General features: G+C 39.6%; 2 protein-coding genes across 4 annotated transcripts; one reads left to right on the plus strand and one right to left on the minus strand.

The window, feature by feature from the left end:
• Positions 1-2,857: 2,857 nt before the first annotated feature.
• Positions 2,858-14,005, plus strand: C5H1orf162 (chromosome 5 C1orf162 homolog). Of its 3 annotated transcripts, XR_012468668.1 has the most exons (7): positions 2,858-2,946; positions 4,732-4,780; positions 7,631-7,703; positions 8,064-8,161; positions 8,721-8,773; positions 9,024-11,021; positions 13,812-14,005. XR_012468668.1 is itself a non-coding variant. In XM_074188415.1 (6 exons), exons 2-6 carry the CDS (start codon positions 4,744-4,746, stop codon positions 9,201-9,203), a joined length of 441 nt encoding a protein of 146 aa, XP_074044516.1. In that variant the 5' UTR covers positions 2,858-2,946; positions 4,732-4,743; the 3' UTR covers positions 9,204-13,631. The 3 variants fall into 3 exon arrangements, 2 of the variants coding, with proteins under 2 accessions (XP_074044516.1, XP_074044517.1); XM_074188415.1 differs by lacking the exon at positions 13,812-14,005 and having other exon boundaries at positions 9,024-13,631; XM_074188416.1 differs by lacking the exons at positions 4,732-4,780; positions 13,812-14,005 and having other exon boundaries at positions 2,861-2,946; positions 9,024-13,631.
• Positions 10,874-33,612, minus strand: LOC141489474 (adenosine receptor A3-like). Its single transcript, XM_074190077.1, has 8 exons — positions 32,861-33,612; positions 30,002-30,575; positions 23,313-23,418; positions 21,498-21,821; positions 14,557-14,623; positions 13,613-13,746; positions 13,050-13,114; positions 10,874-10,993 (listed from the first exon to the last, which is right to left on the minus strand). The coding sequence occupies exons 1-8, from the start codon at positions 33,211-33,213 to the stop codon at positions 10,982-10,984; spliced, it is 1,635 nt and encodes a 544-aa protein (XP_074046178.1). The 5' UTR covers positions 33,214-33,612; the 3' UTR covers positions 10,874-10,981.
• Between the last annotated feature and the right edge of the window lie 26,766 nt (positions 33,613-60,378).

Consider the following 60,378-nt stretch of genomic DNA (forward strand, 5'->3'; position numbering starts at 1 on the left):
GGACAGGCTGTCATTTCTGCTTTGTATAATGCCCAAAATTCCCAAGATGAGTGCACTGGTGTTCCCTGAACAGTGAAAGCAATAGCAAGCTGGGACACAATGAACCAATAAGGGTTATTTTATCCATTTCAGAAGCTATGGAATAAAAATAGCTGGAATAAGATTTGGTTCTGAATATGTTACAACACTGGTTGCTGTGATCATGTGACTGCTTGCACTCTATATTCATTTTCTTACTGTAATATAGCAATCTCATTTTGTGTAAATCTTTTGTTCTTGAATATTAAATGCATGAAATATTAAGCTACCTTTGTATAGTCAGTTATTAGGGCAGAGAACTGGTTAATTTGAATCCTACCACTGAGAAAAAGGTATATTCATTTGTATTCCCATTTAGTTTTCTCCAGAGGTCTATTATATCCAAGTTTTCTAAGGTTTTATTCACCTTAACTTCCTTATGTTGTGATTAGATTTATCTAGCTCTGAGAGAGGGAGGTTGAGGTCCTCCATTATAGTTTTGCTATGTCTCCTTGTAATTCCTTCAGCTTCTCTAAGAATTTGGACACTGTACCACTAGGTGCATATATGTTTAATATTGACATAACTCCATTGCCTATGGTACCTTTTAAGGTACTTTTGCTTTATCTGAGATAGTATCACTATCCCTGATTTTATTTTGCTCCAGTCTTTACCTTATGTGTATCTTTTTCAAGTGTGTTTCTTTTTAATCCATTCTGCTGCTTCTGTTTTACGGCAGAGTTCCATCTCATTCACATTTACAATTGATTACTAATTCTTTCTCTCCATGTTATCTTTCCCCATCTGTACTTTTTCCTTTCCTTTGTTTTGCTCCCTTTCCCCTTTAAATTTTAATGTTAAGCTTACTTCCACTTATACCTTCCCTTTAACAGTTCCTTCTTCCCTTTTCTTTCCCCTTCCCCCCACTTCTTCCCTGTAGGGTAGATTTCTTAAACTCAATTGGTAATGTATGTTATTCCCTTGCTGGGCCAAATCTATTAAGATTTACTCAGTTTTTAGACCCTCCCTCCTTTCCCTCTACTATAAAAAGTCTTTGTACCTGGTTTTATTTACCCACTAATGCCTAGCCTTCTCCTGTTATATTTTATGTTGTTTTAACACTATCTTGTACTTACATCCCCTTTGTCAAAATATAATCCTTTTATCTGACTTAAAGTATAATCAAAGGTTGATTGCTTGAAGAGCAATATTGCCTCATTGTCACTAAGTACCCTCCCCTCTTCTCATTAGACACATTTTTTTTAGGTTTTTGCAAGGCAACGGGATTAAGTGGCTTGCCCAAGACCACACAGCTAGGTAATTATTAAGTGTCTGAGACCGGATTTGAACCCAGGTACTCCTGACTCCAGGGCTGGTGCTTTATCCACTATGCCACCTAGCTGCCCCATAGACACATTCTTGAGAGTCATGAATAACATCAAATTATAACCTTTATATCTTACCCTCTTTTCAAGTACCCTCCATGGACACACAATCTTCATGAGCCAAAGCCAAATAATTTTATGAACCATTTTTATAGCCCTCCCCCCAAGCATACTTCCTCCAATTGTAGCCAAAGCTTCAAGCAAGACATCTTGTATTTTCATGAGGTATACTTCTCCAAGTATACTTTATCCACAACCCACCCCAACACTCTCTCCCATTGTCCCTTTAAAGTATGGATTAAGATCATTTTCCAATTTATTTTCAACCCTTCTAAGTACCATCCCACCCTCAGTTCCTTTTGTACTATAAACCTCTATCTAGAAAGTCTCTCAAGAACATTGTTAAAGCACAGGGAGATACCAACCACAGGACCAGCAATGGGTGTCCTCATCAGGGAATGTGCTGAGCTCTATTAACAAGGCAGAATTAAAGTAGCTCAAAAGTAGTATGAGAAGTATTCACCTGGACTATTTTGCCTGACCTGTGGTAAAACATTCTGAGCTTGTATTGGTCTGATCAGTCACAGTCAGACACTGTAATTTGCCTCATAGCAATGTAATTTTGATCTTCAATAAGTCTAAGAACCAACTATACCCATATCCTCGAAGTATGGACTCAACTATGTTCATAATATTCATTGCTGCAGGGACACTGGCCTTTCATGAAGGAGACCCTGCCTGGCACCTATGTCTGGAATGTTCTTATTCTGTTCCAACTACTGATCTCTCCCAACCCTTCTTGATTCCAATACTTTGCTTCTATTATTTCCTAGCTGTCCTGTAGTTTGCTTTGTATAAATTTGTTTGCATGTCTCCCCCTATTACATTTTGAGTTCCTTGAAGGCATGGAGCTTAGCATACAGTAGGCATTGAATCACTGAGGATTCCTAACCTAGGGCCAACCTAGATTCATCTACCCTTATTTCTTATCTTTTAGTGTCAAGGCAGAATGGTGGATGGACAGGAAGTGGGATATTTGCTATAGTGAGAATCCCTGGGTGTCTCAAAACATAAACCTGTGAGTCAGTATGAGCACCTTATCTGAACCTGGAAGCTAGTGAGAAAAGGAGACTGAGCTTAGCATTCTTCCAGAATGAGGATCAAAACTGGGTTCATCTGATCCCAAACCCAGTGGCTCTTTTGTGCCATGCTGCTTAGATATTCCATACTTGGCTGAATAATAAAATTACCCTTTTCTATTCTTTTCTGTTCCTGTTTCAAATCAGATTGACAAGTGACTATTGGGACATTTAAGGACAAAAATGGTTCAGCTAAAACCCACTTGACAGAAACCTCCCAGTGGCTTAATAATACTGAACCCCTGTGAGAGCTTAGCAGTGGTTGGCTGGATTGTATACGACTGTTGGTTTAACTACATTATTTCATCATTATTGCAAAAATGAGCCAAGTTCCTAAAAAAGGAAGCAAGTACAACTAGCAGTCTGACTTTTTTCAGTCATCTCACCAGAGTTTTGCTTCTAAGGTAAACTCATTTTTTATTCTTTTCTTAGTCTAAATTGTTCTAAAAGAAATACTAAGTAATCTCTTTGATCATTAAAATAAATTTTGTGTTTTTAGGAAGAGGTTGTCTTTAAATAGTTGGGAAAGGGCATTTTGTATGGCTGAAATGTTTCAGGATTTAGTCAAAAATTGTTTCCAGGTCTATGTTCAACTATATCCATATAGTTGTTTTGATTTTGCCAAATATTTGGCTTATTTCTGCTTTTCTGCATTTGATAGTAAGGTTTTTATGCCCTAGTATATGGCCAATTTTAGTATAGGTATCCTGTACTGCAAGAGAAAAAGCAGTGGTGGGATTCAACTGGTTCACACCCAGTTTGGCAGAACCAATGCCTAATTTTAGGTTGAGTTCAGTGAACTGATTGTTAAAATGGCACTTGTAATCAGGGTTTTAAAGGTGGGTGCCTGGGCAGCTGCCCAATTTGGAAATTTACATTCCTTACATCTTTTTCTACGAGCATCTGTCTAGCAGCATTTACTAAGTGCTTATAGTAATGCTCATTCTGTCCATAAGTGAAAATCGATAGAACTATGCTTAATTTCATAAAATGCATACCTTTGATGAAATACATTTTAATTTCATTTTCATTGAAGGCATGGAGCCTAGCATACAGTAGGCATTGAATCATTGAGGATTCCTAACCTAGGGCCAACCTAGATTAATCTACCCTCATTTCTTATCTTTTAGTGGCAAGGCAGAATGGTGGATGAACAGGAAGTGGGATATTTTCTATAGCGAGAATCCCTGGGATTAATTAATTTTCACTTATTTTCTCCTTTTGTGTACATAAATAACAAGCTTCCAAGGAAATTATATGGTTTTCCTTTTATGAGTCTGGAGAATAAGTTTGGTGGTTTTAATATTTCACGGGGATAGTGTTAAACCGATGAGTCAACATGTATTAATCATCTGCTTTTTATCAGAGATTTTGCTAAGCATTACTAACACAAAGCAGTAGTGAAACCAGTCCTCTTGACCTTACAGAGCTTGCCTTCTAACAGGAAAGATAAATCTATACATACCAAATACAAAGTAGTTGGAAGCCACAGATGAGAAGGCACTTGCAGGAAATTAGGAGCGAAGGGGGATAGTCCATACAGAAATACTGTGATTTTTGAAAAACGGTGATGCAGTATGGTTGGACCATAGGGTGCAGAATGGGGAATGATGTGTTAAACATTTGGTAAAGTAGGTTTAAAGTCTAAAGAAATTTACATTTTCTGCTAGAGGCAATGGAGAGCCATTGAAGTTTATTTAGGCAGGGACTGGGGCAGATAGTGACATGATCTTACTCTGACTTTAGGAAAATCATGGTAGCAGTGTGAATGGATTTGAGGTGGACAGGGGAAACCATTAGCAGCTATGGCAATATATTCAGGCAAGAGGTGATAAGGCATGAGTGGAAGGAGAAGGGGATTATATGTGTCTATGTATTTATGTGCATGCATGTATATAGACACATATAGGCATGTCTACATGTATATATGTAGATTGCAGAGTTAAAAAAATTGCATTTCTAGGGCCACAGTCTGGAATGACACTGCAAATCCACTTAATAGCTGCCTGACCTAGGGCAAGTCATTGCTCTTCAAATTTCTCATCTGAAAAATGAGTTAAGCTCTGTTCCTTAAGGTTCCTTTTAACTCTCAAAAGATTTTGATTCCAGGATTCTTATATGCAGTCCCACAGATAGCTCAGGAAATCTCTACTTGCCTCATTTTTACCTTGTCCTTCTCTTTGCCTTAGAGGAACAAAAAAATGGGATCAGGTGAGACCAAACCAAAATCAAATACTGGTAAGTTTGTGACATGCAGTCCCATTATTTTCTTTCAGCTCTTAGACTTATGAGGTTGTAGTCACTGGAACATTACCTTTGTATTTTAATGAGAAACTATTGATCATTATATCCCTACAGATGTGAAAAGTGTTTCAACACAGCCCTAAGAGGTGAAAATAGGAAATGAAAATGATACTGCCCTTGACCTGTGAATATAAGGCATTTCCCTTTCTTACATATATAATCACTAAAAGAGATCTACAGTATAAATAGTCTCCTACTGCCTTGAATAGTCAGATTTTCTAGTTAATTGTCTCTGGCCGGGAATATTTTCAAAATAGGTGCTTTGTTTCTGCAACCTCTTCTTCTCCTACTGTCAAATGGTGATCATGGAATGCTATTAAATGGAGATAAGTCATATGTCCTCATAAGATTAAGTATGAAAGTTAAAGGATGGGAATGGACAATCTAGCACAAAGGCTCCAATAATTTTTTTTTACATATCTAAACTATTTCAATAGGTTTCTTTTGTAATTCTATTTTATGCACTTAAAAACATTATTCTAAGTAATCCATATATTTTAACAGGCTGCCAAAGAGGTCCCTGAAAGTTTAAGAACCTGTAGTTTAGCCAAAATAAAAAATGAACTAGTACTTGAAGTGAATGTAGTGGAAAGAACCCCAACCTCAGTTTTTACAAAACCCATTACATTCAGAAGGTCCAGTTGGTCTCATGACTATAAAACATGATTCTATGAGTTTCCTTAATTCTAAGACTAAAAAACAAGAGGCCCTAAAAGATCGGTTCCACCTGTAAACTGAAGATCTATAAGCCCACATCCTCAAAAATGTCGTCATCTGTAAAATGAAGTTGGACAGATATTTTTTTAAACTTCCCAGCTCTAATGATTCTGGCATCTGAATTCAGTACTGGTTTTTGTTAATTAAACTTAAGTTAAAAATAAAAGTGACAACTATCACTATTATTATAGCTAAATAAAAGCATATTAGAAATAAGAATCTACTATCCCTCTCCCTAACCAAAAAGGGAAAAAAAACCTATATTTCATTTCAAGGACAATTATTCTTTGGTTTATCCACATTATGCCATTCTATTATGCAGATAATTGTGAGTTGACTACATTGTTCAATTTAACAAGCATTTTTTGAACACCTCCTTTGCGCAGGCATTATGCTATTATATTACCTATTGGGAGTACAAAGATGAAAAATGAAATGGTCCTTGCTGGCAAGACCTTGTCTTCTGATGGGAGAAACAAAATTTAGGGAAATCTATATAGAGAATCTATGCTGAGTAAATACAAAGTAAATTTAGTGGTGATGACAGAAGAGCGAGCGAGAGGAAGAGACACAAAGAGCATTAATTTGGAAAAGTAAGTATTTGGTAGGCCAATTTGGCTGGGATACAAAATATATAAGAAGGAATAAGGTACAATCTTGTCTCAGACGAGAGGCTACATTTTATCCTAGGGATGGGTTGGAGGAGGATTCAAGACAGGCAGAAATACCATTTGTGAGGCTATTGCCATTAAGTCCAGGTAAGAGGTGATGAAGGCCTGCACTAGAATGATGGCTATATGAATTAATAGAAGGGGGCAGCTGGCAGAGACTTGGGAAGGTAGAATTGACAGGACTTGGAGGCGAGTCAAAGTTGATTTTGAGGCTGAAAATTCAGGTGACTATCCCAGTTTGTAGAGTTTGAGATGTTTATCAGAGAGCTGTTGATGCAGGATTAGTATTAGGTAAAAAAATTAGTTTTGGGGGTCAGGGGGAACTCAGGACAGAGCCTTTTAATCAATAAGCATGTTAAAGACTTACTATGTAATAGAAACACATAACTCTATCCTAGGGGTACAAGCAGCTGCCCCTCTGTCAGGTGGCAGCATGTACACAAAGAAGCATAGCTTGGGAGGGGTAGTTTGGGGGACCTCCCATACAAAGAGTCTTGAGCTGAATCTTGAAGAAACCCGGGAATTCCAGGAGGTGGCATGGAGGGAGGACATTTCAGGCATATGAGTCAGCTAGCCCAAAATTGCAGATATTTGGATCATTTAGATCATATATATGTTTATATATTTATATTAAGGCTAGGCAATAAGCAAGCCTATTGGGAGGGGGGGTACTGGATATAAAAGATTTTTTTAAAGAGATGAGGAGAAGGGATGATGATCAAGATGATGATCAAGAGAGCAAATCTCAGGAGATGATGGGAGAGGACACAACACTTGGTTATTATACAATCACAAAGGCCTTATGTTCCATGTTACATATTTTACCCGTCCAGAACAAAAATTGATGAACTTGGTAGTTCAGAGTGAGGTCTATGTGTTGGTGCACATAAAAAATGGTTGCAGTAGTCTTTGGTGGATAATATGCATACACACACACACACACACACACACACACACACACACACTATAAAAAGCTAAACCTTGTGCTGCTCATTTTCATATTTTATGAAAGCTCCAGTTTTTCCCCCCATGTTTAGCACATGATAAATATAAACTTTAAAATAAACAGCTGATATATATCACTCGACACACTTCTCATTTGATTCCAAGAGCCCTCTAACAGACCCCATTTAACAGGTGTTTTCCTTATTTTATCCCCATTTTTGAGGAAATTGAGGCTCAAATATCCTGCCCATGGCCATATAGCTAGTATCTGGAGCAGAATTGGAATCCAAAGACTCTATAATGGGATTTTTATAACTAATCCATAACTTAAGAATCTACTACTGATCCAATTCCCATTTCCACTTGCTTTAGTCAGCTTCTGAGATACAATGAAGTCAAGTCCCTCACTGGAAAGGGGATCCCCCAAACATCTGTTTGTATTCCATTGTAGATGAACCAGGCAGTCAGTCAACAGAAATCTCACCAACGTGTATGCCAGATTATAAAATTTTAGATTTCAATCGGTAAGTTGATCTTTGATGCTCTTTGCCTGGGGGGTCAAGAATGTGTTTGGGTTTGTGCTGGAAGCAAGGGACATTTGAAACCTTTCAGACCTATCCCACCTCCCAACTTATCTATGTTGTCTTCCGTTAGCATGTATGATTCTTGTATTCATGTCCCCAGGGCTTAGTGGTCCGTCCATAGTGTAGTGATACATAGACTTGTTGACTTGAACCAATTTTTGACTTAGACTCAGTGATGCTTACAATAGAAGATTAGGGTGCCAAACCAGATTCTTTTAGGGTTGAGTGTTTTGCTAGAGTAAGACAAGACTCTCTGGCTCAGACAGCAGGGACTTATTTACTCCCCCTTTGCCAAAATAGAATATATCCCTACTTACTTGTGGCTTTTGTGGCTGGGATTCTTCTGACGCTTCTGATCATTGCTGTCATCTGCCTCATCAAGAAATGCTGCCAGAAAGGTAAGTCCCTAAAAGAGGTCAAGGACCCCTCTCTTCCAAGCAGCAGTTGTAATCTTCCTAAACTCATGTCACAGACACCTCCACACCAACCACAACTCCGGTGGTTCCCTAGTACTTCTACTATCAAACCAATTCCTCTGTCCAACTTTTAAAATCCCTTCACAATCTGGTCTCTTCCCATATGGTATGATTCAATGACGCTGACCATGTTATTTGTCCATCCCTGGCTGTCCACCCTCCCTAGAATGCTCTGCCTCCTTAGCTTCACCTTTCACCTGTCCCTTTTGTTCCTCCCCTTTGTGAGCATACCTCCCATTTACCCAGCATTTATTTTAAATACATATAGTTACTGGCATGTCTCCTTTGGGGAGTTAAACCCCTTGAAGGCAGGACCTGAGCATAAGCTGCTTTGTCTCTATCTCAGGATTTGAGGTTCCTGGTCCCAACCCCTCACTCCATAGCCCTTGAGGATATGCTAGCTAGAGGAAAGATGAGCAAGTTTCTTGCTCCAGGCTCTCTTTAGGACGTCTATCCCTCTTTCTCTTTGATCTTCTGACAGGTCGAACCAGACACTCCCAGAATATTTCCAAGACTTCAAATCCTTCTCATAAGGTAAGAGCATTCTATATTTATAGAGGACATTGAGCCCAAATGCCTCCTGCATGGAATGGGCAAGCATTGATTATTTCCTTTTGGAGGACTTTTCAGCTTGGACTTCTGGGGAAGGAAATGGAGAGGACTCTGAGGAGGACTCTTTGGTTTCCAGACCTCTGGTTCCTGCTGACCAGTGTCCTATTTCTTTGGACAGGTTTTGCTTGCATGGCCCCAAACTCATTTCTCCTATTCCATGTCTTCCCTACAGAGTTGTCCCACAGTTGAGGATACCCAAACCTGTGCAGACACTTCTCTCCAAGATTCAAAAGAAAACAGTGCCTACTTCGTAAAACACCAAGATGAAGAATCAAACCCCATTGTCTATGCAGAAATCAAAGTGCAAACCAAAACCAGCCTATCCACCACTGAAAGTCAGGAGATATGCTAGGACTGATGGCCAAGTCTGAATTGTTTCTTCTTTTACATCTTTTCAATCCTCTTCATCCTGTATATCCCAACAGTCCCTGTATAGTTGTGACCTATTTAAATACTTAATCTAGTCATTTCAAAAGTTGTTGGACAGGGCATTCTCTAGCCATGGAAAGGATTGATGATGATCCTCTGGCTTTGATTCTTAGTCTGACCATGAAAGGTAGGGACTATGGTAGAGTACATAGCTATATACAGCAATTGAGCTCAATTGATGTTGAATGACTTTGGAAGAGCAGCTGAAAAATTCCAAAAGAAAAAAATCTTATACAATCTTGGATTTTTCTTTATAGTTCAGACCTGAGCTACCAAAACTTCCTCTAAAATTCCAAGCCACGATATCACAGGCCTACCACAGTGGCAAGAAAAAAACAGAAGCTAGAAAAGAATTAAGTGCAATTTCTAAAGGGGTAGGAATCTGAGGGAGAATAATAAGCTGGGTAAAAGTTATTACACCCTTCCATTTACAGTAGACTCATAGGCATTGAAGAGGCTGTCAATGAAGGAAACCAAGTTTGGGAAAATGGCCAACAGAAAACTAGAAAGTGGAACATAACCTAACTACTGGCCCCATGATGGCAGTGAAAGATAACAAAATTTCCTCTGCTGGGCTGATTTTCTAAACCAGAGAGCTGGGAGTTTTTCCCAACTTTTGTGTGAGGTCCTCTTTCTCATTCTCCTTTGTTGAAGGATCATACCTTATAAAGAGATATGAAAGAACAGGACCATCCTGTGATTCTCCAATTCTAATTGAGAAATGAATTAAGCTCCTCTTTCAGACTTCTTGAAAAGGGCTAAAAGTTCTAAACACCTTTTTTCTTTCTCTATGATTTTGGGACTTCTATCAAGAGTGGAAAGTTTCTAAAGCAAAAACTCACTGAATAATTCTTAAAACTGGTCCCAGATGCACCAGAGCTTTGTCCTGCCTCCTCTAGCTTTTGGTTCTGAGAGGCAAATAGAATCCTAGGGTTCTAAGCACCTTCGTGAGTCATTTGGCCAGGTGGTTTGAGAAGTGTGATGGGGAGATTCACCAGGTCATCAGCAGACATCGTGTGCCCTGACCATGCCTATACTTCTGTTTCCAGAATAAATTTATAATTTACTCATGATATCCCTAAAGGTATCTCACTCATCAAAAGCAATACCAGCTAATTCTGGTGAAAGTTGTAGACCACACACCAAAAAGTCTATTAATATTTAAATGACTCAATCTATGCACCAGACTCCAGATAGGCTTGACTCCCAATCACCTCTAAGATTTTATGGTTCTATGATCTCCTGTCTGGGATTCATGGAACTATTTTTAGGAAAATTTCTGTTGAAATAATCTACTGAGATCCCTAGAAAAACCTGTGGTACTCTCCAATATATTACTGTTTTATCTAGGAATTTAAAGACTTAGAAAGAAAATGTAGACATTCCTCTGGACCCAATAATCAGATTTCACCCCTTGCCCATTTCTATTTATAGAAAGCACCAGTAGAGAGACCTTTGGGTTATTCTCTGGTTGCAGTCCTGTTGAAGATGTTTTGCCTCTCTGTAAACCCTCATTTACAATAATTTGCAGAATGGAATAAAAGGCTGAGATATTGATAGCAATACCTGAGTCCTGGGACAATTACCATGTGATTCTTCTATGGCATTATTTTATTTCTGATTTTTGTTTTTTGAGAAATCTTCCGCCACATCTGTTCCCATGAGCCTTGTCCTGCATTGTCAGTTGGCCCAGGAAGGACTTCATAGAGTCATCTACTTTGTGGGGGAAAGAAAGAGATGGGTGAGTTGAGATAAATCACCTGCCCCTATGTAGTAAGAGCTACAAACTTCTTGCTTGTACCTTTTAAGGAAAATGAATTTGCAAAGATACATCTCAGGACTTCAGTCCAAGGTCACTTTTCCAGCCTCCTCAGCTCAAGAAAACATTTGCTCATTCTGAATTGCCCTGGCTTAGGTCCTGAATTGCATTGTTAGATATAACACCAGATTTTTGGAGAGAAGCATTCAACTGAGCTCATTCAGAAAATTTTAGCCAGAGTTTGGGAAAACAAGTCTCAGCTGTTAACGTTATTCCTTACTGTATCAGTCAACTAACACCCTGTCATGCTTCCCAGAATATAAACTGTCTGATCTAAACCTTGTTTTCCCTTCAGCACCTAGAGCTCAGGGTTCTGCACAAGATGGGTAATTATGTGATTTGTGAGACCCAGGTCAGGTTTCCAAGAGACCTGGAGTAAGTCTCCAAGTAAAATAGATACCACATGGATACTTTATTTTACAGGTGACTAACCAGGCTCAGAAAGACTGTCTTGTCCAGGGTCCCACAGAGATTAATGATGGAGCCAGCAAGGACTCAAGAGCCCTAGCCACTAGAAAATTCTTTTAGGTTTTTCATCTAAACCACCCTGATACCATTTGGCAATCGCTATCTGTCCCTGTTAAATCTGAGAAAGGTCAAGTCTTCTATCCCCAGAAAGAATATTAAGAGAAAAGCAAAAGATGGGGGAGGGGGGTGAAATGCCCAGGCCTCCTTTATGTGCTAAGGGCTCTTCATTTGATTAACAGTTTTGAGGAGCAGTGCTAGGGATTCTGAACCTAAATAAAGAGTTAGGTGAAAACATACATTATGGCATTCCCCATAGTCAGGGCTTAGCTACACTAAACATTAACACAGTGCATAGATTATTGGGCTTGGAGTAGAGGAAAGCCAACCCCAAATCCCACCTCCACATTTTCTGCTTCTATGACCAAGGGCAGATCACCCAGCCTCCATTTTTTCATCTGTAAAAACAGGGATAACAACATCCTCAAAGGGTCATTATGAGACTCAAATGAAATGTCATAAAAAGCACTTTACAAATTAAAAATTTTTAAGTTAACAAATCATTCAGCTATAACTCAAACATTTGATTTTTTTTTCCTTTTCCCATGTCTGGGGAATTAACAGTGTTAAGTTTCCATAATTTTTATTTAAGAGGAAAACTGACCTTTCTTCCTGTGTTCATATTCCCAACTTTTATTGATGAGACCATAGCATAAGCCATATGTTAATTTCAGCCCACCTGACCCAGGGCAGTTCCAGTCACCTAAGACTTTTTCTTTTTTAATTTGCCAAATTAGCTAGCAGGCCATCAAGACCAAATGACTTATCCAACACTACAGCTGTGGAACAGGATGGTAGTAGGGGTTAGATCAATGAGTAATCATCCCTGAAGCTGAGTGTAATTAATTCTAAAATTACATTTGTGTGGGCTGCATAAATACAGATTTCCATATTTATGGTTCAGTATTGGAAACGTGTAGTCTCTTCATCCAGACCAGGCTATTTCTAGGTTATTGGGATTAGTCAGCCACCAACTATTAGCACTTTTGTATAAAGTTGTTCCTCTCCTCTGTAAATACTACAAATATTAGGAAAACATCGTACTGCTAGCCTACAAGAATCTCCAGACAGCTAAGCTCCTCTTCCTCAAGAGGATTTTTTGTAATGGATAATAAAATAACTGAGCTATGAGATAGGGCTCCTTAGTTCTCTTGAGTCTCCATATGGAAAAATAAGATAAATACACTTCATATAATTTCTGATACTCAAATGTCAGAAGTTCTGAACTAACTGGAAGTCCAAAAATAGTTGAGGCACATCAAAATGTAAATAACTGGAAACAAAAGCATGCCTTCCAGGTGGAGCACCCCAAATTCCCCACTGTGTTCAGGGCCTTACTACCTGCTCTCAGCCAAGCAACATGCCATGCAAAGAAACACTGCTCAGACCAGGGCCTGGGATAGAACAGTCAATTTGACAGCTTACCAGAGGTGTGGGTATCATAAGAGATGATCCAAACTTGTGATCTCTGAGTCTAATCAGGACCTTACCTGTGGAAGCAGAAGGGCACAGGGAACCTTAGAACAGAGTTACTGGGGATGCCAAAGCCTAGAGCTGCTTCATCATTCACCCACTCACAAATTCAATCTGCTTTACTGGAGGTGTAAAAGGGTCCGGAAAATTCTCACTCCTAATGTTCACCAAGAATAATCTCCACTGGATGGGGCCAGGACTTGTCTAGACAAGCATAGAAATTCCTACAGCCTTTGGCCTCTGGTCAACGTTGTAAAAATAATAAATTCATATATGCAAACTTGAATGTGCTATTATTATTCTTATTCCATGGAGTCATCTGAATACTCAGGTCTTGCAAATTTTCCCCAACTCACAGTCTGGCTTGATCAGGTCTCCAGAATTAGGCTGCCAAAGAGGGAAGCTTCAGTTTTTCTTCACCTGTCCAGAAGTCAGCCCTTTGTTGTGGTAACCATTTTGGGAAGTCTTTGTGGCTTCTCCTAGCCCCCTCCTATCCCCCACTACTTACCACTTACCCCGATTATGCTTTTGGATTCGCTTCCTCCTGAGTAAAACAACTGCGGTGATGATGATCCCCATCCCCATGATCAGGATGCAGATGGACAGGATAGACAGTCTCAAAGGGAGCAAAGGCTGGTGACATGTCCTTCTAAAGAAAAAAATTTCTGCCTCATTCAAAAGGTCGTGGTAACACACTCATATGTTTATTGCCAGCTTCCCCTTTTCATGACATCTGCATCTTCACTTCCACCCCTCATCCTAAACCCCACCATGCTCAAACCAAGCCTGCTCTGACAGCTCACTGGAAACCAACAAGGGAAAAAGAGAAAAAATCGTGATTTATCAGTTTCACTTGTAAGTACAGTACCTGGGGCTTAGGAGAGGTTAAAAAAAAGAAAAAAGAGAGAGAAAATTCAGTGACTATCCTTGAGTTCATAGTTTATCATATAAATATCATATGAAAGAGCATCAAATTAGAAGGAATGTCATGAGAAATGCACTGAATCTGATAACAAGCAACTTGAGTTCAGATTCCAATTCTACTATTACTGCTGTGTATTTTTCCCTCTATAAGGATGTTTTCTTATCTATAAAGGAATAAGGGAACCATCTGGGAACAAGGAATGAGACCACAGGGGTAGGCTCCTCTCTTAGATAAGAATTTTTAACCATTATTCTGCATCACAGACTCCACCCCTTTGATACTTTTGATTAAATCTATGAACATTTTTCATTTTTAAATGAATGAAATTCAATATATCATACTACAAAGGAAACATTGAAACAAAGATGTTTTCCCATCTAAATTCATAGATTCCTTAAATCTATCCTTGTACCCTTTGAGATTCCAGGTTAAGAATCCTTGCATTAAGCAATTTCTGAGGTCTCTTCTAACTTCTGAGTCTACCACCTTAAGTTTGAATTAAATCTCTTTTCATGCCTAATATTCTTGACCCACCTGTTGTGATTTCCACTATAGCCAATACTGCTGCCCTTGCAGGTTCTGTTCTGCTTCCTTTGTAGGTCTGCATCAAAGAGGATTTTATGTTAGTGTATGCTGCTTCTCTCCTAGGCCCTTCTTTTACCTGGAGGCTAATCCTCAGCTCACTACAAGCTAGTGCCCAGGGTGCATTGTCACTGGATTTGATGCTTTGTGAAGAAAGAAACAATCACAAGTCCTGGGAACCAAATGCTGTTCTTTAGGGGGTCTATAATCTTATGACTCTCATGCCCTCTTTAAGTCCATCTTCAAGGAGTAGGCAACACAACTCATGGGGACAAGTAAGAGGGGGAAGGAACAATTTATAAAGTGCCAATAGGTATCAGGCACTGTGTTACCTGCTTTATAAATATTATCTTGCTCATAATAATTGTATTAAGGGACAGACTATAGGCCCCAAGCATCTCACTGGATAATATCTATAAAAAGGGTCAGACTATAGGCCCCACACATCTCATTGGATAGGATCTGTAATGAAGTAAAAACTATAGGCCCCAAATAGCTCATTGGATAATATCTGTAATTAGGGGAAGACTATAAGTCCCAAACATCTCATTTTGTAGACTTCTGGCCAAGATGGTGGCAGAGAAGACAGGCACAGCGCTAATCTCCTAATCTTCCCTCATAAATAATATGAAACAAACCTCTTAACAGAAATCCAATCCACAAAACCCAGGAAGAGAAACTGGGAGATCTACTTCAAGGTCTGTCCTCTGGAATTGTGGTGAGCTGGGCACAGAAAGCTAACTCTGCCAGGAGCACAGGACAAGGTCAGAGCCTGATAACTCAACTAACCTGATCAGCGGAGCAGACTAGAGCCTAAAAGCATAAAAGCAGGCAAGACTGATAGGCCAACTAGGGAGCAGAGACATTGGTTGTGTCACTGAAGGTCTGGAGCTTGCCAGCAGAGCTGGAGAGAGAGTTCCAATGCTTCATTTCAGATGAAGCCTCTTCCCAGAACACACACAATTACATCCCACCTCTGACACAGACATGTGAGTAGAAGACCTCCCTCAGTTGTGAATAGGGAGAGCAATTACTTTGCCCTAGGGCAAAATCCACCATTGATCAAAGGTAAAAATACTCAACAGCTTCATCCACCCACTCCAAGGTTAAGGGAGAGGGCCTCTAAGGCCACAGACACTCCAGAGAAAGCAACCAACACAAACTTCTGTCCAGCCCACTTGGAGTTACTGAACCCAGTGAGTAAAGCCTCTAGGGATCCCAACACCAAACCTCTGTGAACCAGCCCTTGGCTAACATAAGGTCTTAGTAAAATGAAGAACGGTCATAAGAAGGGGAATCCATAGAAAAATTCCTAGAAGAAAAAGACCCTAACTCAGGGAGACCTAGAATCTCTGAGGAGAATATGATCTGGTCTCCAAAAAATAGAGACTTCCTTGAAGAAATCAGGAAGGAGTTTTAAAAATCAATTGGAAGATTTGGGAGAGACAATACCTTGCAACAAAAAGACAAATAATTGGAAAATACAATTGGACAAATGCAAAAAGACAATAATTCTCTCAAAGCCTCAATTGGTCAAATGGAAAACTCTTTCAAAAATAGAATTGACCAATTGGAAAAGGAGTTGCAAAAGGTAAATTCTTCTCTTAAAAACAATGGAGTCTGTGGAAACTAACGACTTTATGAGACAGCAAGAGCCTCTTAAACAAAACCAAAAAAATTGAAAAAATAGAAGAAAATGTAAAATACCTCATCAGCAAAACCACTGACCTTGAGAACGGATGGAGAAGGAACAACCTGAGAATTAGAGGACTTCCTGAAAACATTGAAGAGAAAAAAGGCTTGGACTTAATATTACAAAATTTAGTGATGGAAAATTACCCTGATATCATGGAATCAGACAGCAAAATTGTTATTGAAAGAATACATTTATCCCCTCCAGAACGAGATCCTAAAATGAAAACACCAAGGAATGTTGTGGCCAAATTCCAGAACTATCAGATAAAAGAGAAAATCCTGCAAGCAGCCAGAAAGAAACAATTTAGATATCAAGTAGCCACAGTAAGTATTACAGAGGACCTGGCTACATCAACATTAAGGGATCAAAGGGCCTAGAATGAGACATTCTGAAGAGCAAGGGAGCTTGGAATGCATCCAAGAATCCACTACCCAGCAAAGCTGAGCCTTTTCTTTCAGGGGAAAAGATGGACATTTAATGAAATAGGAGACTTCCAACATTTCCTGATGAAAAGACCAGAGCTTAGTAGAAAATTTGGACTTCAAACATGAGACTCAAGAGACACATGAAAAGGTAAAAAAAAAGGTAAAGAAAAAACTTCTATTCAATAAGATGAAACTGGCTATATACCCACTTGGGAGAAAGAGTCTCATAACTCTTGAGAATTGTTACTTTATTAGAGAGAATATACTTAGCCAGAAGTGACGGACACTCATAACTTTTCTGTGACTCAGAATGATTTAAAAACAGCACCTCCTTGAAAAGTGGGACAGTAAGGAGACAGGAAGAGGGAGGAGACTGAATGGGGTAAATCTCATTACATTAAAAGGTACAAAAGACCTATTGTAATAGAGGGGGAAGAAGGGGGAAGCTGAGAACCACCTGAATCTTCCTCTCATCTGACTTGGTTTAAAGTTAACTTACGCAAACACTCAGTTAAGAAACTTATCTTACTTTCAAGTATTAAAAGGGGAAAAGGGGAGGGGAGGAGATGGGGAGAGGGAGAAAAAGGGGAACTAACAGAAGGAAGGGAGGGAAGAAGGGGAAAAGGGAAAGGGGAAAGAAAAGGGATGGGTTGACATAGGGCAAACACACTGAAGATGTCAGTATCCAGAAGCAAAATACTGGGGAATATGGATAAAGGAGAAAAATACAAACAGAGGCAAGATAACATGGAGGGCAATAAAGAGTTAGTAATTGTAACTTTAAATGTAAATGGGATGAACTCTCCCTTAAAACATAAGCTAATAGAAGGATGTGATTTCTCTATCATCGCATTCAACTTAGATCAATGTATACCATGGAAACATTGTAAAGACTAACAGACTGCCTTCTGTTGGGGGGGGGGGAAGATTGGGGGAAAAATAAAATTCAAAATCTAAAAAAAAAACAAAGAAAGAAAAAGTAATAATATCTGTAATTTGGGGAAGACTATAGGCCCCAAATATCTCATTGGATAGTAACTATAATAAGGGTAAGACAATTAGCACCAATCTATGCTGTGAAGGGTTAACATCATCAGACTGGGTCTTGCAGATGATCAGAAGCCAGTTAACAGCTGAAGAGAGAGGTTAGCATCCTAGTGAAAATTCAGGGACTTTAAAATAAGGAGAAACATGGAGGCTTGAAGCTTCCTAGAAGAGGTATCCCAGACAATTTAGGTCCTCCACAGATAGAAGCAGAGGACTCTGAGACTTGTCCAGAGAAACACTAGGTCAGCTTGTTTTGCTTTAGTGTATTTACCAATTAGCTTTCTGACCTTAACTCTGCCCCCTAACTTGGTCTCCTTACTGGGAAGACTCGATTAATTGCTAAGTAACCAGTGTGAAAGTAAGTTGTTTCTGTTTCTTAGTGTAAACTATGACATAGGTTGTCTCACACAAATCAAAGTGTTTTTCAGGGTCTAATCACCCCTGGGTGGATTGGCCTCTGAGATTCCAGATGTGCAAGGCCAAACCTGGAAGTACAGCTTCCAATTAATAACCTTAAAGCCCTTTCCGATCATCAATCTGCCCTACACACCCAACTCCAAAATAAGATTCACAGTTTTTTCCACTATGTATATGAGTATATGTATAGACAAATACATCTAACGATATTGTTGTTGTTCAGTCTTAGCTGCCTCTTCATGACCCATGGACAATATCATGCCAGGCACTTCTATCCTCCATTTTCTCTCAAAGTCTATCCAGACTCATGTTGGTGGTTTCCATGACACTTTACTTCATTCCTTGCCACCTCCTTTTCATTTTGCCTTCACTCTTTCCCAACATCAGGGTCTTTTTCAATGAGTCACATTTTCTCATTATGTTGCCAGAGTATTATCCTTCCAGGGAATAGTCTGAATTAATTTCCTTAAGGATTGATTGATTTGATGATGTTGCTTAAGGAATTCTCAGTCTTTTGCAGCTTCACAATTCACAAGTGTTAATTCTTCAGTGCTCAGCTTTTCTTATAGTCCTCCTGAACAAATGTAGAGAAAAATCAATGTTCTGACTGGGTCCACTAGAAAATTAGGCTTTCACTGTTGCCGGGGGATCCTACTTTATCTCCCTTATCAACCAATATCCCTCTCCTTAATAGCTCTTCTAAATCTTTTTATTCCTTCTCAAACTCCCAAGTTTCCTTACAGCACCCCCCACCTTCTTTTAGCCGAGAACCTTGCCTTATATTTTACAGATAAAATTGATTCCTTTTGTCTATTCACTTCTCTTTTTCAATTCCTATCACTCAGGTGCCTTCTATCACTTTCTCCTCCTTCAATTCTATCTCACAAGATGAAGCAGCTTTACTTTTTACCAAGGCTAACCCCTCTGCTTGTTCAAATGATTATATTCCATTCTGTTTCCTCCAACAGATACCTCCCTCCACTCATGTCCATTCATTTTCTATCTCTTCTTGTCTACTGGCTCCTTCCCTACTGCCTGCAAATATTGCCCATGTCTCCTCCAATCTGAAAAAAAAACAAAAAACAATCCTTCACTTGATCTTTCCATTCCTGCTAACCATCATCCTACATTTATTCTTACCCTGTAGTTAAATTCCTCCACTATTTCTCCTTTCACTCTCAACTCCTTTCAATTCCAACATCAGACTCCAACCTTAACATTCCACTGAAACCACTCTCTCCTAAGTCAATGATCTCTTAGTTGCCATTGACCTTTTCTCAATCCTCATTCTTGACTTCTCTGCCACCTTTGACACCTTTGATCACTCTGATACTCTGGTCTCTTGAAGTTTCAGAACACCACTATCTCCTGATTTTCCTCCTACCTTTTAAGCTTACCTTCTCAGTCACCTCTGTTGGATCTTCCTCCAGATCTTCCTTGTGATTCTGTCCTTTCCTCTCCTCCTTCACTTGCTGATCTCATAAGCTGCTATGGATTTAATGATCATTTCTTTGTTGATGACTTTCATATCTACCTATCCTGTTCTAATCTTTCTGCTGACTTCCAATCCAGTTGTCTTTCAGACTTCTCATACTGTATGTCCAGGAGACATCTTAAACTCAATATATCCAAGACAGAACTCTCCTGAACCCTTTTCCATTCCTGTCTTTGTTTTTCTTCTTCTTCCTCTTATTTGTCCTTCATTCTCAGGGAGGGTGACGCCATGACATGCAGCCTTCTATTTCCTCCAACAGATAACCACTTCTGTCAAGTCCATTCATTCACTTTTTCTCTATTTCTCCTTGTCTACTAACTAAGTGAATTGTAATCAAGTGTTTGTGTGTGTGATAAGGGAAGGGGGTCATGCAAAGTCACCAGCCTCATGTTATCATCTGGAACCATCTCAGATATAACTGGAGATAACCCTGCATGCATCAAGAGATCTTGACCTTTTAAAGTTCAGTTTCATTTTGCCTGAGACAATGCCTATTTGGTGATTGAGGGAGGGGGAGGGAGGGAGAGAGAGAGACAGAGAGAGACAGAAAAACAGAGAGACAGAAAAACAGAGACAGAGAGACAGAGGAGAGAGAGAGAGAGAGAGAGAGAGAGAGAGAGAGAGAGAGAGAGAGAGCAAAGAAGCCTAGAATGACCACTTTTACCTAGTCCAAAACAAACCAACAAACAAAAAACTGGAAGAGCAAGACCCTTAGGGTTTCCTAGTGATAAGGCAGGTAAGAAAGGAAGCAAAGAACAGCCACTTTTGCTTATTAAAAAAAAAAAAGACAGGTCTGGAGGGGAAGACCTTCAGGGTTTCTGGCCAAAATAGAAACAGTTGCTTTTTACTTTCACTCCAGGCCCATTAGAGCCCAAATTTCCTTACTGCTGTAGAGGGCAACACCATCCTCCCATCCTGCAAGTTCACAATCTAGATATCATTCTAGATTTTTCACTCTCTCTTATCACCTCCCCCCTTCCATCCCCACCCCTCACTCACCCCATATCCAGGTTGTTGTCAAGACCTTTCAATTTCACCTTTGCAGCATCTCTTGAATATACCCCTGCTCTCTTCTGACATTACCATCTCCCCCTCCCTCCAGGTTCTTATCACCTTATGCCTGCCTTACTTCAATAGCTACTGGGACTGGGGCTGGGGGTGGAGCGGGGTGGGGGGTCTGCCTACTTCAAGTCTCTCCATATTCCAATCCATCCTTCATTCAGTCCATAAAGTGATTAATCTACAAACAGATTGAGTAGATCTCTATCCCCTCCAGTACCAAATTCCTAAAAGCTCTTGTTTGGCTTCAAAGTCCTTCACCACCTAGCCCTCTCCTGGCTTCCGGTCTTCTTTTCCCTTCTATCCCATCAGGTGATTTCTGATCCAGAGGCATTGGCTTCCTTGCTCGTCCTCAAATAAGATACTCTTGTCTCTGGACAATTTCTCTGACTGTCCACTAAGCTTAAAAGGCTCCCCCCTCCTCTGCTCTGACTTCTGACCTCCCTGGTTTCCTTTAAGTCCCAATTAAAATCCCATTACCTACAGGAAGCCTTTCTCAACCCCTCTTAACTGTTTTCCATCTTTTCATGATGTCCTATTTACAAGTACAAAGCTTGTTTTGTATATATAGTTAGCTCGTTCTCTCTCTCATTTAGATGATAAGCTCTTTGAGGGCAGGGACACAATGTATTAAATGAAAGAATGAAATGAGGGGTGCTGCAAAAAGAAAAGAAGCCAGTTTGGGGGTGCTGGCCATAATGTACATTACATTGAGCGGTTAATGTGGGTTTCCTCAGTTCCAGCCCAAGGCTACCTGTGTCTCTCCCACCATCGAATACGATCAATTCTGTATAATCCATTGAGTCAGTGCCATAGTCCCTCTGTATGCCACACCAGTACCACCCTGTATCCTCCTTGGTAAGGCATGTCAGAGTGATGATGAACTGCATGCCTGTGTCCTTCAGGAACACTCGGTTGGTGCTGTTAGGTGTGGAAGCAATGATATTGCAGTAGTTACGGTAATAGCCTTTGCACCAATACTTGGGATAGTCCTTGTAGTAGGGGTCATAACTGCAGGTGATGGAAGCCTTATCCTGTACAAAGGCTTCCTTGACCTTTCCATCCATAACTATAGCATCTGTAGTTAAAAAAAATGAACAGAAATTTATTAATCATCATAGTAGACCTTGCCTTCCCAATGAATAAATCATTTTATACCTTTTCCTGACTTTCTCAAGCAATTTTTCTTTCTTTATTCCAATTAAGTCTGCTCTTTACATAAAGAATAAGCTTATCCATCTGTATTTGGTCTCTGTTATGAGTTGCCTCATTCTGACTTAGGGTTAGAAATTAATTCCTTGATGTCTGATTTCAACACAACACCTAGGTAGATTTCTAGGTAGGTAGTTTAGAGTTTCCCAAAACTTCTCCAAGACTAAGGTCACCCAGTTTTCTCAATTCCAAGGTTCTTTTGATCTAAGCAAAGAAGAAGAAAAAGGATGCCCATTGGACAAGGCCGCTGTCTTATTTTCTAACTATATCTCAGTTTTTATTATGAATATGTAGTGACTAAAGCCCTTTCTATACTTTGAACCAATATGACTAGAAGACAGAGTTTTCCACACTATGAATTTGAAAAGATTCACATATTTTAATAAGGAGACTTGAAAAGCTTGTACCATGTTCCCTTACCAATCCTTCTATTTTAAACCTCACAGAATTTAAAACTATTATCTCTTTCACATAGTGCTGTAGAAAAGGGAAGTGAGAAAGGTTGGGGATTTTTTTTCTTCCTGTCACTGCAAAAAGTTTAAAATAGTATTTCAGAGAAGCCTTCTTTGTGCTGTTTCCCTAGTTTGGGTTTCAAGATGTAAAGTTTGCTGTTGAGATCTTTAATCTAGAATATAAATCAACTAGTGAAAGAGTTGCACAAAATGGTCTTTCTTGCCCAGTTAGAGTTTAGGAAATAGGAGAAAAGGAAAAATAATAGTGAAAAAATCATAGTTTTGAAAAGTGTCATCTAGTCTAACCCCAACATTTTAAAGATGTGGAAATTGGCTTCAAAGACATTAAATGACTGACACGAGTAAATACAACTCAACTTACATGGAAATGTGTTTTACATGACTACAATTGTATAATTGCTCTTTCTCAATGAGGAGTGGAAGAGAAAATTTGGAATTCAAAATGTGAAAAAAAATGTTAAAATTGTTTTTACATGTAATTGTGGAAAAATAAAATATTAAAAAAAAGTTAAGTAGCAGATCTGAGATTTGAACTCAAGTCCCCAACATCCAAAGCACCAGAAGAATCACCATCCTCCTCTGCCTCCTCATCACACCATTCTCATTCTGTCAAAAGGGAGGCTCACTTTGAGTGGCATCTCTAAGAAGTTCTGAACTGGGTCCCTGAAGAGGAGGCTTTTGTTGAAAGAGACTTTAGAAAACTGTTCAGTGTGCTCACTTATTTATTGAAGGTTATGACCAATAGTTTCAAATTCCTTCCCCTATTTAACCTCTGAACCAGATAGACTATCCCATTTTGGTATAATCTTCAGACAGAATCAACAGCCCCTGGATCCCTGGCCATCAGTTAACAGTGTTGGAAATGCTCTTTTCCTACCTCTTACCTGTAAAAAAGACACCTAGAAGCATTACGTAGAGTGGCAGCATTGCCCAAGAAGCAAATCCCTGAAAGGAAAGATGGAAGAGCAGTCTTGAGGGACTCCCAGGCCTCTATGGCCAGTCAGATCTGTTAAATGGAACACAGACACACAACTGAGCTCACATTCCATCTGTTTCCTCATTGAAACAAAGCTTGGAGGAAAGTACGTCATTGAGAAACCAGAGGAAGCACCTCGGACAATTGCATATGGCGGCCCAGATTGCTATTGCGGCTGCTGTGACCCTCATTCAGGCCACTTTCACCTCTTAACCATGTCTATGGCCTCCTAAAGGGCCTCCTGGTCTCCAGACTCTATACACAATTAGGTCTCTTACTATGTGATCCTTGGAAAACCTCATAATCTAAGTCCAAGCTTCCTCATTTGCACAGTGAGGAGGTTAGGTTAACCAGAGATCTCCATATTTCCTGTCACCTCTAAATTCTTTGAAAATTCCTTTGAATACTTAGCAAAATTGCAGGTTAGGTAGATTCTTTTGTCACCTTCTCTCTGCATATGACTAATTCTTTGAAATAGAAAATAGCAATTACCAACCATCATGTGAATGTTCTTCTAGAAATTGTTAAAATGTCAGAAGTTTTTTCTTGGTTTGGGTTATCTCAAACTGAGCAAGTTTTTTTGATACATAAATCTTGTATTTGATACATAAATCCTGTTCTGATGGCCAGATCCACCCACCCTCACCTTCCCACTTTAGATCTTTTCCTTGGCTTTCCCCCATTCCTGAAATACTTCTTTTCTTTCCTGCCTTTCTTCAGGTCCCAGCTAAAAATCTAACCTTGTTTAGGATACTTTACCCAGCTCCCTCCCCTTGCCTTCACTCTGGTTTTTACCTCCAATTGAAGTCAATCTATCAGCTATCTATCTGTAGCTATCTATCTATCTATCTATCTATCTATCTATCTATCTATCTATCTATGTATCATCTGTCTGTCTGCTTCTGTGTAATATGTATCTGGAGAGAGAGCGAGCGAGCGAGAGAGAGAGAGAGAACATAACTTCTATGTTTTCTCTCCCATTAGACTGTGAGCTCTCTGAGGGCAAAGACTAGGTTTGATTTTTTTTGTTTGTTTAGGAGAGTTTGTTTTATATTTTTTTATTTTTTGTTTTGCTTTTCTTTATACCTTCAGCACTTATCACAGACTTGGTATTTAGTTGGCACCTAGTCAATGTCTCTTGACTGATTCCATAATACAATAATAGAATCATAGATTTTTTCACTGAAAGGCCAAGACTTCAAGCCCTTCTTTTGACTGAGGAAAGAAGCTGAGACTTTAGGTGATAAAGATGACTTCCCCAGTTACTTTATAACTTGACAGCTAGGTGGTGCAGTGAATATAGCACTGCGCTTGGAGTTAGGACAGAAGTTTGAATCTAGCCTCAGATACTTTATACTTATTGGTTCTGTGACCTTGGGCAAGTCACTGAACCCTGACTGCCTCACATCCAGGACCATCTTCAGCTGTCCTGATCTTTATCTGGCTACTGGATCCATATGGAGGACAAAGTAAGATTGGTGACTTAGCATAGCACGCCCCCCACCCCACTTAATCAGATCCAATTCATATGTTTGTCATGGCATCACCTCCCTGACATCATAGTCTTCTCTGAGAATGAAGGACAAACATCATCATCATCACTCCAATATCCAATCAGAAAGAGGAAGGGTCAACAAGGGATACTGACAAAGTATGAGTTGAAGGATCTTATTATATTTACTTACTATTGCACCCAATCCAGTAGAAAAAAAGGAACTAGTTTTCATTTTTGTTTTTGATTCCTTAGGACCTAGTGCCTTGTATTTTGTGATATGTCTTGATTTGTACCCAAGTATGGAAAATCTGCCCTCAAAGGAAATTCTTCCAAAATTTATTGTTCTAATTCAGGGGTTCTTTACCCTTTTTGTGTCGTGTCCCCCTTTAACAATCTAGTGAAGCCCAAGGACTCTTCCTTAGAATCATGCCTTTAAATGAATAAAATATATAAAACCAATTATGTCAAAAATACTATCATGTAAAGATATATTTTATTTGTAAATATATTTATATAGATATATAGATAAATTTATGTTTATCTTTTTATATATATAGATACATGGGGTTAAGTGACTTGACCAAAATAATTATTATGAGTCCTTCTGACTCCAGGGCTGGTGCTCTATCCATTTATAATAAACACACATACATACATACATGTGTTTACTATTCACAGTCATTCAGGAGACAAGAGCTAGGAAAGTAAATTCATAGACAACTAGGATCTACCAGAATTTTGCCTTGAGACTGGCCCTAAGATGGTAGACCAATTCCATAACCTCTGGAACTATGAACCTCAACTTACTGGCTATTCAGTCTTTCTGACTCCCCTCTCCCAGAAACCCTCACTAAAACCAAACTAAAAATAAAAACAGTAACTCCTACCATAAGTCTCAGTCCAAAGCATCACTCAACTGGTGGATTGTGGGACAGCATCTGCTTCGGCATCTATCATTAGCAAAGTACAACCAAATATGAAGGTATGGACTCTTCCCTTTTTGTCTTTAAAACCTTAGCACGTGGCCCAATGGCTAATAGGTATGTGCTCAATAAATGTTTATTGGTTGAATGCTTGTTGAATTGAGTGGAAAACTGATGCCCATTTTCTTAAAAACAAAAAATCCATCTTGCCAACTTCCTTTTTACTACCTGTTCTTAGTTTATCTCCAATATCTAGCAGGGATGCGAGGAACAAGTCTCTAACTAGGTATTCTATTTTAAAGGTTGCTTTGCTGGTGCAAGGCATTAGGGAATTTTCCAAAGTGCAAAAAGACCAGAGATCACTTACTATCAAGGGATTTATTAAACAGAAGCAGTCCACACACTGTTTCTGAACTCAAGGATCCAGACCCTGACTAATCGAATTACCCACATTCTGAAAACCAGTTCATCGTCTTCTATATTGCTATTCCTTTGGGAGGAAATCTGACCCTTAAAATTCTGGAAAGAAACAAGTTTCTAAGTAAGTCCTGCTCCAAGAGTGGTGGACATGAGTTACTGAATGTCTTCTAGTTAAAAATCAGTTTGCCACTGTGGATATGGACAGATTAAAGAAGATATGAGGGTACTTCTCTTAAAATGTAGGATTAAAATTCTCAGTCATTTAGTCCAATAACCTCATTTACAACTGAGGAAACAGTTCCAGAGAAGGGAAATGATCTGCTCAAGGGCAGAGAGGATCAAGTGGTCAAACCAGCATTCTCTTTGGATTTCCTTTTCCACTGTTTTTTTCCCTACTATTCCAGGTTGAGGAAGGACATGGGTTTGCGGGTTTTTTGCTTTGGTTTCCTCAATGTTTTACAGCTTCCTTAAGGAACTGGAGAAGAGGACACAGATCATTTTGACTGAAAGATTCTTCATAGGATGTGCACTAAGCAGTACAACAGAAAAGAGTGCTAGGTCTAGAGTCAGGAAGGCTCATCTTCCCAAATTCTGGCCTCAGACACTTCTTTGCTTTGTGACCCTGTATAAGTCATTTAACTATTTGCCTCAGTTTCCTCATCTGGAAAATGAATTGTAGAAAGAAATGATAAACTACTCCAATATCTTTGCCAAAAACAAACAAATCCAAAGAGGTTGTGAAGAGTCTGACACAACTGAAAAATGACTGAACAAACAGCTCAGTTCATTGGGGGTTAACAAGTTCCCTTTGTATCTAAAGAGAAACCAGGTCAGAGAGCTGACCAATAAGCAACCCTGAGTTGGTACACAAAATGAGGGCAGAGGATGAATTAGAATTCTAATTATGGTCTGAGAATAAGATTAGGCTAAAGATAAACTCTTCTGGTTAAATATTAATGAGCACATTCTGTTTTCAGGTTTCTCTGATTTTAAAGTAAGAATGCATGTTTTTGTCTTTGTACTTAAAGCACCTTATACAATTGATGCTCTTATTGAGTTGGTTTCAAAAGAACAATCTTCTCAAAGGGTATGAACAGGCAGTTTTCAAATGTAGAAATTAAAGCTCTAATTAATAAGTTCCAAATCATTATTGATTTGAGAAATGCAAATTTTAACAACTATGAGGTATCTTCTCACACCTATCAGATTGACTAAGATAAATGAAAGGGGAAATGATTAATGTTGGAGAGGATGTGGGAAGATTGGGACATTGATGTATTGGGGTTTTTGTTTGTTTGTTTCTTTTTAGTTTTTGCAAGGCAATGGGGTTAACTTGGGTCCTCTTGACTCCAGGGCCAGTGCTCTCTATCCGCTGCTCCACCTAGCTACCCTGACATTAATGTATTGTTGAGGGAATTGAAGAGCAATATGGACAGCAATAAAACTGATCATACCCTTTGACTCAGAAATACCAATACTAGGCCTATATCCAAATCCTAAAAAAAAATGGGAAAAGCCTCACATTTTCAAAAATATTTATAGCAACTCTTTTTTTAGTGACAAAGAATTGGAAATTGAGGGGATGACCATCAATTGGGGAAAGGTTGAACAAGTCGATGGTACATGAATGCCATGGAGTAGCATTGTTCTGTAAGAAACCATGAAACCATGACTCTAGAAAAGTGTGGGGCAAATTACAGGAGCTGATGCTGAGAGAAGGGAGCAGAACCAAGGCAACATTGTACACATTAGCAATAACCTTGTGAGCTGATCAATATTGATGGATGCTGCTCCTCTCAGAAGTTCAGAGAGCTAGAATAACCCTGGGACACCTGTTATGGACAATGCTATCCAAATCCAGAGAGGGAAAACCCCCAAAAAACACAGAATGTGAATGAATACTATGTTCACTTTTTAAAAACTTCTTTTATGTTTTTCCTTGCTATCTCATGATTTTCTTTCTTTTTCCTTAGTCCTAATTCTTCATATACAAAATGACTAAAATGTAAACATGCAGAACACAAATGTGTATATATATGTATATATATATATGCATATATATATATATATATGTATATATATATATATATATATATATATACAACTTTTACCAGATTGTTAATTACTGAGAGGAGGGGGTTGGGAAAGGAGGGTGGTAGAAAAATGTGTAACTTTATAAACATACAGTTGGATGAATATTGAAAAACTTTCATAATATGTAACTGGAAAAATAAAATAAAATATCAATAAAAAGACAGTTTGTGTTATTTAATCAAAAGCTCTTTGTTCTTGTTTTAATAAAGCAATAATTTTAAAATAAAAGTGAAAATCTATGTATGGGATGTAGTGAGAGGGTGAAGCATTGACTCTGGAGAACTGGATTCAGATCCCATCCATGAAATTTGTTATTTCATATTCATGTGACCTTAGGCAAGTCACCTTCTTCATCAGTAAAATGAAGGGTTGGTCTACATGACCCTTGAGGTCTTTTCAAATTGTAAACCCCATGATCTCAGCAAACTCCAGTTGAAACCTGTCATCACCCCACCCCCATTCTTCAAACATTAACAGGGCAATAGGATCATAGGATGGAGTCGTCCAGTCCAGTCCCTTCATTTTACAGATGTGGAAACAGAAGCCACAAAGGGATCTTAGAATTTTAAGACTGGAAGTAACTTGCCTGAATTCATTCAGGCAGAACCCAGATTCAATTTCAGGTTTTCTAACTACAAATCTAGGGTTTCCATTTACCACAAAACTTATACAAGTTAAAGTGACAACTTCATGACAAGAACCTATCTACCTATCTTAATTGTACCACACCTTAAGATAGAATTGCTATTGCTAGTCACTTTAGTTGTGTCCGATTCTCTCCAATTCCCTTTGGGCTTTTCTTGCCAGAGATACTGGAGAGATTTCCCATTTCCTTCTCTAGCTCATTTTACAGATATAGAAACTGAGACAAATAGAGTTGAGTGACTTTCCCAGGGTCAAGGTGATGTGCTTAAAAATTCATTGTACATACTGCTGCTGAGCCTGGGTTGTGAGGTAGCAGTGATACCATTGCCTATTCTCCTGTTGCCTAAGTTCCTTACATGAGATGAGAAGTGAAACCATATAGTAGGAGTGACACTGGAGACCCTGAAGTAGAAAAGTTCCATCCTATGATTTGGAACATAGGGGAATGCCTAGAAATGTGGAGAAGAGGACAAAAGCCTTCTCCTCCACACACTTTTGGTCAAATCAAAGGGCTCTCCTGTAGAAAGCTGACCATTTGCTAGCTACAACCAATTGTGCTGCTGTATCTATCTCACACAACCCTTCCCCAAGCAAGTAGCTATGGCCCATGTTAAGGTATCATCTTTTATTCGATCAAGGATGTACACAAGTCAATTCAATGGTTCAAATCATCATTCTGTTCAGTCTGCTCCCCATCCGTCCTTCCCAGTAGGTATGAAGAACAGGATTGTTGTTAGGAGAATGGTACAGATCTCATTGTTCAACATGTTTACGTCTTACTGAGTCTTTTAGTTCCCATTTTATAGATAAAGAGATGGAGCAATCTCTGACATACATTGCTCAGACTTCCTCATAAGTTCAGAATGGTTGAATTTTCCCAAAGCTGGAGTCCCATCCTCTACAGAGCAAAGACAGAGGGGGATTGTTAATGAGATGATGAACCAAAGGACCCCTTATGTCTCCACCATGGGAAATGATGAGGACTGGCCATTGTCATTCCCAAGGTTTCTATTCTGAAGTTTGTTCAGTGTTCAAGGAGTCAGAAGGTCTCTGGAGGATATAGGATTTGAGGATCAGGAGGTAGGTTTCCTTGAACTTTTTTATTTTGCAAGCATACACAATGGGATTCATCATGGAATTGGCATGAGATAGCAAAATGCCAAAGCAGAGCAAAATTGGAGGTATGTTCTCTTCAGAGGTGAAATAAGAAATACAGTTCATAATGGACAGAGGCAGCCATGATAAGGCAAACAAGAAGAGGATGAGAAACAGGGACTTGGCTGTCTTGAATTCCCTCCCATAGAATGCACCTCTAGAGCCTGAGAAGTTCTGTCTGAGTTTGTTCCGGATGACACAGAAAATGTCAACATAGATGGCACACATGATGATCAACGGGATGAAGATCCAGGTGAAAAAGCTGAAATAGACCATGTAGTCCATCCTAATAACTGATCTGAAGAGGCACTGGAGAGAGCCGTTATTCCCAGGGCTCTCATTCCAGCCAAACATGGGGACCAGTCCAACCAGAATCGACACCAGCCAGCACAACCCCAAGGCCATCCAAATTCTTCTCTGAGTGATCACTCTTTTGTATCTGTTAGGAGGGGAAAGAACTGATAGTTTTAAGGCAGAAATTCCTAGAGAATGGAAAACAGAGGAGACAGGAAGAAAGAACAAATATTCTATCTTCAGAATTTTCTCAAGAGCAGGCTGATATTCCTTTGATTCCATGTTTAAATAGTATAGATATGAGAGAAACAGAGTATTTCAGTTTGAATTAAAATTTTCACATCTTCTTTGGAGAGATTTCCTTAAGGCAAGAGACATATATATTTGAGATGGATAGCTCAATGACTTCATAGGAACATTTGCAGCACTGGTATTGTGAAAAGAACACTGGACCTATAGCCAGAAAACCTGGACTTGAATCCTGGTTCTATCAATTAATAACTTGTATAACCTAGGGCAGCTAGGTGGCACAGGGGTAGAGCACCGGCCCTGGAGTCAAGAGGACCTAAATTCAAATCCAGCCTCTGACACAATTGCCTAGCTGTGTGACCTTGGGCAAGTCACTTAACCCCATTGCCTTACAAAAACAAAAACTTGTATAACCTTAGGAAAGGCCCTTGTCTGGGCCTCAGTTTCCTCATCTGATAAAGGAGGAGATTGGACTTGATCTCTAAATCTTATGGTTCCATTCCAAGAATTTTCAAAATTCATGAGGATATTTTTCCTAAGAATTCCTCCATCTGATGTCTTTGGTGAAAGGGGTAAATTTTTAAGAAGGGAGAGAACAATTGACAGGGACCATCTAATAGGAGAGCCATTGCAGGGGGCTCTTCACTCCCACTTCTTTTTTTCATAGTCTATGGCCAGGTTGAAGCATTGAAAACTAGGATGTAGAATGACAGGTCTATTATCATCTGGGGAATTAGCCAAACATGGCATGGTACAAGAATGTAACTGAATATTTCTGTGCCACAAGAAAGGACAAGTATGGAGAATTCAGAAAATGACAAAAGACATAGTAACCAATTCTGAGTAAAGCAAACAGAAGCAAGAAAACAATGTAAAAAATAATGCCCACAATAATGTAAGTGGAAAGACCAATAAAAGGCAACTGACTAATATATAATTAAATTGACCAAGTTTGGTCCATGCGAATAGATAAGAAAATGCACTCCTCCCATTTATGAATTGGGGAGTAACTATGGGTATAAAATATCATAAATGATGTAAGATACAATCTGTATCTCCTCTGGTTTTGTGAGCTCTTTTTAATAAAATTTTTATTTCTAAGTAAAAGTTAATGGCAAGGGAAGTAGGAGTACATTCAGAAATATATATATGCATACACACATATAAGAGAGATGGAATATAACAATTTTCCATTTAAACTTTGGAAATTCTGGGTTTTTTTGTTTTTTTTTTATCATTTAATCAAGCTCTAAACCCCTTGGTAAGAAGGAAAGACTGAGCTGGAGGGACACATTTCCAAAGCACAGTACAAATAGTTAACTTTCTTGTGAGACTGCTTACCCAGTTGGAGAAAGAAAAGGGGGAAAGTTGCATTTTTATGGCAGAAAATCAATTGGCAATATCTCCTTACTTTTTTGTCTCTTTAACCATTGGTCTGAGCTTATTTGGTCCCTTAAGAATTACAGAAAATTTCACATGAATTATTCTTTTTGTAAGGGTTTTTTTTTTTGCAAGGCAAATGGGGTTAAGTGGTTTGCCCAAAGCCACACAGCTAGGTAATTATTAAGTGTCTGAGACTGGATTTGAACCCAGGTACTCCTGACTCCAGGGCTGGTGCTTTATCCACTGTGCCACCTAGCCATCCCAAATTATGCTTTTGATTAGAAAATACATTGATCAGATAGTCAATCAATCTGTGAGAACAGAGTTGAGACAAAAGAACATCACTCTGCCCCTGAAGTGGATATAGAGACAGCAAAATGCAGGGTTGGGAGTGGGGATGGGAGACAGAGAAAAGTTTTAGTTCAGTTATGCTTAGGCAGCCAAACTATAAAAGTGAAAGAGGAAAAAAAGTTTTAGTTTTTCTCCCCTCCTGCTACGTCCAGTACCATTTGGAAACTCTTTTCCCATATTGGGATTTGGAGCTGCAAATGATCTCACAAACCACTTAGTCCAACACTCTAATTTTAAAGATAAAGGAATTGTGACTCAGAGAGGCTGGCTTGTCCAAAGTCATTGGAAATACATTTCCAAGGCAGGATTTGAACCCTCTGACTCTAAAAGCTGGTACAATTCCAGAATCGAGCTTTGTAGATGCCACTCTCACTCCCAACAGTAATCTGACTCTTCCAAACCCCCATTCTCTTCCCCAATTCCTCAGCAACTGGCAGACAATGGTACCTGATCGTAAGCTTGACCCTCAGATAGCGATCCACAGCAATGGCCAGCAGAGACATAATGGAGGCATGGGTAAAGATCAAGAGCAGACAAGTCATAAAAAGGCAACCATAGAAGGGAGTCGTCATGCCCAAACTAATCACAATGGCAAGAGGCATGACTAGCACACCCACAGCGATGTCAGCCAGGGCCAGAGAGACAATAAAATAGAAGGTGGTATTCTGCAGGCTTGGGTTCAACTTTACCACCCAGATGACAAGCACATTGCCTACAATGGCACAAAGTCCAATGACACTTTCTATAGTGATATATGTTATTTTCCAAGTCAGAGAAGTACTTGTGCTATTTTCAGGCATTTTTCTTCCCAGATGGGAGATGATCAAGGGGTGCAAGCAAAGGAACCACTTGGAGGTGGTGAAGTTGGCACTGAGATATCAGCACTATAAACGATCTTTCCAGAAGGCCAAGATCACCAAATTGTTAAGTCTCATCATTCTTCCATTTCTTTTTCTTGTTGGTGGAGAACACTCTTGGAGCCACCCTGACCTTTACAGAGTATCCATTGAAGAGCAGAGCTATTGAATCTTCTCCAAGGGTTACATCCCCATTAAGATCCTGGAAGTCTTGATGGAAGGTTCTTTGTGGATTGGAGTCTTCCGAGTGTGGTTCTCCAAAGTTGTTACTGCTGATTCCCCAAACTGAGAGTCTGAATCTTTTTTTGCTGACTGCTACTCTTAGAGCTCTCCAAGTTCCATCAAGATAAGCTCCACTCTTTGGTGGTATTTCAGGAAGTGAGATAATCAAGAGGAAGTATTGGGCCAAGAAAGATTTCAGTCTGAAGAACAAAGGGGAGGAGGGAAGACTTAGGGAAAGGAAAGAAGCTGAGGTTGATGTAGAGAATGTTGCATATTTGAAACCCTACCAGGGATTCAAGGGAAGAGTAGAACTGGGCATGAGTCTAGATTTGGGAAACAAGAGGCAAATGTGTGATCAAGTAGGATTCCTGACTTTTTTGCTTCTTTGTAAGAAAATTTCTATTCAATAAGGGAAATCACCAATTGATTTTTGGATATTTTGAACTGAACATCCCAAAAGGCATTTCAAACTCAACTTGGCCAACTCAGAACTCAATCATCTTCCATCACCAACTCACCTCTTTTCCTAACTTCTGAGGTCCAAGCACCCTGAACCAAGGATATCACCATTCTTCCAGTCACTAATATTCAAACCTTGGGATCATCCTCCACTCCTCACAATTCCCTTATCCCACACATCTACTCAGTTGCTAAGTCTTATTGATTTCACATTCATAACATTTCTCACATTTCTCTCCTCCTCTCTACTCACATGGCTATTTCTCTACTTCAGGCCTTCATCATCTGTTACAGAATAATTGCAATCATCTCATCAGTTTTTTTTTCCCCTCTAAGGTCTCCCTTGTCCAATCCATACTTTAGACATCTTAGAAAGCTCAGGTCTGACTGCCTTGACTTCTCTTCTCAATAAACCTAATGTCTTTGTGTTATGTTTAGAATTACATACCCATACCCATATCAGTTTAGCACTTAAAGTTCTTCATAATCTATCTCTAACCTGCCTTTTCAATCCTATTATACTTTAATCCCCTTCATACCTACTGACTTTCTTACGCTCCCTTATACATGACATTCCATCTCCCACTGCCATGGATTTTTTTTTTTAGGCTCTCCCTTTCCTCTTCATTGCTACCTTGTAATCTCTAGTTTCCTTCAAACTCCACCTTCTAAATGAGGTCTTTCTGGACCCCTGCCCTCAGCTGCCAGGGTCACTCCCTTTAAATAACTTGGGACTTAATTTGTATCTATTTTATTCACATAGATTTTGTATATGCGTATGCACATATTATGTTTGCCCCCTGAAGGCAGAGACTGTTTCAAACAGAGAACAGAAATCCCTACAATTCTTAACATATAGCAAGCACATAATATATGTTTATAGGTTGATTAATTGACTGACCTTGAATTCCAGGAGCATCAACTTGATTTGTTAGAGACAACAGGGAGCCACTGAAAGCAGGATTTTGAGTAGACTTTACCAGATCTTCACATCAGAATTATGTCTGGGAATATAGCCATATCTGAAAGATGGTTTGGCTGGGAAAGAGTACAGGCAGGAAGAAGAACCATAGGAAACTATTGGGGTTTTTATGGCAGAAAATCAATTAGCAATATCTCATATCGCCTTACTTTTTTGTCTCTTTACCATTGTCTCTTTACCAGAGTCCAGGCAAGTGGCAATGAGAGACTATATTACAATGTTGGTTGTGGGAAAAGAGGAGGAAAGGAAAATACATTAACTTTGGAATCAGGTCATGTTTGTTAAAATCCCAGCTTTGACCTTGGCCAAGTCACTGCATCTCTGGAGCTTTGATTCAGGGGTGTTCTAGAGCCAAGTGTGAACCTCAAAATCCACCCTGGTCAAATGTTCAATGTGCACATTCACCCTGAAATCAGCAAGCACTGTTGATTGCCTAGACTTCAGAAAGTGAAGGAGAAAATATTTATAAAGTAGACAAAGAGTGTGCCATGACTACATTTTTCCTCCAGAGAGCTACTGATTAAACATTTCTCAACATGCCCCTTCTTCAGATTCCTAATCTATAAATTGAGGACATTGAACCATATGACTCTAAAAATCCCTTCCAGTTCTTACACTCTGACTACAACTCTTTAAGAATCAAAACCACTATCAGTGCTCTTTTAAAAGACTATAGATGGTAGAGAATATAAGAGAAACACTCAACTTCTGAAAAAGAACAAAGAATAGCTGCTACACCCATCAGTCAGGGAGTTTGATTTTGATTTTGTCTAAAATCTTAGGACTTATTATTAAAAGAATATTGAGTGAATGTTTAGAAAGAGAAGAAATTCCAGGATACAATCTTGGGGGACAGTCATGTTTAGTGGTCAAAAGATGAAATGGTGGTCTACCAGAGGAGAATGAGAAAGTGTAAGCAAACAGGGAGAATAAGAACCAAAAGCTTCATAAAAAAACATGGAAGAAGTTAAAAACTGCAGAAAGGGAAAATAGGAGACACTAATGAATTGGAGATAATAATTCCAATTAAAGGATGAGGTTCAAAGCCAAAGTGGAAAAAAGATTGAGAAGGGAGTGAGAGCTGAGTAAATTAAGGTGACATTCCAATCACCTTCTTAGGATTTGGATATGAAGAGACTGGTTAAAGGAGATAGGAGAGTAAGGCTAAGTGAAGATTTTTTAATGAGAGGAAAAAATTGGGTATATTTGAAAGCATTACAAAAGAAGTCATTACAAAAGAAGATACTAGAAATGAGAATGATAAGTGGGGGGGGGAGTCGCCAAATGAGTCAGAAGAGAATGGTTTCAAGGGCACAAGTAATTGGGTTGGTTTTAGAAAGGGAATGATATAGATGGGCTACTATGGGGCTATATTATGGGGAAAAGGAAGAAAAATGAATGGCCTGTTTTATAAAGAAAGAGATGAGGTTTGGGGCGGCTAGGTGACGCAGTTGATAAAGCACTGTCCCTGGAGTCAGGAATACCTGGGTTCAAATCCTGTCTCAGACACTTAATAATTACCTAGCTGTGTGGCCTTGGGCAAGCCACTTAACCCCATTTGCCTTGCAAAAACCTAAAAAAAAAGAGGTGAGGTTCAAAAACACAAAAAGAAAGAAATGATGGAATCTGAACACATCTTGATACCCAACATGCTCAATAAATGTCAGTTAAAAAAAAGAAAAAAAAGAGATGAGGTTCTTTGTAGAGAATAGTTGTGTAGGAGCCTAGTGGAAAGGAGAAAATTTGGTATAGCCATCAAAAGGGAAAGTAGATAATCAAGCACAAAAATAGAATTGTCACACAATAATAATCTGGTCATTTTAGATTAAAAAACATTTATAGTGAATTCAATGATTTATAATGGATTCAATGAGCAGAGTTGCACGATTTTTCTCCAGTAGAATTTAGAAGCATGCAATGAGGAGAAAAAGTTGCTTATGAAGAGAACCTAGGTTGGGACTTAGCAAAAGAAAAATGATGATAGGACAAGGGGATGGGAATGGGACGTATTTAGATGCCTACTATGTGCCTGCATTGTGCTATAAATACTCTCTTTTGATCCTCACAAATATAAAGTTTTGCACTTGAATACAAAAAATCAGTTCCTCAAATGGGGGAAGTATGAATGGATTGACAACCTTTCCAGAAAAATAGTTGTCTAAGTTACAAGACTTGCAAGATTTGAAATGAATCAGTGGTGTGATGTGGCAATTAAAAAACTTCATTCAGGTATGACTGCCTTACTATGACATGAAAATGAAGTCAGCAGCTTAGTCAAGGAAATCCAAAAAAATGCTGAAGACAATAGCATACTAAAAACCAGCTTAGGTCAAATGGATAAAACAGTTCAAAAAATTATTGAGGAGAAGAATGCTTTAAAAAGCAAAATTGGCCAGATGGAAAAAGAGATAAGAAAACTCTCTGAGGAAAACAAATCCTTCAGACAAAGAATAGAACTCAGGGAGATTGATGAATTTATGAGAAATTAGGACTCAATACTTCAAAACCAAAAAAATGAAAAATTAGAAGAAAATGGGAAACATCTCATTGAAAAAAACAACTGATATGGAAAAAAGATTTAGGAAGGATAATTTAAAAATTATTGGAATACCTGAAAGTTATGATCAGGAAAAGAGCCTTGACATCATTTTCAAAGAATTACTACAGGAAAATTGCCCTGATATCCTAGAAGCAGAGGGAAAAATAGAAATGGAGAGAGTCCACCAATCCCCCCAAGAAAGCGATCCCAAAAAACCAACCCCTAGGAATATTATAGCCAAGTTCCAGAACTCCCAAGTCAAAGAGAAAATATTACAAGCAGCCAGAAGGACACAGTTCAAATATTGTGGAGTGAAGTCAGGATCACACAGGACTTAGCAGCAGCTACATTGGAAGCTCGTAGGGCTTGGAATACAATATACAGGAAGGCAAGAGAGCTTAGAATGCAGCCAAGGATGAATTACCCAGCAAGACTGAATGTCCTCTTCCAGGGAAAAAGATGGACTTTCAATGAACCAGGGGAATTTCAAATGGTCCTGTTGGAATGGCCAGAGCTGAACAGAAGGTTTGATCTTCAGATACAGGACTCAGGTGAAGCATAGAGATTGGAGGAGAAGGGGAAAATATGAGGGACTTAATGATGATGAACTGCATGTATTCCTGTATAGAAAAATGATACTGATAATACTCATATGAACCTTCTTAATTAACAGAGCAGGTAGAAGGAGCTTTTATAGTTGAAGCACAGGAGAAAGCTGAATTTGAAGATAAAATATGGTACAAAAATGGAGTCAATAGAAAAAAGGGAAATGTAATAGGAGGAAAAAAAGGAGAGGGGGAATAGGCCAAGATATCTCATAATAAGATTTTTCTTTATTACAATGAACTATTGCAATGATATGAAAGGGAGGAAGGCAAGGGGGAATGGGGGAATCTTCACTCTCATCAGAGGTGGCTAGGAGAGGACACAGAAAATATACTCAATGAGGTATAAGCATCTGGAGTAAGAAGGAGAGGGGGGGAAGGGGGGATGTGAGTGATGGAGGAGAGGATGGACCATGGTGGGAGAGTGGTCAGATATAACACATTTTTTTTTTTTACTTCTTACAAGGGGCTGGGATTGGAAGGCCTGTCCGGGACCATAGGGCCAGGTGGATGCTGGGTCTAAGGGGTAGTAGGGGAGCTCGGGGCCTCTTGGCCCCAGGGCCAGGGATCTGTCTGCTGCACCACTCAGCAACCCTATGGTAGAGGTAGAGTGAAAGGAGAGAGAGAAAATATAATACATAGTAGTGGAGAAATACGAAAAGAGGGAGTTATGATCGGCAATGGCAATGGTGGAAAATTATGGAAGTAACTTTTGTGATGGACTTACCATAAAGAATGTGATCCACCCACAACAGAGTTGCTGGTGTTGGAACAAAGACTGAAGCACATTTTTTATTATTATTATTTTGGGGGGGGGTGCAGGGCAAATGGGGCTGGGTGGCCTGCCTGGGGCCACATAACTGGATGATCTTTGGGTGCCTGAGGCCGGTTTTGGACCCGCGTGCTCCTGGCTCAAGGGCCAATGCTCTGTCTGCCATCCAGCCACCCCTACTATTATTACTATTTTATTTGATTTTGGGTCTTTTTATCCTTTTTTTTTTTTTTTTTTTTGGTTTTTGCAGGGCAGTGGGGTTGAGGTGGCTTTCATGTCACACGGCTGGGGGATTGTTGGGTGTATGGGGTTGGATATGGGCTTGGGTGCTCCTGGCTCCATTGAGCCACCTGGCCATACCTACAATTATTACTATTTTTTTTATTTTATTTTTTTCTCTCCCCTTTATCACTCAAGCGAGTCTATATTTTTTGGGGGAGGGGGTATTCTGTTTACTCTTAAAACAAGAATATTTTATTAATGTATAAAAAACATTATTTGTACAAAATGAGAATAAATAAATATTAAATATAAAAAAACAAGTATGACTGCCTTAGATGAATTCCAGTAATGTGGGAAGTATTGATTCCATTGTACTCTGCCCTCTTCAGACCTCATGTGGAATATTATGTTCAGTTATGGGCACTAAGAACAACATTGATAAAACTAGAGAGAGCATTTAGGATAAGAAAGGACCTGTTCATGATGTGTGAGTATTGGTTGAAGGAATTGAGCATAGATAGCCTGAAGAGAAGAAGGTTTAAAGGGAACATGATCCACATGTTGTGGAGGAGGGATTAAGCTGCTTCTTTTTGGCCCCAGAGGACAGAACTAGGAGCTCAAAACTTGGACAATATCAGCAAAATCTTTCCAATAATTAGAATTATCCAAGAGTAGAATGATTTTTCTTGAGAGATAGGGAGAGGGGGTCCCCTTCCTTTGAGGTCTTTAAGCTGAGGCTAGATAATCACTTGTTTAGTTTGTGAAAGTGGAAATTCTTTCATCTAGAGTTAAGAGTAGATGACTGCTAAGGTCTCTTCAAACTTTCAAATTCTATGAGACTGGGGAAGGTGCAGTGGAGAGAGAAACACAACTGGAGACAATTTGGACTAGTTAGTAGGATGCAATAGAAAAATAAAATTGGGGCGGCTAGGTGGTGCAATGGATAAAGCACTGGCCTTGGAGTCAGGAGTACCTGGGTTCAAATCCTGTCTCAGACACTTAATAATTACCTAACCCTGTGGCCTTGGGCAAGCCACTTAACCCCATTTGCCTTGCAAAAACTTAAAAAGAAAATAAAGAAAATAAATGTTAAGAGTAGAATGGAGATGGAGAAAAATGATGGAGGAGAAAGGATCAAGGACCCAAGTAGAGTATGATGTGAACAATGAATTTTGTGATTTAAAAATAAATATTTTAAAACATATTTCTGCAACAAGTGATTGGAAATTTACCTTTCACATAAAGTCTTCTTTTTAATGAGATCGAATTAGAGAACAGAGTGGTAGGTGAGGTCCAGCTTTCACTTAGATAACAAAGCAGATCCCCTTTAATCAAGTTAATTTAGCCATTGAAAAGTGTGCTTAGAAAGAACTTCCCTCAATTTTAAACAGAATCAAGGTTTGTCTTTTTATTCCCATTAAGAACCCCTCCAGCTATCCATCACTTGCAGGTCTTTTAGATTTACCTTTTTACTAGAATGTTCCCTTCATGTCTTCCCATCTTGTCCCCTCCCCATACCTTTCCTCAACTGGACAAGCTGGAGATGACTTTTTAAGTCACCCCTTCTGATAAACAAGACTATTTAAGGACAATAGTAGATCTCCATTTTTGGAGGGTCCAGGATTTGACTCTCTAGATTTAGAGAAATATCAATAAATGTGCTTTAAAAAAAAAAAACATAATTCTGTTTTGTTTTTTCTTAATAGCCATCAGAGGGAATAACATTTGTCCCTGATTAGGAAAAACTCTGGGAAGGTTAACACACATTTATTTCCAATGGGTCAAAACTCAGGGAAGGCCCCTTCTCATTGGGGGAGCCTCTTTCCTAGATGTCTGGTGAGTCCAGGATCTTCACTGACTAGGGCTTTGGAGGAGAGGATAGTGCCCACTATACAAATAGAAGCATATGGAAAGGGGTAGGTTTAGGGTGAAAGATAATGAGTTGTTTTGAAGATGTTGAGTGTCAGAGGCCAGTAGGACATCAAAAGGTAGATATCTAGGGGACAGTTATTTTTTATTAGTTTTTGCAAGGCAAGAGGGTTAAGTGGCTTGCCCAAGGCCACACAGCTAGGTAATTATTAAGTGTCTGAGGCCAGATTTGAACCCAGGTACTCCTGACTCCAAGGCCAGTGCTCTATCCACTGCGCCACCTAGCCGCCCCTAGGGGAGAGTTATTGATGAGAAACTGGAATTCGGAGGATCATACAAACTCTGAATCTGAGAATTGAAAAGAGACCTCAGCAGCCATTCATTCCAAACTATACCTCAAAAGACTCCCCATTATGATACACTTCTCCTTGAAGACCTTGGTTGACAAGGAACCCCACCTCCTGATGCAACACACTTCACTTTTGAACAACTTAAACCATTGGGAATTTTTTCTTGACATCTAGTCTAAATTTGTATCTTCACAAATTCCAACCATTACTCCTGTTGTTCTGTGCCCTGAGGTCAAACAAAAAAGAGTTTAATCTCTTCCAGATGACCTTTTATTTTTTTAAGGTTTTTTCAAGGCAAATGGGGTTAAAGTGGCTTGCCCAAGGCCACACAGCTAGGTAATTATTAAGTGTCTGAGACAGGATTTGAACCCAGGTATTCCTGACTCCAGGGACAGTGCTTTATCCACTGCGTCACCTAGCCGCCCCTAGATGACTTTTCAAGTATCTGAACACAGTTATTGCATCCTTCACACTTTCCTGTCCTTATCTCCACTTAGTTAGCTTCAACCTAAGTATCTTCCATTTCTTCAACTAATTCCCATATATGCTGTACTGATCATGCTGGACATTCATTTATCCATGTTCTTAAATCCTAGTGTCCGGAACATTATTATAGTACTTCAGTTGAGCTCTGACCACAGTAGAACAAAGAGGGACCATCCCTTATTTCTGGAAACTATGACTTTCTTAATAAAGTCCACATTGCATCAATTCTTTTGTTTGCTATGCCATCATCCTGTTGAATTTGAAATCCCTAAAACCCTCAATATCCTCTTTTGATAAACTACTGTCTAAACTTTATCTCTTGAACTGGCAATGTTCATGCTTTTGATCCCATGTACAAGGCTATATTATACTCTGTCAGATTTCTTCATATTAAGTCTAATATTCTAACTTGTTAAGATCTTTTTCGATGCTAAACCTCTCAGCTTTATGTCATCTGAAAATTTGACCTTATCATTCTTTCAAACTACTGTCTCTTTCAAAGACAAACTCCTAGAAAAATCTGTCTACACATATTATATCCACTTCCTCTTTTAATCTGTTTTTGTCCTCATTACTTAACTGAATCGTTTGCGATTCCCCAGAATCCTTTCAAATGCAAATGACCTCTTTTCATTCCTCTTCTTTCTTGACTTCTCAGCAGCATTGGATACTCTTGACCATCCCCTCTTCCTGAACATTTGATCCTCTCCAGATTTTCAAGTTTCTTCTGTGGATGAGTGTGCCCCAGGAATCTCTTCTGGGTCCACTTCTCTCCTTTCTCTAATTTCTCTATGGATGATCTTATCAGATGCATTATCTCTATTACAGATGAATCCCCAGATCTATATATCCAGCCCTAGTCTCTTCTCTGAACTCTAGTCCTACAGCACCAACTGCCAATTGACCATTTCCAACTAGATAACTCACAGGCACCAACAACAATATTTCCCAAACAGAACTCATCTTACACCTCCCCCAGTCCTTCCCTTTTTCTAACTTCCCTATTTCAAGGAAACCAAATAAACATGTTTTTATACACCTGTGTTCAAGGAGGAGCTACACATATGGCTACTTTTTTCTTTCTAAGACACCTAAGTATCCTAATCTTCAGGACCAGAACAGTGGAGGTCAAAGAATGAAGGGTTCTCAGCCCCTGCTCTCAGACTGCTTCTAGGATCTTCAGGCATTCTCCCTAGAAATACCTCTTTGACCACTGTCCTCAGGAATTTCTAGGACATTGTGTATTGTTGTTGCTCAGTCATGTCTGACTTTTTGTGACTCTATTTGGGATTTTTTTTTTAGGTTTTTGCAAGGCAAATGGGGTTAAGTGGCTTGCCCAAGGCCACACAGCTAGGTAATTATTAAGTGTCTGAGACTGGATTTGAACCCAGGTACTCCTGACTCCAGGGCCGGTGCTTTATCCACTGCGCCACCTAGCCACCCCTATTTGGGCTTTTCTTGGCAAAGATACTAGAGTGGTTTGTCGTGACCTGCTCATTTTACAGATGTGAAAACTGACAAAATTTTTTGTCCAAGGTCACACAGATAGCAAGTGTCTGAGGTAGGATTTGAACAGAAGTCAGATTTGAATGGGTGTCTTCTCAAATCCAGGGCACCACGGACCTGCCCTCAAATGTGTGTCAGTAGAGTAATTCCACTTATCAGCAAGAGGCCAGTGGCCCACGGAGCCTATTCATGTTGCCCACATTTAAGCTTGAGAGGAGGACATGATGGAGAAAAGTCTAGGGACCTCTGATATGAGTCATTTTCAGAGTAGAATGAGACATGGGACATCAGAGTTGCAAAATCTTGAATTGGCTGGAAATCCTGTCCTGAGAAGGAGGAACCATTCATAGCTCTCCTTTATGACATGGATCCCTTCTCTGAAGGAGGAGGAGGAGGAGGAGGAGGAGGAGAAAGAAGAAGGAAGAAGAGGAAGAAGAAGAAGAAGAAGAAAAGAGGAAAGAAAGAACCCCCTTCTATTACTGTCAAGGATTATTTATTCAATTAATGTGTATAGAGCAATTTGGGGCAGTGTGCTAATTAAACAACTGGAGGACCCATTTTAAGTTTACTCTTTCTTATCAACACTTTACTATATCTACACACAATCAACAAAGAACAAAGCCCTGACTTGTACCATTACCCATTTCTGAGTAAATGCTCACAAGGAAAACTTCACCATGGATTTGTGATGCTGCCTAGAGCTGGTTCCAGCACGTCTCTCTCCATGAGGAAATGATCTCATATAGGGATGTCATCAGATCTCACGGAGTCAATGATCATTTCAACGAATATACTTTCCAGGTCTTTATAACCAGTCATGTCTTCTGTTCTGAGCTCATCTGGAATCATTAACTACCTTTTGCGCATCCTGAGATATATTGGATATCTTCATAGGCGTCTCACGCTCAACTTGGCCAAAAGAGAGCTCATCTTTTCCCCCAAACCCTCCTCTCTTCCCAAATTTCCTATTACTGAAAAAGTCACCCTTCTCCTCCCAGTTACCCAGGTTCATCCTGGATTGTGTCATCCTCAACTCTTGCTGGTTCCATTGAAGTTTGGGAATGAAAAAGAAATTGCACATGGGGCTATTCCCACATTGGCCACAAGATGGCATTACATTCCTACTTCCAACTGAGCCCCAGGCCCTTTTTCCAACTCCTGATAAACCAGAGAGAAACTAAAAAGAGAGTTATGGAGTCTTAAATTAAAACTCTAAAATATTAGCCAGTTAATCGGAGCTTTTTGCTGAAGATATCGATGGGAATGAGGAAGGAGAAAGGGATAGCTTGACAGGAGGGACAGTAAGTAGGTTCCTCCTCCCTGCAAGTATTGTAGAAAAAAAGCAAACATGGAAAAATAAAGAGGGGAATTCTTATAGAAGTATCCTTTGGACACAATGGCCTGTGGGGTTTAGAATTGTGTCCAACCACCAAATTTCTCACTTTCATTGAAGGATTCTGTGAATCTGGGATTCTTCACATATGGAAGACAGTAGCTTTCAAGTCTGCCCCCCAACTCTCCTTGTCTCACACCTAGCTGTCCATTCCCCACTGCTCCAAGATCTCACCATTTTTTTTGAACTTTATCCCAAACAATGAGAGGTATTGCACCAACCACTCCCAAATTCCACAGAGCTGGACACTAGCTTACAAAAATTTGCTTAAGTTACATGGATTCTGTCAAACATCCCTCAGTTAGCCAGGGATCCTCTACAAATCTGACTTCTAAAGTAGTTTCCTGTTGTGTGGTTGTTTTTCTTTTGCGTCTAAATTGTCCTCCCTTTAAAATACCCAAGTTTTCCATTGTCCAATTGGGAAGCAAAGTCCTTAATGGACCCAGATACATACCTTATTCTTAAATCAGAATTATTCTTGCAGTTATCCAGACCCTGTCTGACTCGGCACCCTTCCTTTCCTGGTTTCTGCCCATACAACTTCCTAAATAATCTCTTCCTCCTGACAAAAGAGCCTCCAGTCAACTTCCCTGAGTTACCTTTTTTCCTCAAAAACTTTCCTATTTTTCTGAACCCATACTTCCTTTAACCCCCCCCCCAAAGAAACAATTAAGCAAATCTTCCGCACACATCCCCTAATGTCCTGCTCTTGAGACTTTGGTCAAACTGATTGTTCCCCTTTTTGAAGGATTGTACACTAGGTGAAGAAATAGATTTGAGATGGCAGGAACTTGACTCTCATCTCTGTTCTATTATTTTACTACCTAGGAAGAATTGGGCATATCATGTCATCTATGACTCAGTTTCCTCATCTGTAAAATGAGAGGCCTCGGCTCCCAAATTCCATGAACTTTTATCTCCTCCTTTCCTCCTCAGAATTCAAATAGCATTTTAGGTTCTCATATGCTTATCAATGTATTATTCATATTTTTAAATTATTTTTTCTGTGTGCTAGACCAAACTCCATGAGAGCAAAAACTACTTTAAAACTTTTCATCTTCTGTGAACAATAGATGTCTGATACTTCCTGAATTTATAACTTAAATACTCCAAGTGCTACCTACCATCAAAACCTTCTCATCTCATCCTAGGAATCTACACATTCCTGTGGGAATCCACATACTCAAAGTCCACTCTCCTCCTTCCCCGTGATTTTTTAAATATTCACATCACTAAAAGAATTATATTTAGACTATCTTGACCCCAGTCAGACTGGGGTTAAATTTAATCCACATATGATTCAGAAAGAATAACATCTGGAAAGCTCACTCTGAGCACAAGGAAATCTGATGGTAAATCAGTTCCGGGACAAACACTGAAAAGAGATCTTTAGGGAATCGTTTTCAAGGTATTATTTGAAGTATCAATATCCAGTGACATCTTTTAATTGTATCCTTAGCCAGGGTCCCAAGCAGGTATAATGTTACCTCTCTAAATTTCAAGCATTCTAGTCAATTGACCCAAAGCCTTCAATGTTTACTGAATGGAATCCTATCCAAATCTTTAAATTCACATTTAAAACCCTCTACAATCCGGCTGCAATTTACTTTCCCCACTTTTTCTTTCTTTCCTTCCCTTCCAAAGTTTGGAAAGCACTTCCCTACAATCTAATCTGCCTCTGGTCATAACCCTTCTCTTTCCACCAAGTCAGATCTGGACATCGGAATGTACAGTGTTCAAATAATGGGGAAAAGATCAAAATGCAGAGTGTGCTGTTTTAAACATTTGCAAGTTTGCCAGCCCTCCCAGTCTTTTAATAACTAAAATCGGTGGAATATAACATCATGACTAGTTAAAATAGGTAGCAACTAAATGTTCTTCCTCTCCCACTTTGCCACACCCCAGATGAGGCTCCCAGGCCAGCCCTCCCCTATTTCCCCTGGGGTAGATAGCCTTCCTAGCTGTGACCAGTGGCTTCTAGGTGTCAGAAGGTCCCCCTCATTAAGGTCTGGGGGGCGGGTAGGAAGGAGGTCGTATCCCAGGGTTTTCCTTCCATCTCAAGTTGAATTTCTCATTTCTTGTATTATTTTTACATCATGAATTACAAAACATCATCTGAGGGATTCACAACAGCACCTCATTCCCTCAAGCTACACTAATTTTCTCCTTCTGGAAGCTCTCTCTAGTCCTGAGATCCACACACTGCCTGTCTCTCCTTTTCATTGACTGACTCCTCTCAGAATCTTCATTTAAGGTGGTGGTTCTTGCCCTTTGTAATCGAAGAAAACCTAAATGACATTACCGTGTTTGGGCCAAATTACAGTGTCTGACTGTGGCTCATCATTCAAGGAGAACAGCCAGGCCAGCCTTGTCTCTCATTGCCCTCTGGGCTGCATTCGGGACTTTATCAAGTCCCCACAAGGGAACCTTGCTGGATACTTTCATCAGTTTCATCCCACCCCCCCCCAGCTTTTATGCATTGCCTTTGATCATTAGTAATTTTCTGCTTGTATTTGTATTCTGAACCAAGCTTAGCAAAGTCAAATAAACACATGAATTTTTGTTGACTCAACTTGATTTCATTGCCTTGAGCTCCCCAAGAAATACTTCCTGATTCTGATTCCTCTCAGGCAGATAGATGGCTCAGTGATAGAGCTGGACAAAGATAGAGTTAGGAAGACTTGTGTTCAAATGTGACCTCAGACGCTCAGTGACCCTAACCTCTATTTGCTGTACTCCACTGGGGAAGGAAATGGCAAACCATTCCAGTATCTTTGCCCAAAAAATCTTATAGGCAGTTTGGTCCATGGAGTCATGAAAAGTCACACACAACCAAATAATACAACAATCTCAACTTCCTTGCATTTCTCAAAGACCTTTGTATCTTTTTTTTTGTTAGTTTTTTTGCAAGACATCAGGGTTAAATAACTCACCCAAGGTCACACAGCTAGGTAATTTTTAAGTGTCTGAGACTGGGTTTGAACTCAGGTCTTCCTGACTCTATGACCAGTACTCTATCCACTGAATCACTCCTTTTCTTATTTCGTATATACAAAACAATTGGTATTGTAGTTACTTTTATATATGTCTTACCACCCCTACTAGCGTTTTAAACTCTTGAAATGCAATGATTGTGACAAAGTCTATGGCTAAGTTATCCTACCACTCAGCATCTAAAAAATGAGGACAATATTTATAACCCTTGAGTTTGGTGGGGCAGAGTTTCACCCCCGCCCCCAAATTTCTCTTAATTTCTTCTTTTTGTCTTTTGTTTTGCTTTTTGTGAGGCAATGGGGTTAAGTTATTTCCCCAAGGCCTCACAGTTAGTAAGCATCCAGAGTCTGGGACTAGATTTGAATTTGGGTGTCCCAGACTCCCAGACTGGTGCTCTATCCACTGCACCACCCAGCTGCTCCCTCTTAATTACTTCTTGTATTATTTTTACATCACAATAGCAAAGGTACTAGTGTTCCACCTAGCAAATATAATATTGATTGATCAACATTCTGGAGTTCTTGTGTGAGAGTTTGTGTGTGTGTGTGTGTGTGTGTATGTGTATTTAAATTCAATAGAAATTTATATATATATATATATATATATATATATGTACATATATATATTTTAAAATTCTATTTTTAAGGTTTTAGCTCCAGAAAAGCAAGCTGTCAGCATTTGTACGATTCATCTTTGCATTCTGCTCCCCTGCATTCAGCAGTGAATCCCACCTAGCAGATTGCACAATGAGCATTTCTTCCTCCTAGAGGCTGCTAGGGTCCATGCTGCTCTTGCATTCGAAAACCATTTTTCCCAGAGCTCCCACGTGTATGGTTGTTGAGTTGGTTGAACTAGTTTCTCCTTAGAGGTACAGACTTCCTAGGTCTGGAAGGGGTAGCACTGTACAGATCTGGAGAGGTCACACCCTGGGCAGGACTAGGTTAATGGTCAGCCTCTCAAAGGAAAAGACCTACTCCCACTGCTGGCTTTAGAAAATGAAAGTGTTCCGAGCCCTTTGTTGAAAGTCATCTCTTCCTATCCCTGCCCTGTAGTTTGGCAGGAAGTGTTTGCTTCCCCTTGCTTCTGAGTGACATGTCAATATTGCAACTGGTGCCAAGGAAACATAGGTGGGGTCTCTGGGTGGCCACTCCAGAGAGGTGGGTAGCTGGCGCCTCGGCAAGGGGGGGTTGGGGACAAAGGGACATTCAGGGGGTGTAATTCTTCACCCAGATGTTAACTCTTCCATGTAATTGGCACCAATTTTCTCCAGTCTCTTTGTTTTTCAGTACTGTGGGGGTTCTAGAAAGAAAAATCTTTGGAGGGATATATATACCTCAAGAACCAGGCTGCCATAAAGAATTATCAGGACTTCCAGTTCCCTTCTGTCCTCTTCTAGAAGGCCACTCCTGCATCTCCTCACCAAGATTCAGTCATCTCTGGAGTACAACAGCCTGGGAGTTACTGAAGGATGGGACTTGGGCAAACTCCTGCAAAAGTGGCTATGAAACAAACTTCAATCTACTTAGTCTGCTTCCTCAACTCAAAGCACCCTATTCTCTGAAACCACAGGGTTATCCTTGATTCACTCTTACTCCTTATATATCCAATCCACTTACCAAGTCTCATCAATTCTTCCTCATTTTTATCTCCTCTTTGTCCCTTTCTCTCCACTTACCTGGTCCTCAAGCTAATTTAATTCAGGTCCTCATCACCACTTGCCTTGACTTTTGTGAGCAAAGGGGTTAAGTGACTTGCCCAAGGTCACACAGAAAATAAGTAGCAAATGTCTGATACTGCATTTGAACTCAGGTCCTCCGACTCTAGAATCTGTGCTCTGAGTTGCCCATAAATCATTAGCTTTTTGCTTGCTCTCCCTGTCTCAAGTCATTCCCCCCCCTCTTCCTAAAGAAGGGATCTAAAAGGCCATCACTCCCTTATTCAATTAACTCTAGGGATTTCTTATCAATGACTTCTAAGTTCCAACCTATTTGTTTGAACCTTACTATCCATTATTGCACTTTCATATACCTTAGGATCCAGTAACACTGTATTTTTTCTCAGATTCTTCTATAAATTCCTCATGTCAGTCCACCTCCTACTTCTCCCCGCCCATGCCTAAAAGGGCTTCTACTAGCCTCTGCCTTTTTTTTAGGGGTTTTTTTTTTGCAAGGTATTGGGGTTAAGTGGATTGCCCAAGGCCACACAGCTAGGTAATTATTAAGTGTCTGAGACTGGATTTGAACCCAGGTACTCCTGACTCCAGGGCTGGTGCTTTATCCACTACAACACCTAGCCGCCCCTAGCCTCTAGCTCTTCAAAGCCCTGCTTTACATCAAGGCTCAGCTCAACTTTCTGAGTTAAGGCCTTTCCTGACTGCTACCCTCCCACCCTCCTCCAATTTCCCTCCTTAAAATGACCTCTTCTTTGCTTCGTGTTTGTTTTGTTTATCATTAGATATATACATATTGTCTCTTCCATAGAACAGCCACCTCCTTGAACACGTGAACCGTTTGATCATTGTTCTAGCTTCCCCAGTACCTGGGACAATGCCTAGCAAATAATAACTGCTTAACAATTGCTTCTTAATTTTGTTGATTGTTTCTCCCCGTTTCAGAAAAAAACAAATGCATGGAGAGGATTGTTCCAGGTCAGTGGGTCACAAGCAAACAGGACATGGCTCTACATTTGTGAGCCACCCAACCCCTCCAAGACAGACATTCCATGTGCTCCTGAATCATCCCCAAAGTATCTTGCCCCATGTCCCAAGAAATGCATCTTTTGTCATCTTCCGGTTGGCCAAGAAGGGAGCCTGACTCAAGCTTCAGTGGACATGACTTGAGTCAGGACTATCGGAACGTTAAAACACAATGGCTGCTCAGCCTCCCCTCCCGCCCATTGCCCATGACTAGGGCTTTTTGTGCTGTCCCTAGAGTTGGCACCCTCTCTGTTTCCTCCCAATAATGCTGCCCGTTGTTTCAGAGCAAGTGGAACAAATGACTGATGTGAACTCTGAACAATCTGCAAACTGGAAACATCTGCTGGGAGCCATGAGAGGCCTGGGATACGGTGGGGGCTGGGGGAAGGAAGGGGATGGGGAAGGTCTCAAAGCTCCTAATGAGAATGGCAAAGGGTGAAACTTCTGCAGAGCCAGAAATAGAATTAGAGAAGATAGGGCCAAGAGAAACCTTCTGGGACCTGTAACAGTGTTATAAGCCCTCCTCCCTCACTTTAAGGCCATGAATGACTGCCATCTTGCCCTCTTCCTTCTTGTTGGTGTGACCAGTCCAAGATTGCTGCATTAAATCTTACTAGATCAAAGGGGTAAGCAGAAGTGGTGTAGGTCTACTCTTTTTCTAAAAGTCACTTTGCATTTTAATTCTTTGTCATACCAAAGAAAAAGGTAGAACCTTCTATTTTCAACTGAGTGGCATCTTCAGAACTAACTTTTCTTCTATCATAAAATCCATTTCTAAAGAGAAAACAGGCGTATTTCCTGAAACCTGCTTCTGGATTCTGACCTTAACTACAAAAGCTCTACTAGAACTCAATAACCACCATATAAGTCTTATGGACTGATCACTCACCTTACCAACATTTATTTATTAACTATCTATTATGTATCAAATGCTTTTCTAGGAGCGACTAGGTGGCACAGTGGATAGAGCACTGGCCCTGGAGTCAGGAGTACCTGAATTCAAATCCGGCCTCAGACACTTAATAATTACCTAGCTGTGTGGCCTTGGGCAAGCCACTTAATCCCATTTGCCTTACAAAAAAACCTTTCAAAAATGCTTTTCTAACCCTAGGAAAGACACATTGAATAAGTTATTATCTCGACCCTTATAGAACTTACAATTTATTATATATATCCAATTAAATTGAGCGATTGTTTATTAAGTATCTCATGCAATTTTAATATCTACTGAGGGCACAGACACATCCCCACCTGTTCTACTTCTCCAAAACCACTTCATATGTTCATGGAATTGACATCCTACTGGGGAAGGCAACAGGTAAATAGTACAAACTGTTCTCAAATTTTCTTATCTAACTCCTAGGAATTTCCTCCTTAGATCTCTCTACCTGGATGTCCTATAAGATTTCAATCTTACCATGTCTAAAATAGAACTTTTTATATTTTCTTTCATTCCCTAACCTGTCTTTTAGATAAATTTGTGCATTTTTTGCAGGGGAGGGTGTACCCCAATCCTAGCTATCAACATTCACAACCTTAGAATCATTCTAGACTTTTTCCTTTTTTTATCTTCTCCAACCTATCAGTTTTCAAGTCTTACTGATTTTATTGTCATATTATTTATCTTGCATTTATTCCTTCTCCTCTATCCATGTGACCATATCCCAGTTTAGGCCTCTACTATATCTTACTTGGACTCTTGCAATTGTCTACCACTTAGTCCTTCCTGATTGGCAATTGATGAAGAAATAAGATTTGCCTGGATGTGTAGAATTATGAGAAATACTCTGCATAGAAATGATAATTGGACTCATAGGAATTGTTGAGATTATCAAGAGAGCTGTTGCAGGCTGGGGAGGCAAGAGGATAGCCATAATGGATGAGGTGAGGGTGGTAGAATCAGGGAAGTCTTCAAGGAAGAAGGGGCATTTCAATTAGTCCATTTCAACCGGACTTTAAGCTTAAATAGAATTTCAACAGGGAGAGAATAGGACAAGGCCTTCAAAACAAAGAGAACACAGTGATTTGAGAAGGAAATCACTTGCCAAGACTTACATAGCTATGCTTTGTGAGCCAATAATCTGATGGAGGGCAGAACAGATGAATAAAGTGTTCAATTTTTTTCCTGCTAGGAGCTGAGCACCTCATCTTGAGGTTGGATCTCAAAACTAGTCTCCTTCCCTTAGGTTTTTTTGTATTTGTTTGTTTGTTTTTAGGATTTTGCAAGGCAAATGGAGTTGAGTGGCTTGCCCAAGGCCACACAGCTAGGTAATTATTAAGTATCTGAGACCGGATTTGAATTTCAGGTACTCCTAACTCCAGGGCCAGTGCTCTATCCACTGTACCACCTAGCCACCCCCTTCCCTTAGGTTTTGGGGAATGATATTGTCCTTCATGCTGATGGGTGCCAGTGTGATAGGGGTTTGGGAGTTTGTAAAAATTGAAGTTGGGTTGTTTAGTCCTAGAGTTGTACTTGGGATATTCCTATTGGATTTCTGGGGAGATGAAAGCCACTGAGGTTGACTTTGGAGGGACCATCCCATAGCACAGTCTGTCTAAGGCATTCTCATTCTTTGATGAAGCAGGAAATATTCACACATCACATGGAAATCATATCGCCAACATTTCATCACTCTCCATCTCAAAAATGACACATGAGAATAAGACAGACATGACTCATCCTTGCTCGCAATTTGAACATGCTGGGATGCATAGAAAGCCAGACCTTGCTCTTTCTGGACTTTTTGTAATGTAAAGATGAGCCTTACCAGGATTCATGGGGTGGATATTCTACTATATCCTGTGATTTAGTAGTAGTTATTAAGAAGGACAGGGAGCCAGGTCTACCAGCATTTGGTTTGCCTTGGAATGGATAATAGAATTATGTCCCCCTTCTGGGGCCATCTCAAGGTACAGCAAGGTTGGGAGGTCACAACATTAACAAAATGCCAAGTTAAAAACAAGCCAATTGATAACTACTTTTTTGAAACCAGTCACCAGTTCTGATCCAAACAGGTGGGCTAAAATATAGTCCACATCCTCCATCTTGTTTAGAGTGATAGCATGCTAAAAGTCAAATCTAAGAGGTCCCAGATAGTTCTTATGGTCAGGAAGCAACCACCAGACAGTGGCATGTACTTGTGGTCTTTATTTGTTGCAGTTTTATAGGTGGTCATTCAGACTACCCTCTCCTTGCAGAAAATGATGCAGTTTAAAGTAGGGTCTACACTCAAGATGATCCATAGAATTAGATTAAGTCTGGGCTGAAGCATTAGGCTACTTTTTCCTTGGCCAGATCCCTACTGCCATAGCCCCACACATAGGATCATAATGTAGAGTTTAAATAGACCTTAGAGATCATCTAATTCAACCCCTTGATCTTACAGATAAGGAAACTGCAGCCCAGCTATTAAATGTGGGAGAAGGGGTCTGAACCATGAACCTAAAATCATTGTGGTCCCATATCTTCTGATCTATTCATTATTCTATAGGTTGTTCCATGCTCAGATTATACTGCCAGGACTTCCTGATTGCTTAGTCCCGGGACACCTTCTCAACAAAAGCCTTTCCAGAGTACCTCTGAGAGATTTTAAATGTTTCATCTTTGGACATTTGGCCACTATCCTGTTTGATGACTGCCTCACCCAGCCCAGGCAGACCCTAGCCACTCTTGATTCACTTCCCACTGCCTGCCTATCATCTCAACAACAGCTTTGTTTCCATGCTTATGCTCTCATACCAACAGCCCTTCCAAACTTGAACAAATCAGCTCTGTCCATGCTCCTAAGAGGGCTGTGACAATCTATGACACTATGACCCTATTCACCATTCCTATAACTTTTTGGATCAAAATGCCTTTCTGTGGTCACCACACCCCTATGAGTATGGGTTTTTTTCCCCTGTATCAGAACATTAACATCATGGAGTCAGATGCTATCTTTGCTTTGACAATTGTATTTCCAGTGCTTGGAGTGTAGTAATGTCCAATAAATGCTTTTTCATTCATGCATTTATTCTTATATAATATAGTTATTCCAAGCAAAGATGGTCTCAAGAGTGTTTGAGAGTTTAGAAGATAAGTAAAATCCATTCCATCAAAAGACTTAACTGAAAAATTACATTCCCCTATCAGGAGGTAAAAAAGTCAGAAAGAACCAAGTTCAGGCCACTGAGGGATGGCTAGCTCCAGGGCAAGTCAGAAAAAAAAAACAAACAGTTCAGATCCTGCTTATCAGCCTTGGCAACGCTGTCATCAAAATCCCCGTCTTCTTTGCAGAAGCTTCCGTACTGGTCTAGCATCTGTTTCCTGTTCTAAATTTAAATAGTCAGGTTAGTAAACTTGGAAGAGTATTTCAGTCACCGGAGAGACAAGATTTTCCCAAAGAAGGAGGGTATGGCGGCCTTGTCTTTGACCTGGGGAAACCCATATGGAAGCAGCAAGTCCAAAGCTGTCCCTGGAACCGGATGTTCTTTCTCTCCAACAGCTTCCGTTGAGAGGGGACCAGGGCTCCCATCTCTCCTCTCTGGGATTGAGAAAATTGACATGTTGAGTTTTTGCATATTATGCAGTAATGAAATCCCGGAAGAGTGAAGAATAGAGCTGAAGTTAGAAGACAATCCTGCCTTTGGGGAAAAGGAAGTAGAGCATGGACCCACTCTCTGTCTTAACACAGCTCATGAATCCACCTAATAAATCTCAGAGACCAATAAAACCACCCTATCCATGCCATCCCTATTGACATAGGGATTGGAACTCCAGATACATGCAGAGACTTCTTGGATGGATTTAGAAACAATATAATTGAAGTGAATTCTCAGAGATCATCTTTGGGAAATATAACATTTTTCAAGATGAGAAAGATCCATTTGGGTTAGAAAGAAGTCAAATTGCCTTTCCTTGGTCCTCCTGGCTCTCTGGTCTTGTGTTCTAAGAATGTACTAGGCTTCATGTAAACCCTAAGAGATCTCATCCCTAGACTTAAAAAGGGAGCAAGGTGGTGAAGTAGGTTGAGAGCTGGACCCAGAGCATCATCAAGACCCGAGCTCAAATCTAGCCTCCAATGCTTCCTAACTGTGTAACCCTGGGGCAAGTCATTTAACCTCTTCTTGCCTTAGTTTCCTCAACTATGGAAGGGGGGTAACAATAGCACCTATTTCCTGGGGTTGTTGGGAAGATCAAATGAGAAAATAATCATAATAAGTGCTATATAGATTGTTAGCTATTATAGCCAGCATTATTACAACTTTAGGAGTTGTGATAAACTTGAGAACAGGCAAGTTGGAAGAAGGCCCCAGAGGGTCCCTGGAGTAATTCATCAAGGAACTATTGGTTCAGCAACTTTATCAATGGCATAGGTCATAGAATCAGAGCCAGAAGTGCTACAGACACCATCTAGAGTCAGTCAATAAGCAATTATAAGCACCCATGTACCAAACATCATGCTGGAGATACAAAGAAAGGCCAAGAGATGGTCCCCATCTTCAAACAGCTCACAGTCTAATAAAAACTTTTTTTATAGATGTCCTAGGAGGTTGGTGATATTACTTCCACAAGGTTATACAAGTATTAAGTGTCAAAAGTTGGATTTGAACCTTGACCCAGGGGCACAGTACCCATTCTATAGTTCCATGAAGCTTTCCTGGTTAAGGTCTAGAGAGCATCCATCAAACTGTGGATGTGACAAAGCCAAGAAGAGGAGATAAAATTACTGCTGTGTCAAATTCAAACAGAAAGGGGTCCCTGCTTAATGCAGACTGACTTAGAAAACCACAAATTAACATCACCTTTAGTTTGTTAAACATTTTCCAATAACATTTTCTTCTGGTTCAGGCCATACTTGGAATTTTACTGGAAAGCAAGTTAAGTCTGATACCACTACTGGAAAACCAAATCAATATCCAATAGAAACTCAACAAGATAGAATTCTGGGACTCTAAATCAAATAAAATTAAATTGAAAAAGATTCACTATAATATCTTTACATCTAGATAAAAAAGTTGAGGAGGTATAATGAAAGAAACAAGAGTATTAGTAGACTATAAGCCAAATGAGTCAACCATATAATGATGTATATATTCAATTCAACATATGTTTTAAGTGTGCACTGCAACTGTGGATAGTGTGCTGGACCTGGAGTCAGGAAGACTTGTCTTCCTGAATCCAAATTTGACCTCAGACACCTACTAGTTGGATAACCCTGGGGGCAAGTCATTTAACACTGTTTGCCTCAGTTTCCTCATTTGTAAAATGAGCTGGAAAAAAACAATGGCAAACCACTCCAGCATTCTTGCCAAGAAAATCCCAAATGGGGTCATGAAGAGTGGGACTCAACTGAAAAATATGCAAAGATATGCAATATGCAAGACTCTAGTGATACAAAAGCAAAAAATGAAAAGCAGTCTCTTCCCTCAAGGAATTTATAGAAACATAATGTCCAGTACAATGAAAGTTATTGTTGCAAGGCCTCCTATCTTGGCCAGCCCACATGTGGAATATTATTACATGCATCTAAAAATGAAGAATAATCTCAAAAAGCTAATATAATTTCAACAAACGAGGTCATACCAGACTAAGCTTTTGTGACAAGGATACCAGACTAGGGGAACAGGCGAAGGCTTTAAATATAGTTTGCTTATATTTCCTCGAAGCATTTGGCTACATCTGTCATACTATCCTTTCAAATAAAAAAGGGACATTTGCTCATCATTCATGCAGTTAGGCTAAACTCTGAAACTGGGACAATGACTAGACCTTTAAAAATGATCATTAATGCATTGATGTCAAGTTGGAAATAATTTTTCCTTGATATTTTTGATATATTTGATACTTTTATTGATGACTTTTATGGTAATATAGACAGCATTCAGAAATTTTCGGGAAAAAATAAAAGTTGAATGGTATAGATGACATATTGAATGATGAACTCAAAATTAAAAATAATACTGACGGAAAAACCTGCAAAGACTTGCATGAATTGATGCCAAGTGAAATGAGCAGAACCAGAACATTATACACAATAACAATAACATGGGGTGATAATCAACCATGATGGACTTGTTCATTCAATAGTACAATAATCAAAGACAATTTCAAGGGACTCGTGATGGAAAATACCATCCATATCTGGAGAAGGAACTGTGGAATTTAAATGAAGGTCAAAGCTTATTATCTTTTAAAAGTTGTCTTATGTATTATGTTATTTTGTTATCTTGAATCTGATTCTTCTCTCACGACACATTCAATTTTGATCTATGTTTAGCATGGTTACAAATGTAAAACCTGTATCAGATTGCTTTCTGTTGGGGGAAGGGAGAGGAAAGGGAGGGAGAAAGAAAAATTGTAAAACTCAAAACTTTGCAAAAAAAATTGCTAAAAACCACTATTGTATGTAGTTGGGAAAACAAAATGTTTATATATTAAAAAATCAATACTGATGGTCTGGAATGTAAAAGTCAAATCAAGTAAGGAAAAATGTAATATAAAGTCCTAGACTATTTTTTTAATTTTGCCTTTATAAGTATAAGATATGGAAAAGATCTGGAGGCTTAGTGAACTGCAAAGTCAATTTGGGGCCAACAATACAATGGCAGTTTTACACACGGTTGCATGTGACCCAAGGAAGGTAAATGTCATACTTGTTTTTCTTAACTGATGGTGCAATAATGCTAAAAAAACAAAAATAGCAACAACAAAAAAACCCAGGACCTATCTCCTCCTCTAGAACTACCTCTAGAATCCACATCTGCACACCCCTTCCGTTCTCCTTAGCCGTGTTACAGCAAACAAAGATTCTGTATTTCCTTTCTGGAAGTAGAAAATGATGACTATTTAAATTTTGCTTGCCCTGAATTTTGGAGGTTCTCTGCTATTTCTAAAGTTAATTCATTACTTTTGTTTTGACTCGTTTCTTATTGAATGAGAAAGATTAGAACTACTTGATAAAGTCAAGGTCAGTCTTGCCCTCAGTCTAACCTGACATCTTTTTTTTTTCCACTCATGGAACCTACCCGCTGTTTCAAACTTGTCCTACATTTAGGAAAGAGTTGTGATGACCTTCTGTTCCCTAGGAGCTGGTCCACAGCCAGACCCACTGACTTGGTATCTGACCTGTTTCTCCATCAAGAAGTTATCCTTGATGGCAGAATCATATATTGTCTCAGCATAGCTCTTCTAATTCTCCACTGAGGCCTTCCCAAATCCAAATGTTCAATCTTTAGGTAATACTTATCTGAGCAGGTTCTAGGTTCTAGACTTTTAGGATAAGGCTCTCTTGTACCCTAGTTCACTCTGTCAAACCAAAGACTTTTTGGGGGGTTTTGCAAGACAATGGGGTTAAGTGACTTGCCCAAGGTCACACAGCTAGGTAATTATTGTCTGAGGCTGGATTTGAACTCAGGTCCTCCTGACTCCCAGGGCTATCCACTGCACTACCTGACTGCCCCATGAATTTTCAATTTGGTTGACTACCTTGAGGCATGCCATAAGGCAACCTGCTTCTGGGTAGGGACTGAGATGATGGGGGGCCCACCTTTAAAGGACAGTAAGGGTTTCCAAAATGACTCCCCCATGGGCACTTTTCAGGAAGTCATTGTTCAGAAACAGCTACAGGTCCAATGCACAACTGGATTGAACTTCTAATTGTGGATTTTATTTCCTACACAGTTAAGGATTCAGGAACAAATTGTTAAGGACAAATAAAATAGAGTAGGTTTGCAAAGCAAAACTCCTCTGACCACATAACTAGTCCTTCCTATATATAAGACATGAGCATACCTCTAAACATTTTCTGATCACCTCCCCAAGTCTCCTCACCATGACTGAAACCACAGAGACCCAGGTGGGAGGTATTCCCTTGAATTCTAGTCTTTGGATTTTTTTCCTGTGTGGATAGCCTTCTCTAGCTCTACACCTAAAACCCCACTCCAGAACTTAATTCATAAACCATAGGCTCATAGACTCAAAGAGTTTAATTGAAAAGGATCTTCGATACCACCTAATCCAACTCTTTTTTACAGATAAGGAAAATGAGGATCACAGAGTCTAAATGGCTTGTCATTGATTGCCCCTCAAATCTGATACCTAATGAACCAAGAATCACTTTCCATATAAACTCGGGCAATGTTAAGAAAAACCAATCTTAAAACAAAATGTTATGCTAAAGGGGGGGGGGGGTTAAATTGCAGGTATGGATTTTTTTTTTACTTTGTCAGTTAGTGTAGATTGTTCCTCTTAATATAGCTGAAGGGACTTGAAAATGATTTTGCCCTCTCTAGAACTACACCTTGGGGCGGCCTTCATCAAAGGAAAATGGCCCCATTCCTGCCTCTCCTTTAAAAACCTCCTATGATGTGATTGTGTATTGATGTCACTTCTAGCATTCTTTCCAGCCAGAGATTAAGGAAATCAACAGCCTCCTAATGCAGCCAAGTAATGAGATACTCTGGGAAATGTTTAGAATTGTTTCTCTCAGTTTCAGACTCATCATGATTTAGAGCTAGAAGGTACCTTTTCTGCCACCTGGTTGAATCCCTCATTTACAGAAGAGAAGACTGAGTCTCAGAAACATTAAGAAACTCACCCACTGTCACACAGCTCAGAGATCTATCAGAATCATGATCTGAACCTGGGTCATTCTGCCTTCAGACTCTACAGCTTTAAAGATTACTACTACCTTCATACTGCCTGTTCCAATGCAGAACTTCCACAGTGGAGAATTTCTGAGGCCAAATATAGTCCTCCAGGAGATGAGCTACGTTGTTCTGATGCACAATCACTAGCCACCCCCAAGAGCTCACACGAGGCTGTAAATAGTACATTTGATGATTCTGTCACTGGCACGACTTACAACAGACTTAGTGTGAACGTCTGAAATTATCCAGCTTGCTCATAGAGGAGGCCAGGGTGATACTCAGGTAACTTAAAGATCAAGAATGAGCCTGGAGGAAAGAAGTTGTTGTCTAGTCATTTCAGTCACTTGATTTGAGGCTTTCTTGCCAAAAATATTGGAGTTGTTC

Source organism: Macrotis lagotis, chromosome 5 (genome assembly GCF_037893015.1).
Source record: "Macrotis lagotis isolate mMagLag1 chromosome 5, bilby.v1.9.chrom.fasta, whole genome shotgun sequence".
NCBI lineage: Eukaryota > Metazoa > Chordata > Mammalia > Peramelemorphia > Peramelidae > Macrotis > Macrotis lagotis.

Bases quoted from the DNA above. Each gene is read 5' to 3' on its own strand.
- C5H1orf162 (XM_074188415.1), top strand. From the start codon at position 4,744: ATGGGATCAGGTGAGACCAAACCAAAATCAAATACTG. The intron at 8,162-8,720 runs GTAAGTCCCTAA...ATCTTCTGACAG, and splicing joins CAAGAAATGCTGCCAGAAAG to GTCGAACCAGACACTCCCAG. The intron at 8,774-9,023 runs GTAAGAGCATTC...TCTTCCCTACAG, and splicing joins CTTCAAATCCTTCTCATAAG to AGTTGTCCCACAGTTGAGGA.
- LOC141489474 (XM_074190077.1), bottom strand. From the start codon at position 33,213: ATGCCTGAAAATAGCACAAGTACTTCTCTGACTTGGAAAATAACATAT. The intron at 14,624-21,497 runs GTAGCCTTGGGC...TCTTTGATGCAG, and splicing joins CGATGGTGGGAGAGACACAG to ACCTACAAAGGAAGCAGAAC. The intron at 13,115-13,612 runs GTAAGTGGTAAG...CTGCTTCCACAG, and splicing joins AATCCAAAAGCATAATCGGG to GTAAGGTCCTGATTAGACTC.